Source organism: Nuphar pumila, chromosome 10 (assembly GCF_984573655.1).
Source record: "Nuphar pumila chromosome 10, dmNupPumi1.hap1.1, whole genome shotgun sequence".
NCBI classification, from domain to species: Eukaryota; Viridiplantae; Streptophyta; class Magnoliopsida; order Nymphaeales; family Nymphaeaceae; genus Nuphar; species Nuphar pumila.
Window position 1 is genome coordinate 35,150,210 of NC_143258.1, and position 72,089 is coordinate 35,222,298.

General features: G+C 36.6%; 1 protein-coding gene across 1 annotated transcript; it reads left to right on the top strand.

The window, feature by feature from the left end:
* Positions 1–28,606: 28,606 nt before the first annotated feature.
* Positions 28,607–47,929, top strand: LOC149826642 (cysteine-rich receptor-like protein kinase 25). The gene is made up of 7 exons (XM_090020089.1): positions 28,607–29,384; positions 37,931–38,041; positions 38,172–38,341; positions 38,442–38,652; positions 38,738–38,975; positions 39,144–39,294; positions 47,236–47,929. The coding sequence occupies exons 1-7, from the start codon at positions 28,619–28,621 to the stop codon at positions 47,539–47,541; spliced, it is 1,953 nt and encodes a 650-aa protein (XP_089876215.1). The 5' UTR covers positions 28,607–28,618; the 3' UTR covers positions 47,542–47,929.
* Positions 47,930–72,089: the final 24,160 nt, after the last annotated feature.

Genomic DNA, 72,089 nt, shown 5'->3' on the forward strand with positions numbered 1-72,089 from the left:
CCAGTCCTGCTCTATGCGGATGATGTTTAGGAATTACTGGATCTAACCGGTCGTCTTCGCTTTTGTCCAATCCTCTGAAAGGTTGATAGCCATGCTTCAGTAAGAGATCAAACCCCTTTTTAGCTTTCATGAATTGAGGGAACAAGGGATAATCCTTGAAGGTGTTGTAATCAAGTCAACCTCTGATCTTGAAGCAATATGGTCCTTGCCATCGAACCATTGCCACTGTATGTTCTGTTGATTCCTTCATCTCCACCATTTCCAAATTTTCATGAAGGACAACTTCATCACTCTCCCTGATGCTAGGAATTTCTGCTGTGAAGGTGGGTCGGGGAATCATTGGTTGAGGAAGACTTTCTTCTCGGTCTTCACCCAGAACAATAGTGATCATGCCCCCTTTGGACCACTTGATGCACTAATGGAGAGTAGAAGGCACTGCGTTGGCATTGTGAATCCATGTTTGTCCAAGTAGAAGATTATACATTGGTGGCACATTGACAACATGGAAAAGGACCGTATGGACAAAGTAGTTGATGAAAATCTCCAGAAAAATCTTGCCTTTTGCAGTTTGTCTATGGTTGTTGAACCCATAAATGGTGATCAGATCAGGCATATACTCTTCTTCTTTTATGCCCAGAGCTTTGGCAGTCATCTCGGGGCAAATGTTGAGGCTACTGCCTCCATCAACAAGCACATGGGGTACGGTCATTCCCCTAGTTCACACTACTATATATAAAACATTGTTGTGAAATGCATGAGGCTTTGACAGGTCCTCATCTAAAAATGTAATGGGAGCATTGGTCATGGCCTGGTTGACGACTTGGGCCATGTCTTCAGGAGTCGTGACTTTCTTTACTTTGATCTTCCGTAGTAGGTCATCCAGGACTCGCTGATGTTTGGGAGAAGCACGCGCCAACTCAAGAATCAATACATTTGAAAGGGCAATGATTGGTCTTTGAACTATATTAGCATTTTCATCTTATGCCTTGCCTTTTCTGGAACATACTTGATCAAACACTTGGGAAACCCCAGAATTCTTTTGGCTACTTCAGCGGATGCCTTGGCAGGCTCGGGTGATACATTCAGTTTGCTGAAAGCTGAAATAAGGTCTATCTTTTGGGCACTGGACTGGGCCTGATGCAATACGAGGACCTGATGTTGAATATTGATATCACTGCTGGAACATGGTTGGATATGGTCCTATGGCTGGAACGGCTGATCAGAGATCACTGCTGTAGAATGCTGAAGAAAAGGCTGATTCAGAATGGTCATCTTTTCATCTTCTGCACCTTCTACCAGAAGGTTCTTGTTGATATAATCTTGAATAATGTTTTTGAGAATGAAGCAGTTCTCGGTATCATGTCCCACTGTCTGGTGGAACTTGCAGAATCGATCCTTTATCTTTTCCATGACCACTGGTGTGTCAGCTACCCTTGGGAGTTTTAGCATGTCACTAGCGAGCATATATTCAAGCACTGTCTCGAGTGACTGATCCAGGGGGGTAAACTTGCGACTGTAACTCCACCCTTCATGCTTTGGTCTTTCTTGAGATCTTGACCCTTGTTCCATAGCTGGCTGAGGTGGTTTATTGTACAGAGGGATTGACTTACCTTTTTTGCTCATTTTTGTTGGGATTTGAATCCCCTGAACCATAACTGTGATATTTTCCATTACCCTTGTAATGGTTCTTGTTGTTACTGGCAGAATAGGTAAAATGGGTTTTCTTTTTCTGATCATGCTGATTATTGCTCTTGGCGAGGGTGATGCCCTCGTAGACTCCATTTTCTATGCTCAATTCGAGCCATTCGGCTCTCTCGGTCAGTTCAATGAATGTATTTGATGGTGAAGTCGATATCAAGCTTCTCAATGGCTGTGAGAAGTTGTTCAAAATGATCTGGAGTGCGTGCTCTTCTGAAATTGGGATCATCATCTTATTGCAGGTACCCCTCTATCTGCGGATGAAGTCCTTGGCCTTCTCATTATCTTTTTGCTTCAGGTAGCAGAGGTGATTGAGTGTTGGCAGTGCTTCAGTATTGAATAGGAACCGTTCAATAAACAAGTTGACCACCTTATCGAACTCCTTCAACTCGATGAGATTAATATGTTTTAAATACCACTTAGCAGTTGTTCCCTCCAGGCTGCGAGGGAAACAAAGGAAAAGAGCTCAGTTGTCCCTTTTAAACTTGAAGCACTCAGCAAAGAACATGGTGAGATGTGCCTTAGGATCACCAGAATCATCAAACTTAATAAACTTCCTGGGGAGATTGTCAAGACTGTCATCCCCATCCAAACCATCGTAAAAGTCTTCACTTGTAAACACCTTCTTGCCCTTGTCGTGGGCTTGCAAATCTTTGACCATCCTGGCCATTTCTTTCAACTACATCTGAACTGGGTCATCTACTAACAGATCTTTCATCTTATTAGTTGATCCCTGCCTCTGGGTCGACTTCTGACATGCCTGCTGAGCTTCGCACTCTTCGTCGGTGCTATTCACTAATTCTTCTTCATCAAAGGTATCCTCATATTGAACCTATTTCTTTGAAATCTTCAAGTGCTTTCTCATTATATGGCCCTTGGCCTTCTTCTTGCTAGGGGTCTTTCCTGAACTGGCCCCTGCTTGCTCTGCCACCATCTTACTCATCATTTTCTAAAATAATGAATATATGTGCGGGTCAACATCATCATGGGCTTGCTGGCTCTGGTCTCTGGCAGATTGTGGAGAGGCCATTTCTTGCTCGGATGCTGAAGAGTAGTTGAGATGCTGAATGGGTGTGATTTTCTTGTTGGACCTCGTCTGAACCATGTAGAATCTTCTTTGCAAGGTAAAATTGATGATTAGATTCTGAGAATGATGATTTTGGAATGAGCAGAAGAAAAATATTTAGAGAGGATTAGGTAGACAATTGAAAGAATATCCCATTACTAGGGATTGAGTCATCGTTGAAATCACGACAATTGCATTGCTATTCTTTGTAAGGAGAACAAACAACTAAAATATGTCTTTGTTACCTAGGCGAGGTCGTCAAACCATGATAAAACAAAAGTTGTTGATGAAAAATGATTTTATTGATAATAGACTTGATAAAGGGGGGGCGGACAGACAACTCGCCACCACTCAAGATGATTAGCAGATGCTCGAGGACTAGGAAAAATAGTAAGGGTAACAAAGGAATCCCAGTTATATTTATCATAATGGTATGCTCCAGACCACTGCACTGATGTTAGATCAAACTCTAGCATGTTGCCTAATAGTAGTCGAGCTTCAACACGCTTCTGCCTCTACGAGAACTTCCTGACACATCGCTCTGGCTGATAGTAGATGCAAAAGAATGGTCTGAGTAATCTGAATCGCTTGCCTCGAGCATAGGTGTATCGAGGGAGAGATACTTGATGATCGAAGTAATCCCACACGATCTCTTCTTCATGGAGGTTATCGATCAAGAATTTGTATTTAGCTGTGGGCAGTAGCTTCTTGCCATTGTATCTGAATGAACTGGCTCTAGTAGGTACGTGCCGAAAGAACCAAGACTGTAAAGTGTAGATGCACCCTTCCACTAAGATCGAGTCTTTGAGCATGAAGCAGGTTAATCCACGACATAAAAAAGCTAATGTGACCTTGGCGATCGAAAGGTGGTTGGTCTGCTGACTCCCCCACTATCGCAAGAGCTGAACTATCCTGATGTCAATGTAGTTCTGTCTATCCTAAAAGAAGGCTAGTCCTACGATACATAAGATCATTGCATGTTGAACTCTCTCTCGAGTTGCTTAGGATAAAGAATCGACTTCTACAAATGTCCCATGTTGTTGGTATAGCTCAAACAAGTCTATATATTGATTCCCATATGCTTCAATCAATGGCCAATAACTACGTCCTGTCATCCGTGTAAGAGCATCCCGAGGATCGAGTCCCTTGACATTGATGAGAAACTGTTGCTCTATGGGGTCGTCTGGCTGACCAGCTGGCTCAGGTAAGCCCATGATGTCTAAAAATTCATCCAATAGTACAGTCATCTCTCCCCATGGGAACCAGAAGGTGCAAGTGTGCGGATTCTACCGCTCTGCCAATGCTTGAATCAAATTACCGTTGATGATCTGCTCGGCAACTGAAGAGGCCAGCTCTAATTCGCAGTCGCTCAGATGGTTTGGGGACATACGAGAGAAGTTCTTGAGCCATGAAGAGTACCACCGGGGAAAGAAAGATCCGGTACTGAGAATCTGGTGATCAGTGAAACTTTGCCACACCTCATAGGAGATGTGGCCCTCAGGAAAGATGAATCGAGCTGATAGGATGCCATCAAGATAGACTGGAGAACAAAGAAGAAGTAAGGACCAGACTTGAAGGATATACACAATTTTTTGAAGAAAATACACGCAGGATCAAAACAAGGTTGGAATTTGAGATCCAGAGGAAAAGGTATTAAAGAGAAATCGCCTGGACTGTTTTGAAGAAAAACAGGAGGTTTTGAAAAATCGTCCAGGGTTTGGATAAAATCCTTGTAAAAAGGGAATGTAATACAGGAAAATAAAGAGAAAATAAAGAGATATTGGAAATCGTCCAGTATTTTTAGAAAATTTAAAAAAATATATATAAGGAAATAAAAAGAATAAGAGGAAATAATTTACATACATTCAATCATATTTTTGTACAATCAAGTATGCACATACAACATTTCCTAAGAAGCTGACTCTAAATGCTTAAGTTTTGAAATAGTTGTAGGACTCTAACCCTAACTTTAAGGCTCAGATCATCTTTGTCCAATCATGCTATGCCAATATACTCAAGTCGAGGCTCGATGTACGTGGCATAAAAGAATTTCTCCAATTCTAGGCTCATGTTTTCCAATATCCTTGAGCATCTGCCGATATACTTTGGACTATGGCCCTTGGTACGTGGCAGGAGGGATCAATCCAAATAGGTGGCCCAGTTGTGAGGCTTTGTCTCGAACTATGGTTCTGGAAGAAAGCCTAGCAACGTGAAGACCGGGTAAAGATAGGTGGGGTTGTTTTTAAAATATGATCACATGCAAGAAAACAAAAGGCTCTAAGACCTAAAGAAGTAGAATTTTGAAAAATTTATGAGAAGAAAACATTGTTTTCAAGCAATTCCTAGATTAAGGAGGATTGTATGAGACCTAAGTCTAAGTGAGCATGAATAAATCTTCTCAATCGGTCCTACCAAACCATGCCTAAGTCTAAATGTCATCCATGTCAGTTGGGGCAGAGTCTAGGCTCCTAGGTTCACATGAAATTGAGCTGACACTGTAGAACACGATTTTGAGAATTTGAACAGAGCTAAAAACATGATTGATCAAGTGAAGATAGGTCCCATCACGGTTGCCAAACCTGTTATCATTGCAAAATTTTACTTTTGCATGTCAAACTGACCTTTTGAAAATAGTTTTGAAAATAACTCGCCCCCATTTTTAAAAAGTAGCATAATTTCGAAGAATGGGACTCGCCTGTCGGTACGAGGTTCAACCGTTCCTGGCGCCATAACCAGAGGTAATTGAACCAAGGATCAACTGTGTGCTTTGCTATGCTCAACTCTCTAAATCGATGTTCTATTTCCTAGATGCATAAAGAATCAGGCATGTGCTATGACTTAAAAAAAATGATTGAAAACATGATGTATGCTTCAAAGATTGGAAAATACTTGAAAATTCTTGAAAAAGATGACACATTAAAAATCGTGAGCCTTGTTGAGAGAATATTTCTAAAGAAAAGAAATGTTGATTTCTAAGAAATCCAAGTGTTTTAGGAAAATTGATTTTTAAGGAATTTCAAATATCTTTGGAAAACTTGATTTCTCTGAATTCGAACTATGAAATAACTTAGAAAATCGTGGATTGAGTTTGAGAAAGTACTTGAAAAATCCTTGAAAAACCAAGGGTTTTGAGAAAATCAATTTCTGAGAACGACTTGGAAATTTTTAAGAAAAATCGATTTTCTAAAATGGAATTGGGAAAATAAATCAAAAGAAGGGGTGTGTGGCCCTGTGAAGTACTTTCATGATGCAATCTAAACCTAAATGATGTATGAATTCCACTTGTAAAAGATATTTTCTAAAGAAATTTTGATAAAATTACTTGAAAAAGAGAATTTAGGTGCCTTATAGAACTTCAATGAAGTAAATTTGCCTCATATCCTTGACTATGGTCACAGATATGGATTGAATGTAACCCATTTGATTCTAAAAGGAGAAAAACATTTATAAAAGATTGAAATATGCAATGATTTTTTAAGATAGCCTAAGAGTGTAGGCTGACTTTGGCTTAAAAGAAGATGATAAATCTGAATTTTGTTTGTATTCTGACTATGGCCATAAATACGAACTCGATCGAGTCTATCAACTTCATAGATGCTAGTGCACGTGTCATTTGTGTAGACCATGGTGAGCTTATAATATATGCATAAATGACAAGCATAACAATTATATATCAAAGTTTAAACTATATGCAATGCAAACCCTAATCTAAGCAGGAATTTAAATTCTTATTCCAAATTTATAATTATTTTATAATACTAATTGAATTAAAAAAAAATAAATCTAATCCTAAATATCCCTGCAAAATCAACAAATTTGTTAGTGGATAAATGTTGGCTTTTCCAAATTTATCCAATAATATCTAGAAATTATTGGATTTATCCAGATATAAGCCTTTTTTCATGCTTCCCTGGGATAAACATAATAAAAGATATAATAAAACTGAATAAATAATAAAGATAAACACTTGAAATTTGGAATTTTATGAAAAATAACAAAAATGGCCCTAAAAACAAGACTATGGCCTTGAAATCAAGGTTTTCAGAAAAGATTTTTGTAAAACTTTGGATTTAAGGCTCAAATGAATTCGAATAAACACCAAAACATGTGGGGAACACTTTAGAATGATGATAAACATAATCAAACCCTAAAAACATAAAACTTTTCCTAAAAAAACTGAAATATCATAAAAATAGTGATTTTCGCTAGTGTTTTGCTTGAATCGGGACATTAGAGACCATGATTAGTGTCTTTGTATAAGCCCTTTGTTGGCATTGTATTTTTCACTCTTGTTTCATTTCATGGTATCAGGCACCCAGCTTTTGCATTTTAACTAAACCACATATCAAATAAATTCAAAATCTCACAAAAATCAACATGGACAGTTATACTAACCCTAGAAACAGAATAGAATCAAAAACTTTATTTTTGATATTATTCTAAATATGAAAATTAAATAAAAAACATTGGAATTTTGTAATTTTGCCTGCAGACATGTACCTATCACAGTATCAGACATGTTTCGGATATCAATTCACCATAGAAATTTACAATACTTCATAGGGAGATAGTAGACAGATAAAAAAAAATATTTGCATTCTACAGTTCGCGAATCCAACCTACGGTTGGAGAGTTATGATCCTGACACAATGCATCTAATTTCGGCAAACATATAATGAACAAAAATAGACAGATCCAGTTTTGGGTATATGTAAAAATAAGGAACAACACTCAAAAATTATAAAATTTTAACAGCTGATAGTAAACATGCAGAGAAAGATTTTTCCTTTTTACAGATCATTGATCGGATCTTTGGTTAGGGAGATATGATCCACATAAGTTGATCAAGGGTTTAAACAATGCACGATAGGCTCTGTAAAATAGATTATGCTCTCTGACAGAGGAAAAATAGCAAACTGATAAATAAAATCTAAAATAATTACAGGAAATACTAGATAGAATAACAAAGACACTACAACTTATGGATCATCGATCGAACCTCCAATGAGGAAGATATCACATCGGCAAGTCGTTCCCAAATTCCTATAGCGTTTTCACAGTTCAAAAAGTAGGGTTCAGTTTTCCATTTTTTTGACAGAGTTACAGAACCCAAAACTTCAAAACAACCTGATTGGGAATTACTGATATATTCATGGTTTAATCCTAAAAAATCAAAATTTTATGACAGGAAAATAGACATAAAATAACATGGTTCCCGTGTGCCCGGGATCGAGAATCACATATTATCGATAAAGCATGAAAAGCCTAATCTAAACATGAAATATAACAAAAAAAAAGCAATAAAGAATGTAACAAATAAGGATTTGATGCTTGACTAAATAAAATAAACACTAATGCAATGAAATAAGATAAAAAAATCAGGAAAAGCATGATTGGAATTCGATTTAGTCTTTGAAAAGAGAGATTTGACCCATTGAACAGGCGAATCTCATCTTTTACCGGGCTTAATCATATAAAATAGTATTTCAAACATTTTCCACTATTTGAAATCATGGAAAACATCCTCACATTGCGTTAGATGACTTTCTTGAACTGATTTCACAGTTCTAAAACAAAAACTTGGCTTGAATCTCATAACCAAGGGGTGGCAATGGTGAATCATGGAATAAAATGAAAAAAAAAACTAAAAAATAATGGAAATAATGGAAGGAGATCTTACCTTGGGCTGCTACACCAATGGAGGGAGGAGGGTTGTTGAAGGAGAGAGGAGTGCACCACGAAAATTGAGAGAAAAGATGAAAAATTGCCGCCCTTAATGCCTCCTTTTATAGCCTCTTGAAAACCCACTAATTAGGGTTAATTAGGAGGAAATTTTGAAAAAATAGAACTCTATCTCTAAGGGGGCGAATTTTTTGAAGAGTCCTACCCTAATCTAACTTCTAACTATCCTAATTAACACCTAACTAAACCCTAGAAGGACCAAATGTGGTGCCACCTAGTGTGGCCCATATTTTGTTTTTAAAACTTTGATTTTGAAAGCTTTAAAAACCAAGTTAAAAATCAAAGTGAAAATAAAAATTTTAAAATCAATTTTGAACATTCTAAACTTCTAACCTAATTAGAACACTGACTAACCCTGACTCTTTTAAATGTGGCACCACACAGAGTGGGCCCCACTTGGTTTTCAAAAATGATTTTAAAACTTGAAAATGAAGGTTTTCAAAAGAGAATTAAAAATTAGAATTAAAATTGAAGGTTTTTTAACCAAATAGAGTTCTGACTGGTTCACAACTCCTCCGAATGTGGCACCAACTGAGTGGGTCCCACATTAGGGTTTTGAAAAAGTTGAAATGAAGACTGGAAATGGTTTTAAAATGGAGTTAAAATCATTATATGACAATCAAAAGTTTTGAAAACGGAGTCCTACACAAACTGAAACTCTAGACTAGAGTCCTAAACCGACTAAAATTCTGAGATTTAGGTTTTTGAAAGCCAAAAAAAGAAGTTTTTGAAAGATTTTGTCAAAACCAGTGAAAATTAGTCAGAAAATGCAGTCAGGGTTAGAGTTCTAACTCAACCGAAATTCTGAAATAGAGTCCTGAATGGACTGGAATTCTGCAAACCAGACTAATTTTTGGAAAACAAGTGAAGAGAGTGAAAATTGAAATAGAAACAATCATCAGAATAGAGTCCTAACCGGATTAGGACTCTTAGACAGAGTCCTGATCGGACTACAACTCTAGATTTTTTTGTTTTTCTAATAATAAATGAGAGAATTTTAGAAAACAGATGGAAATAGAATGAAATTTGAAATCAGAATTAGAGTCCTACTTCAACTAAAACTCTGAGATAGAGTCCTAGCTCGACTGAAACTCTAAAACTTTGGGTTTGTTTTTTAAAAACAAGTGAAACAAAGGTAATAGATGAAATCATGGTAGAGTTCTGAACCGATTGGGACTCTGGGAATAGAGTCCTAATTTGACTGAAACTCTGAAGTTTTGACATTTTTGTAAAGCAGGTGGAAAGATTTTCGAAAATATTTGAAGAATAGAGACAAAAGATGAAATCCGGATAGAGTCCTAATTCGACTAGGACTCTAACATTTGACATTTTGAAAAGACAAATGAGAGATTTTCGAAAATGAATGAAGAACCGACACAAAGAATGAAACTGGGATAGAGTCCCAATCCGACTGAAACTCTGGAAAAGAGTCCTAGTTTGATTGAAACTCTAGAAAAAGACCAAATGAGGAGAGTAAACAGGGTGTAAAGCCATTTCTGACTTTAAAACAATAAGTTGAAAGATTGACTGGGCTTAAAATGTGAAAAAGACAGAGTCCTAGTTCGACTAGAATTTTGAAATAACTGAAATTGTGAAATTTTGAACTAAAGAAGTGATTCAGAAGTGAGACCACCTAGATGGGTCTCATCTGATGTTTGAAAATGAGTTTAAATTGAATCCAGATTATTTTTCTAAGAGAAACATTTTGACATAAAGCCCTGGGGTTTAGCCAAATGGCAAATGTCGATTTAAAAAAATAGGATTTTGAAATTGGTTTGAAAGAAAGGTTTAAAATCGAATCTGGATTGAAGGTTTTGAAAACAAGAGTGCTAGATCTCGAAAATGAGATGAAATGACACGAAATGTCATGAAATGATATGCCAAATGCATGCAGTGATATACAATGATACATGAGATGCAAACCATGGATGGGGGATTTGAAATCCTGAACCCCTAGCAGACACAAAGGATTGGAAATTTTCATCTAAGAATGAGAACTAATAATTGAAATTGAGTCAAAAAGATGATTGAATTTTGGTTGCAAGATAGAATATCGAAGTTTGGAATAAAAAAATGAGCTCTGAATAGCCCTAGCTCAGGAGTCGACCAGCTGGTTCCCTGAAGGCTTTAGAGAGGTGGACCCCAGTGGCAAGAGAGAGGAAATTGTGAATGAAGGTAAAAAATTGAGCTGTTTACAGTCCTGAAAAGGCTCTTCAAGCCCTTCAAATTGCCCCTTAAAGGGATCTAATGAATCAAATAAGTAAAAAGAGTATACATCAGATTCAAGAAAGGGATTAGAAGCTCAGATCACTAAAGACCTCTTCTTTTATTTTTAGTTTAGGGTGTTTATTTTATTTTATTTTATTCAATTGAATTTAGAATAAAGCCACTTATTATTTATTTTTTTAAGCCCTCCGTAGAGGGATGCACTCTCATAGTTAATTAATTCATTAATGGACACCACAATAGAGGTGGCAAATAGCATTCTCTCTATCCATTTAGTCCATCTTTCACTAAACCATAATTGTTGCAAACAACCCAATAAGAATCTCCAATCAAAATAGTCAAATGTTTTTTCCAAGTCAATTTTCAATATAAAGCAATGTGTATATAAGGCTACCAATACCCCCCCCCCCCCTCATCCTAGATGACAATATCTTTGAAATAATTTTGAATAGAGTACCCATCAATGAAATTGGTCTAAATTTTACCAATATTCTTGGATTGCAAGTTCTTAGGAACAAGAACAAGTAATGACTTTCCTAAAGTGCCGGGAATACTTGCATTAACAATAAAGTCCATCATTTGGAGCAAGTCTCTCTTAAAAGAGTCTAATATAAGCTTGTAAAACCCAATAAGAAAGCCATAACACCTGGGGTCTTTCCATTAAGAAGGGACCAAATGACTTTTTTGATTTCCTCCAAGAAAAAGGCACGAGAAATGCCATCCATTTTCCCATGACTTGGTTAATTGAAAATCAAAAGAGAGATATCGTAGTCCACAACAAAAACATTATTCAAACGCACCTTGAAATAATTATTGGCACTTTGCATTGACCAAATATACGATGTCATTCACCCTCCTTCGTGTAGAAGCACATAGACGGAGAGGCCCATCAAACGGTCTCAACCCCATCCTACTACTATGCCAAAACCCTTGGATAGAATACTTGATCATCTTGCTTCTATTAGGAAACAAAATACATATAAATACAACCTCAACCGTATCTCTACAGCTGCTAATTTCCACGTTTGGTAGAATAAGAATCTCACCAATATAAAAAACAACAAAAGAAAGAACAAAAAAAGAACTCTTAATTATTTACATCTGTTACAACAAGAAATTACAACTAGAAAAGAAATCACATCCTTCTTCCTATCAGGATGAGCACGACCATCAACCAGTTCATCTTAACACACACACACTCTCTCTCTATTATACATACATATATATTATATTTTTTATTAGCCGAGATTTTCTTGAAATTTTTTTGAGAAAAAGTTATTTTATTTTAAATATCTTGAAAGATTCTTTTAACAAGAATATCCTGAAAACGAGATTTGTGATTACGATTTGGACTTCTTCGCCTATAAAAATACTCTTTTGAACCTTTTTATTTTTTCCGTCCATCTTGGATCCCTCGTTATAAAGAGAGGGGACCCTACTGGAGAAAGTTGATATGTAGAATAACAACTGTCCATCTTGGATCCATCATGGATACACCTACCCAAAAGCTGGACCACAGTGCCTAAAGGTCTCTGTTGGGGCCCCACTTGTGGGGATGGGAGAACAAGAAGGGTCCCACTTTAATGCATGAGTCAGAGTCAGGGTCAGGTGCAATCACAATGCACAAATTTTGTAAATTAAGCATCTGATTGCCCTCCATCATGCCTTGGGCCTCACAACTGACAAGCTTGTTCCCGAGATGGAGGGTGATCAGGTGCTTGATGCACAAATATTTGTAATCATATTGCACCTGATCTTTTCACCCTATACACATGCCTTTGCAGCAATAATGTTGTTTCATCAAGCGGAGCCAAAGTAATAATGCCAAGACCAACCATTTTTTTCTGATTTTTTTTATTTATATTGCCCTCTTCAGGTGATGCTTCATCACCCTCTCATTATTATTTTATTTTCACTTCACCTAAAAGAAAAATTAACGACATACATTCATTGCTTGTCACACTTTAAGGTGCACAGTAGTGGCCACATGCATGTATTAATTCTTGCAGGGATGTAAACAGCTCCGACTCGGGTCGGGTCTAAGCATTATCAAGTTCGACTTATTAGGAGCTAATTATCTGAAGCAAGATTTGGACTCAGAGAGCATCAGCTACAATCGAATCCAGATCTGACTACCTTAAAGCTTATCATTCACAAGTGCTTGGATTTGGGACTTAGCCGGATCCTGACTTTATTACAACTTAGACTCAGGTTCAAGTGCAAACCTAAATATTGAGTCTGGATTAGGGAGGTAAACAGTTTGGATTCAGGTCAAATGTTGCCAAATACTAAATCTGACTAATTGGATATTGGTTGATCGGACTTAGATTTGGATCCGGAAATACACATTTGGATTTGGATATCTATCAGATTCAGTCATGAAATCCTTATACCAAATCTGAATCTGATTACTAATTGGTTTCACTTTTTTTAACTAATGGGTTGGATACCAAATATATCCAATCCGTTGACATCTCTAGTTTGGATCTAAGTTTGGCTACCGAATCTGAGAAATGGATTTGGATTCTGATCTGAATCCTAACCATTATTTGTTGACTTCTTCAATTTTGATACAAAAGCTAAAAGACTATTGATTCTTTCATTTTTGCAGCATGACTGCAAAATAGACAACCATTTTCTTGCTTTACAATTTTAGTGGAACTTTCTAATCAGTAATCCATGGGCCAGATTTTGTAGCTAAAGCTTGCATCCATGGTTTTCAAGTAAATAAGATCTTCCTATAGACATATCACATCTATACATATACATGTTTCAACACACAAAATATAATTAATTAATTTAAATATTATTCGAAAAAATATGTGTAAATGTGTTAAAATTACCAAATATGTGTACTCATTTAAATAAATATGCAGGTTATGGTAAGTCTCTCTTACCATGCTTGTTGGTTACGGTAAAGAAGGGTAACCTATATTGATTATGGTAAACCTCTCATACTGTACTTGTTGGTTACCATAAAGAAGTCTAATATGTGGTAGTTATAGTAAATCTATCTTACCATGCTTATTGATTATAATAAATGAGAGTAACTTGTGCTCGTTACAATAAACCCCTCTTACCACCCTTACAGGCTATGGTAAAGGAAGGTAACATATGGTGCTTACGATCAAACTTCTTTACCATGCTTAGAGGTTATGGTAAAGAAGAGTAACTAATGCTGGTTACAATAAATCTCTTTTATCATGCTTGTTGGTTGAAGTATGTGCTATATCACCCTTACTCCCAAGTATTCACACATGTTTTGGTTGGTACCTATAAAATAGGAAGGCACATCCATCCATGTCATGGTTGATACCCATAAAGTAGGAAGGCAATGTGCATGGGGTGGTTATAGGTACAAATGACATGTATCCACCCAAAAGAACATCCATGACAGAATAACTTCTATCGTGGGAGCTAAAGTTAAAAAATAAGTTTAGCAAATTCTATAAAAATGAAAAGCTATGTAAGTTCAAAAGATAAAACAAAAACAAGTTGTCATAGTGATAGTGTATTCAAAGAAGCCCAAGAAGATACGATGATCCAACCAATTCTCAAACCCTTATCTTTTTCTCTCTTTATTTTTCTCTGCCTTTTTTTCTTCTTGTATCCTGAGTCTTAGGAATTAGAGACTATTGTAAAGGTAAAGAGATCACGAAATAAAGCTTTAAAGTTTTTTATATCGCAATCTAAGTGTTAAAAAAATTAACACCCCAAATTGGCATGGCCGGTGAGACCTTCGCCTGTCTCTCATCTCCCTCTAAGAACTGCAGCAATGGTAAAAAGAAACAAAAGTGTAAAGATCAAGTTATAATGATCGCAAGCTAAGTAAATGGCACCAACACTTCACATATTTATGCATACATGGACCATTTCACTAAAAGCAAAGTTAAAGCCGTCTTCAATGTTGCTCAACAACTTGAAAATCTTAGCTGAAATTTGATGCATCTCCGAAGAGGAAAATGCTGAAAAGGCCCTCCACTGCACCAAAAATTGGGAGGTCGAAAGACTCCTTTATTTTACCAAAAAACAAAATCCCAAAAGTCTCCTCTATGTCACAAAAAAATAAGATATCGAAAGACTCTTCTATGCAAGTAACATTGAAAGGCTCCTCTCTTTCACCAACAAATGAGATACTAAAAAGCTTTTTTCTGCAAAGGATGTCGAAAGACTCCTCTCTTTCATAAAAAAATGAGATGCTGAAAGGCTTTCCTATAAGGTGAATGCCAAAGGACTTACATATTTTTAAAGAAAAGGATGCCAAAAGGTTTCTTTTACGTTCAAAAAAAGATACAAAAAAAGTTATGTTCTCAACATGAAAGAAGATGATGGTTGGACTTTGGTGGTTTCCAAAAAATTGCAAATTGCATTTTTTGATAAAGAGATTTTTGAAAAATGCATCTCTAGTGCTTGGTGCTATGTCTCATACGATGATACAAGTAGGAAAACCAGCATCCATGCTAGCAAATGTAACATCATCAACCAGCCAAGCCCCCTCAAAACTTGTGTCATCATAGATGACATCATTAGTTGAAAATATGATATCATCAACTAGCTAGAACGTACCTATGCCAATAAAGGTGATGTCATGGGCTGAAAATGATATCACCACCCAGCCAAAGTCCACCAACACTTGTACCAAGAAAAGTGATATCACTTAAGGCAAAGGTGATATCACCAACTAGTCAAAGCACAAGCACACCAACACTTGTGCTAAGAAAACTGACATCACCTATTAACCAAAGCTCAGAAGTGATATCACCTACTAGCCAAAGCTCAGAGGTGATATCACCAGTGACAAAGGTGACATTATGTATCAGCCAAATCTCCTCAGCATATGTGCCAGGGATAGTGACATCACCTAAGGCAAATGTGACATCACCAACTAGTCAAACCCGCTCAACATACATACTCGATAAGGTAACATCATAGGCAGAAAAAGTACATCACCAACCAGCCAAACCCTCTTAGTACACATGCCAGTAAAGGTAATGTCATGGGTTAGAGAGTGAGGTGACATCACCAACCACCTAAACTCGACCAACAGTTACACCTGCAAAGATAACATCACCAACTAGACAAAACCTAGCAACACTTGCTTGAAGAATGGTGACATCTTCAACAAACCAAAGTGTATCAATACTTACATACAAATGCCATCACCAACCTGTCAAAGTCTCAATGCCTACACAACTTGAGGTGCCATGCAAGGCTGCATTGATTGGCAAAAGTTACCATAAGGCAAAACTCATACCTTATTTTAATTTTGACTACCCATATAGGAGAGAATTTTGGAAAAATACTCTTAGATCCGAATATTCAAATCCACTCTTTGAAGAAGATTCAATTTCACTTTCAAATAGTCTTATGGCAGTGTTTGTAGTGATGGCTGGAGCAGAACAAGTATTGACTCCTAAAGAGCAATCACTATAAGAAAAATGTGTATTAGCGACGAACGTTATCCATCGCAAAATCCGTCGCTAATGTGTTTAGTGACAGATTAGCGACAACTTAGCAATGGAAAGTGTTCGTCGCATAATCCTAGTCGCTAAATTGTGATAAAATCTATCTGTTGCCAATCCATCACTAATTAGCGATGGATTAGCGGTGGATCATGTCCATCGCTAAATAGAGATTGATTTCGTTATGTGACAGAATTTAATCCGTCGCTAAACTGTAATGAGGGATACGTATTGGTAGCTAATGTCTATCGCCAATTTGGTGACAAACATTAGCGATGGCTTAAATTCTATCGCAAACCATAGACTGAGTTAAATTGGCGACATATTAGTGACGGATAATATCCATCGCTAATTTAAAAAAAAAATGAAATATGAAACTCAAGAAAAAATTCTCGTTATATAATTCACATAACCTGCTTATAAAAAATAAAGTACACATAAAAAATATATATACAGGTGAAACAAATTTAACACAAGTTCTAAGTTAAACAACTTTAACAACCAAATATAGTCCTTGCCAAGTTATAATTAGTTACAAGTACGTCAAACAAATTAAACACATGAATCTAATCCTCGCCAAGATTCAGGGCATCATCCTCTTCATTTTCTCGATTTGCCCCTCCCTCCATGCCTCCATCAGCTCCTCTATGCCGATCATCTCTAGCATCCTACAAGAGAACCAAAATGTTAGTATTTATAAACAAAATATAATGAAATAAATTATATGCAATACACCTAATCTAATGCAACAAAGTAAATGGCTGAATGACACATAGACTAGCAATAAACTGAAGAACATTAACAGAATTCAGATACATGTTCTAAGACTGAAAAAAAAATTATAGTGATTCAATCATGCAGATATGTGTTCTAAGGTTGTCAAAGAATGTCACAGTGATTCACGCATGCATATATGGTTTATAAGGTTGTCAAATAAATGTGTTATGTATCACAATCATGCATATATATGTTACAAGGCAGTCAAAAAACTTTCATAGTGATGAAATCATGCTTATCTGTGTTCTAAGGTTGTTAAAAAACTTTCATAGTGATTTAATCATGCTCATATGTGTTCTAAGGCAGTCAAAAAACTTTCATATTGATTCAATCATGCATATATGTGTTCTAAGGAAAATTTTATAGTAATTCAAGCATGCATATGTGTGTTCTAAGGCAGTAAAACCATTTCATAGTGATGAAAGCATGCTTGTATGTGTTCTAAGGTTGTCAAAAAACTTTCATAGTGATTCAATAATTCATATATATGTTCTAAGGTTGTCAAAAAACTTTCATATTGATTCAATCATGCATATATGTGTTCTAAGGTTGTCAAAAAACTTTCATATTGATTCAATCATGCATATATATGTTATAAGGCAATAAAAAAACTTTCATATATGCTAATATCATGCTCATATATGTTATAAGGTAGTCAAAAAACTTTATAGTGATTCAATCATGCTCATATGTATTCTAAGGTAGTCAAAAAACTTTATATGTGATTCAATCATGCATATATGTGTTCTAAGGCAGTCAAAAAAAATTATAGTGATTCAATCATGCATATATGTGTTATAAGGCATTAAAAAACTTTTATATATGCTAATATCAGGCTCATATGTGTTCTAAGGTTGTCATAGTGATGAAAGCATGCTTGTATGTATTCTAAGGTTGTCAAAAAACTTTCATAATGATTCAATCATGCATATATGTGTTATAAGGCACTCAAAAAAATTTATAGTGATGAAATCATGCATATATGTGTTGTAAGGTTGTAAAAAACTTTCATAGTCATTCAATCATGCGTATATGTGTTATAAGGGTGTCATAAAAATTATATATGCATATATGTGTTCTAAAGGTATCAAAAAAATTCATAGTGAGGCAATCATGCATATATGTATTCATTCATGCATATACTAGCTTACAAATGACATGAATCTTTATACCTGACGAGCACCGGAGCTCATGTTGAATGCAGACAAAGTTCTCTTGTCCCAAAAAAAGTTGCACAACTCATTATGGACAATGTTGGGAATGACTTCATTTAAAAAGTACTGCATTTTATCCTCAAGACGCTGATAGACACCATCCCAAGACATAGCAGGGTCAATTGGACGGTTGGAGTTGATGTTAGCGGGAGAACTCTGAGAGCCATGGCTATAGGAGGCAACAATTACTGTGGTGTTCATGTTACTCCCAAACCCGAACACATGACCCTTTTTGGGTTCATCGGTTGCAGTCGCCCATGCTGCAGGATCAAAAGGTGGATGCTGTGTGGAGTCATCGCCATATCGCTCTACCATTTGTTGCTCGTATCACTCCTACAAAGTAATGGTTACAATATGAATTAAGAATTAAGAATTGCAATATTTATAATAATGTAATTCATAGTAATTTGTATATTACAATGTTTATTAATACAATAAATACATACTGATGCCGCTCTCTCCTTCTCTGATACAAAATCTCTCGTGCTCTTACGTTTATGTGTTTCAACAAACACATCCTTGTAAGGCACAATGTCTCTTTTTTCTGCTTCCTGCAATGTTAAATGATAAAAACATCAATTAATAAGTATGCAGAAATACTTACAAATTTGATTATATATATATATATATATTGATGAGTTACCATTTTCTTTTGGTGGCTCTTAAAAGTCCTAAAAACAACTTTATGTAGATGGGCATTGGGCATCTTTGCTCGATTTTGTGCAGCCTTTGCTGAGCGGTTTCAAAATTCATTGCTAGCCCACTTGTCGCATATGCCCTCCCAATAATCTCTCTTGATAGTAGAAGGCCCATGGCCCTTCCACTGCAGTGGATCATCTATCCCACCAGCTACTTTTTTTGTTGCAGTCTTCATATTGTACAACATATCAGTAAATCGATTGACAACCACCTTCTGCCACACTACCCTCACATCTTTCTTCTCGTTCGCAGTCGCGAAACAATGGGAAGCCTATAAGTACTTTCAAAAAGTTAGCACACATGAGTATAACAAAAAATTAAATATAATGATAAATGATTGTATACATGAATGAGGACATTAATTTGTTCAACACCTTCGTTGGGTACTCTTTCCATTGCGCGACTAGTCTTGGAAGATGCTGAAGTAGTGACTTTCTAATTTTTTGTATTACTTCTTGTTGTTCGAACCTCACACTCCATATGAATTGATACACATTAACAATCGACTATCGATATACACTATTTATAAGATAAGTATTTGACAAGTGACAATGAAATACTTATGATCGACTATCAATATATACTATTTGAATAAGTCATCGTGTGTCACACTGAAAAGACCCTATATCTGGCGTTGTCTCGTGATGTATATAAGTAGCTGGTGTAGGTGGGTCATGTGTAGGCGCAACATCACCTATAGAACAATGATTTAGAAATTCACACAATGCACATTTAGACTAATCAATTATACAATTATTTAAATGATATACCTATCGAAGCATTGCATGAAGACGAAGGTTGAGACTGCTTATCACTGAGCTAGGATCTTATAAAGACGATTAACAAGTAACAATGTTTATATCAATATATAAGCAAAAACATAATGAATGCCTATATTTAAATATAACACAAAGACATTTACCTAATGATGTCCCATGGCCTCCACTTGGTCCTCGACCACTGTGACCTCCACGAACCATATTCTAACAAATAAAAATGTTATTTGGATTAGTTACATGATATGCAATTTCATGGATACATATTCAAATCGAAAATTACTTTATGCAAGCATGGATATAGTCACATCAAACGTGGCAATATATTCAAATCATTCATAGCATATCAATGTCAAACATGTACCTGCAGCAAACACACTCCAATATCCCTCTAACTACTACCTCATCAAACATGGTAATACATTCAAATCATTCATAGCACTCAAACATATATTTCACTAGATCGAGTATGCTTCCTCATCACTTGTTTCACTTTCATATTCTTCTTCTTCTTCTTCCTCCTCTTCTTCTACATTGGGCGCCCATCCACTTGGTATATCATTTGGATTACATTCTTCCATACGTATGCCATCGAACAATAGAGATGTGATATACAGACCATATGTAACATTATGACCATAAAAGAAGTCATACATATCATCTGATTGATAGTATTCAACCTCTTCAACAATCTTGTCTTCTTGTAATTGATCATACTCAGGGTATAGTTTAGACTTTACCTTGCAAACCACCCACCATTCATTTCTATCTGACTTTCTTGTATTCAGATATGAAGTATAGTAAACTTGTTGAGATTGTGATGCTAATATGAATGGTTCATATATTTCAAACCTTGATTTATGATTCACCTCCACAATGCCTGAGGCTTTGTTGACACTTGTTGTTGTGGGATCAAACCAATGACACTTGAATAAAGTTAACCTGTTATTTATGCCTAAGTAAGTGAACTCCATTATTTCTTCTATAACACCGTAGTAGTCAAGTTCATTTTCATCGTAACTGCTAGCCTTGACACACACGCCACTATTCATCGTTGACTTGTTTGCACCGTAGTCTTTTGTATGGAATCGATAACCATTTATGATGTATCAGTTGTAACATTGCATAACTTTGGTCGGACTATTTTGTAAATCACATATTCTTTGATCATTAACACTACCATGGTAGACCTACAAGCATAAACAATGACTGTAAACACAACCAATTAAGTAACATATTGTTGTTCACACGAAAACAATGCATGTCATCATCCTTACCAACTCTTTCATTCATGCCACAAACTTATTTTCACATTCTTTTTGTAATTCTGAATCAGTTAAATGTAGAAGTTGTCTTCGCAACTCTAGATCAAATCGTCTGCATTTAATAAATAATTATATTACCAAAACATATACGTAGAGAACTAAGTGTAACATATTATGTATACTTACTCAATATAGGGGTCGATCTCTGAGCAATTAAAAAGGATAGAGATTTGTGATGCGTCTTGCTCTCGATCTTCCAAGAGTCTTGATCGGCAACTGCCAAAGGCCTTCCCAAGTGGTTTAAATATCAATAGTTTGTTAGTCACAATAACTTGTTCTCAATCATTATTATGAGGTGGGCAAGTATAACGTGTTGGAATGTGAGGCTCAAAGTACATAGATGAGAAATTTGAAATCTCTTCTAAAGTATGCCTCACAAATTGGACCCTCCACTCTTGCTTTATTCTGAACCTTTTTTTTTAGGTCAAACATGCATTTGTCAACAATATACATCTCATAATATAATAAATTCTCAATAGCATTAGGGAGAAAAATATAAAATAAATTTTACCTTTCAAATGGGTACATCCACCGTATTGCACAGGACCACCAACCCTAAGTTTATATGGCAAGTGTATGATCACATGTCCCATAACATCGAAAAATGCTGAAGAAAATATCTTCTTTAGCTGAGAAATAGTAGTGACGACAGAATCCTCAAGATTATTTACCTCAACTACTACAACTTCCAATGCACACAATGTTCTAAAAGATCGACTCAACTCGGATAATACCCCTCATATAGGTTTGTATAACAAATCATGAAATGCTAGGGGAATCAACCGTTGCATGATAACATAACAATCATGGATCGTCAACCCATACAATTGGCCCTCGTCTATCTTCATAGCCCGAGCAATGTTAGAGACGTATCCATCCAAAAATCTCAACTATCTCAACCACTGGCATACCTGCTTTACTTGATCCGGTCCAAGTACGTACCTTGCATTTGGTTTCAATAATTTGCCATTCTACTCTTGGAGTTCTAATTCTGATCTTTTACATATTACTTTTAAATCCATAAGGGCCTTCGGATTATCCTTCATTTTTTCTTTGACATTCATTACCGTATTGAACATATTATCAAACGTATTTTTCTCTACATGCATCACATCCAAATTATGTCGTATCAATAAGGTCGGCCAATATGGTAGTTCCCAAAATATAGATTTCTTTATCCAATTGTGATCCTTCCCAAATCCAAGGAAGGGCCTCGCACTATGGGCATCTGTCAGTTCATATGGAAAGTATCGCAATCGTCTTAAAATCTCTATGCCCGACAATCGTGCAGGTGGACCTTCTATTTCAATTGTGCTAGCTCGGAACACATTCCTTTGTCATCAAAATACATAATCGCTGGGTAGAAATCGACGGTGACAATTAAACCAACATGGCTTCCTTCCATACGTCAATCTAAAAGATTTTGTATCCTCCATGCAGTACAGACATGCCAATCTCCTATGTGAGCTCCAACCAGATAACATACCATATGCAGGGAAGTCACTAATTGTCCATAGAACAACAGTCTTTATATTGAAGTTTTGTTTTTTGTTGGCATCATACATGAGAACACTGTCATCCCATAGTATTTTCAGTTCATCAATCAATGTCCTTAAATATACATCAAGATTTTGGCTCGAAGAAGTCCGACCAGGGATCAATAGAGACAAGAAAAGATTTTGACGCTTTATACACAAGCTTGGAGGAAGGTTATATAGGGTGAAAAATATCGGCCAACACGAGTATGAGGTTGATCTACCCCTAAATGTATTAAATTCATCTGTACATAAACTGAGCCTAACATTTCTCACTTCCATTGCGAAGTTCTGATGAGTATGATTAAAGTGCTTCTAAGCTTCTGCGTCAATAGGATGTGTGATCTTGTCTTCATCATGTCAAACTTTATTTGCATACCATATCATGTGTTTAGCTGTCCTCGAAGACATATACAGTCGTTGCAATCTAGGGGTGAGAGGAAAGTAGCGAAGTGACTTGTATGACCTCGTGCTATCATTGCCCCTTGTCTTTGGCTTAAACCGAGGATGCCCACATGACGGACATGATCTGCTATTTTCTTGATCTTCAAAATACAACATGCAGTGATTTGGACAAGCATCTATCTTTTGATACCACATACCTAAAGTGTTGACCATAACCTTCGCACGGTAGAGATTTTCTGGCAATTTTTCATCTTTGGGCAACATACTCCTCATAATAGAGCATAGACGGTCAAAACATGATTGACTCAAATTATACTCTAACTTCAAATTCAGTAGTTGAAGAACTGCAGACAAGATAGTGTGACTCTCGCAACCATTCCACAGTGACTCATCAGCATTTCTAAGTAAGTCATAAAATCTACTAGCTGCATCATTTATTGTTTTTTCCTCTACCTCAGTTGGTACATCACTAGGTCCCATAGCAGAACCCATTTCTGGTTCTGCGGTATCAAATATCAAATTTACATATGAATTATCGTGCACCATATCCATTTGTGCATCAAAATTATTCCAAAATTCTTCACCATGAAGCATCCAATTCTGATAACCACTAACAAAACCCTTCCTGTATAGGTGATGTCTAACGTCATGAGGTTCTACAAATCGATTGTTCTTACACATTGTGCAGGAGAATCTGATCCGACTAGTGGGATCCACTGTACTGACACTTGCCATTGCAAATTCAATAAAACTGTCAACACCATCCATATATTCATGCGACACCTCATTATCAACTATCTTATGGTACATTCATTCACGATTTGGAGTCATTTTATCCTATAATGTTAAGGATATTATCATCACCAGTTAAAAGAGAATTATAATAATGCTATGATGAAAACAATATCTAATTAATCTATTAATTCTTATTTGGTGATTGTTTGTGAGCAATTTTTTTGTTTCAGTTAATGCGTAAATTTTCTTTCCCTCTATACCACAAGCATGCTTAACATAGAATGCAATTTCATGAACTATTATGCATGCGTTGATCATTTAATATTTTTGTGTGTTACACCATCACATCATATTTATACACATAACGAGGATATTTAGAAATATGAAATCACATTCCATAAAATGATACATTCATTTGAAGCATGTTTTCATGATACAATTTCATATGAAAGGCATAATCAAATGGAAAATAACTTCATGCAAGCATGGATACAGACACATCAAACATTGCAATACATTCAAATCATTCATATCAAAACAATGGCAAACATGTACCTGCAGCAAACACACTCCAATATCCTGCTAACTACTACCATGCCTAGCATGGAATCCAAACTCCAAAAATAGGAACACTTCTATTTTTATACATTAAAATTATGCTCAGCATGATCTCCAAACTCCATCAAAGCAGTCCTAGATATCCACAACTAAGTGAGTATGTGAACAGAAAATTGTTGCATCCAAGAAATTAAATAACATGTGATGCACTTGCATCACTTACTCGCCATGGGTATTTACCCGATTTTCAATGCTTTTGCCTTTGTATTTTTTATTTATTTCTTTTTGCATTGCATTTTTAGCTGCATGTGATGCTTAGCATTAGGCATCGCGCAATTAGCTCAGCAACGTACGTGCAAAGCACAAATATACAAAACAATACAGGGAGGAGGCTCAACCCCTTCCTGGCGAAAAAGAAAACAGGGAGGGGTCGAAGTCCCTCCCTCGCATCCCGTAAGACATGGAGGGGGCTCAACCCCTCCCTGGAAAAAAAAAATAGGGAGGGGGCTCAGCCCCAAACTCTCATCTCGTAAGACGGGAAGACAGAGAGGGGGCTCGGCCCCTCCCTGGCGAAGAAAAAAATAAAGAGGGGGCTCGGCCCCTCCCTGGCAAAAAAAAAAAACAGGGGAGGGGGTTGATCCCCTCCCTCGCATCCCGTAAGACAGGGAGGGGGCTCGACCCCTCCCTGGCGAAAAAAAATCAGGGAGGGAGCTCGGCCTCTCCTTGGCGAAAAAAAAACATGGGAGGGGACTGAGCCCCTCACGTGCATCCCGTAAGATAGGGAGACAGGGAGGGGGCTCGGCCCCTCCCTGGCAAAAAAAAAAAATAGGGAGGGGGCTCAACCCCTCCCTAGAGAAAAAAATAGGGAAGGGGGCCGAGCCCCTCCCGCGCATCCCGTAAGACAGGGAGACAGGGAGGGGGCCGAACCCTTCCCTCGCATCCCGTAAGACAAGGAGATAGGGAGACTCGGCCCCTCCCTGGCGAAAAAGGAAAGAGAGAGGGGAGTCGGGGGTTACCTGAGCCGAAGGGGGAGGTCGGTCGGCGGTGGGCGACGGGCAATGGGCGTCGGGCAACGGGTGACGAGCGACGGAGACAAAACAGAAAGGGAAAGAAAGGGACTCGAATTTGGGATTTACGGGGAAATTAGCAACAAAAAAATTATGTTGCTACTTGGCGATGGGGTAGTGATGGGAAATTTTTGCCACTGATCCATCGCTAAGTTACGACGGATCGTGAGACAAAATAAATTCCTTCGCTAATTAGCGATGGATTACCGACGGAATGTTTTTCGTCGCTAATTTCGTAAATAAGTGAAATTTTAGCGATTAATAGCTTTCTCTTGCTAATTCATCGTAAATTTGTGACAGAAAAAATTTATCGCAATTTTTTGTCGCTAATTTGCATTTTTCTTGTAGTGGATTGGCATTAATTAGAAGAAAAAGAACTTGAAATGAATGTCTTGCTTGGTAAAGTAGTACAAAAAGAAGGAACATCAAATCCTCCTCATGCATCATCATTAATATTGCAATCTCAAGGAGGGTTCTTCCTTATAGAGGAAAGTTTCTTAGAAGAGCTCAATAAAAATTTTAAGCAATTTAGAATGACAATAACTTTTGAACCTTCTTAAAGTTATTCTAAATTGTATCCAAAACATATGGAGAAGGATCTTTATCCTCTAAATTATCAACCTCGGGTCTTTAAGAGATTCAATGGGTTGGATGTCCAAGAGAACACTTGGCCTATTTCATAGCCTAAGACAATTTGTCTTGTACCTATATTTACTTGGTATAGCCATTTTACTCCACACTAAATTGGGAAGAAAAACAGGATAAGTTCTTGGGTAGGTTTTATAGTCAACAAAGAATTATCACTACCTCTCACTTAGTAGAAACTAAGCAAAGATCAGATGATCCAGAAAAACCTGCAACCATCAATCCCATGTTGCATGATGTCGATAGAACCAAAAATATTCAATCAGCTCTCAGACATTGATCAGAATATCAAACGCACCTATGATTGATCTAAGATAAATTCTATTAAAAGAAAAAATACTCGTAATAAGGGTAATACATTTTATAGTGTGGATGAAATAGTGTCCAATCTCAAACCAAAGCTTAATGAAGCTAAGAATGAAAATAGTAAAAACACAAAATATGATAGTAGCAAGAAAGGTAGTAAGAAGGGTAAGACAAAACTACCTTGGAAGAAAAGTTAAAGAAGAAATACTCTTTCAATGATGATGACGTAGAAGAAATTTTGGAGTACATATTAAAAATTAAAACAATTGAGCTTTCAGAGTACAAAAGACCAAGGGAAGCAAAATAGATAAATAATTCTAAGTACTTCAAATATCATTGTCTTACCAGTCACAAAATGAAAGAGTGTTTTGCACTGAAACACTTTATTCAAGTCAAGATCAATAAAATCCATTTATACTTGGAAAGGTGGGCACAATTCAAAGATAAAGTATTAGCAAACATGACCACCATACAGTTACTTCCTCCAATAGACTTTCCATAAGCTTTTCTCTATGAATCCCAAATAATAATTGAATCAGGTTCTTTAGTAACACAAGTTTAAATAAAGAGATATTGTTGTTAGGATTTGTACTTATGCTATGAGAGTTTTAGTACTAATTAATACATTGAGAATGAGTTGGTGGATGGGTATGGTGACAATTGGAGGTATATAACACGTGCCTAAAAGTTGGGTGTAACATTAGATGGGTTCATGTTCATAGCTTTAATTTATCTAGTGCTAGCTATTTTTAATTTTGTAGGTAAATTGCTTCAGGGTACAAACTGTTTATTTTATTGGTTGAGGCTGATTCTTGTACCCCCCATATTAGAAACATGTAAGATTGTTAATACTTGATAGAAAATGTTCCTAATAGTGAAGAATGAAAGTATAATTCAAGAAAAGTGTGCAAGCAAAACTAAAAAGCATAATGCTATTGAAAAGTGGGAAAGCTAACAGTGGAGGGCAGAGAAAAGTATACAATTCATGTTATCTTTTTTGTTTCCTTATGTAATATGAATGGTTCTTTTTATTATTCCCTATAATTTTTTTACACTTTTGTAACTTTCATAACTTATTTTCTATATTATGGCTCAGATGATGGTGTTGGTGAATGGTGGTTAGCAAAATATACAAATCTCCCAAATGCAAAAGAAAGTACAAAAAACACGGAGGTGAATCTTTAAATTCTGAAAATGCTTTTCAGAGTGAAAAGAAAAGGAATTTTCTTAAGTCCTCAAATTTTTTGTAGTCCAATTTCTTATTATTAAATGTATTTGTTGAATTGAAGCTAAACAAGGCAGTGTTGCATGCCTATTTAATCTTTATCTTTGTTCTTTCAATTGTATATAGCACATTTGCACAACCATGTACTACCATCTTTTGGAAGGCCCATGGTGCACTTATGTGTTGGCTTCTTTTTATGTTGGATACGCTTCTTCGTCTGCATCTTACTTAGGAACACGATTCTGATGCAAATGATTCTTTGTTGTACATGTAAAGTTAATACAATTTAGTTTGTAACTGAAGGCCTCAATTCATGTTGTGATCATGGCCTTCTTCAGAAATAAAAATACCTTCAAATAGGCATCATCAAAATGAAACGGTTGATCCTTCGAGAGTAGATTATATAACAATCTATAAATTTTGCTAAAATTCTTAATGAATCGCTTGTAGAAACCTGCATACCCTAAGAATGATCGCCGCACTGAGGTCGATGAAGATAATTTGGCTATAAACTACACTTTAGCATTATCAACCTCGATCTCTTTCTCGGACATAATATGTCTAAGAACAGTCTCCTACCCCAACACCCTCCCTTATGATTTATGAAAATGTTCATTCAACCCCTTACTAATCAAAGTTAGAATCAACCAAAAAATTGGCATGTATATTCTCGAATTGAGAGAGAAAGAGAGGAAGAGTCTACCTAGTAAATAGTAAAGTGTTGCATTCAATCAATAATGCATGATGGTGTAGGAAATTAATGAGAGAGGTGAGAGGTGTTGGTTTAATGGAAGAAGGAAGAAGGGTGAGATTAAACAAGGAGGTTGGCTAGCTTGTTGAGACAGAGGTTTGGAGAAGGAGATGGGTAGGCCAGATTGGGTTGGTTAGATGAGAAGAGGTTAGGTATGATTGAGATTGGTTGTTTCACTTATTATTAAATTTGTGTGGCACACAGACCATTTCAAGCTCGTTGTGTGAAGTGAGGTGATTCTTTTGTCAATTTTTGCTTCATTCAGCCTTATCAACAATGGTCCACTTGTTCCCGGACAGATTTCATAAATCTTGATTTTTTTTTTTTTTGGACTTATCTGCAAATGACTAAATCATATAGCACAAAAGCCACCCAAGAGAGAGAGAGAGAGATGCATCCCTGCTGGATGATGGTGCTGCAAGTGGCACTGGCTGTCCTAGCAGCCGGGATTCACCACACCATGGCTGTTGGGCTCATCAACTACGACCCTCTCAATGTCAGATGCTCCACACAATCAAACTATACGGCCAACAGCACCTACCAAGAGAATCTGAACACTCTGCTCCTATCCCTCACCTCCAACGCCTCACTCATCAAGACCACTGCCGGCAAAAATCCTGACAAGGTCTACGGCCTAGTTCTCTGCCGCGGCGATGTCTCCAGCGAAGAATGCTGGAACTGCACATCGATCGCCGCCACCATGATCCAGGGCATCTGTCCCGGCAGCAAATCAGCGATCATATGGCGATTGAAATGCGAATTGCGCTATTCTAGTGACAATTTTCTTGGCACCATGGACACCATCTTCTTCGCCATGAGCAACGTCAACAACGTATCCGATCCCACTGACTTTAACCAGAAGTTGGTGCAGTTTCTGAGGAATCTCTCTTCCGTTGCGGCCAATTTGAGCTCCATGTATGCGAGCAGCCGCACACGGCTCACCGATTTTCAGACCCTGTATGGGATGGTGCAGTGCACAAGGGACCTCTCCGCGGCCGACTGCAGGATTTGCTTGGGCCAGGCAATGGATTATATTTCTGCTTGCTGCAATCAGAGACAAGGGTCGGTGATTGTGAGTGCTACTTGCAGTCTAAGGTATGAAATATATCCATTCCTCTCAGGTTTCCCATCCTCATCAGATGCCCTCCCGCCGCCGGATCCTAATGCAACCAGTGAGTTGCTCTCTCTCTCTCTCTCTCTCTCTCTCTCTTGTGTTTGTGTGAAGTTACGAAGATGACTGATGCACAAAATGGTGGTATTGGGGTGCAACGAAACCCGGTTCATACGCCCTCTAGGATTTCATTGATGCCACTTGTTTTGATCAAATCTGCTCGCAAGATGGAATCAGCATGATCGATTTAATAAGAATCGGCAGTGTTATTTAAAAAAAAACATGAATTTTAAAATCGCAAACTTTTTTAATTTTTTAGAATCACCAAAAATCCTCCACACAAGTTGGATTTTAGCAATTCAAATGTTGATCTTCACAAAATGGATGACCTAGATCACACTTACAAGGTATGGTTTGATGAAAGCAACTCGCATCAATGAGATTCCACGGAGGGTATAACGATAAGGATGACTTCGGGGATGATTGAAGTGGCAGCCCACGTGATGTCGGAAGAGAGCATTTAATGCTTCCTTTTTAAAAAAAGAGAGAGAGAGAGAGACTTCGGGAATCATTTAAACTGAATCGGGTGCATAGGACCACAAAAGTGCTTATCCATCTTAAAGATGAGTAGTTTTAGTGAGGCTAAATTGTTAAGTATAATGGAAAAATGACTCCTGTATTTTTCCAGGTCGTGTGTCCTAAAAGAGTGGCTTTTGATATTTCATTAATATAGTTGAAAGCTCAAAAGACACCCGAATGGCTATGTGGGCACCTTTGGAAGTGAGAAAAAGACAAGAAAATTTTACATAAAATATGAAAAGCTGAGCCCTCCCACCTTGGGTTCAAGTTGGAGAATTTTTTTCGTCCATAAACTTTCTTGTTTTTTCTCTAATTTTCATGTCCATACATACGAAAAGTTATCCACCAAAATCAGTGGAGCAATGGTGGTGAAATCTCTCTCAGCCGTACGATCACATGCTTTTCATATGATAAGATTCAATTTTTATATCAAGTTTTTACCATTATCAAACTTGGTGATAAAGGTATAGAATTATTACCAATATGGCAATAAACCCAATTCCATGAAATATGGCATGCTATTCGGATTGAAGAATAGGTTCATTAGTGACCGACTCTAGTTTATATAAATATTATGTCAAAGTAGGTTTCAAATGCATGTTTTTCATTTTTTTCATGTTCTTGTAAATTTTCTTGGTCTAAATCATCTAATCAATGCAGGTTCGGGTTCAAAGAAAAAAACTAGTGCCGCCATAATTGTTGTCTCGATATTGATTCTTTTACTCTTGGACTCTTGTTAAAAGGAAATCAAAGAAGCAAACTTAAAGGGATAAACAAGCTTAATTAAGAAATTGAGGACATGGAATCATTGATTTTTGACTTGGGCATCATAAGAGATGCCACCGACGACTTCTCCGAAGAGAACTAGCTTGGGGAGGGTGGGTATGGTCTCTTATAATCTTTAGGGTATTAGGGTTGTTCGGTAATCAAAATCCAAGGGTCATAGCCCCAAAAATGACTTGTCCCTTGTTATCGTTGCAAAATTTTTGTTATTTTGCAAGTCAAACGGACCTTTTGAAAATAACTCACCTTCGTTTTAAGATGCGGGAAAATTCTGTAGAATGGGACTCGCCTATCGGTACGAGGTTCAACTATTTCAGGCGCCATAATCAAGGGTAATTGAACCAAGGATCAACGTTGTGCTTTCCTTTATTCAATTGTCTAAAACGTTATTTTATTTCCTAAATGCACAAAGAATCAGGCTTGTGCTATGAACTTTGAAAATTTTTGACAGAAAACATGATGTATGCTTGGAATATTTTAGAAATTCTTAAAAAAATGAGATGTTTTGAAAATCGTGAGTCAGACTTGGAAAACGCTTTGAAGAAAGGAAATTGATTTTGAAAAAGAGAAATACTTGAAAAATCGTGAGCCTCCATTTTTTTATTGAAAACGCTTTGAAAATTGAATGTCTTGAGAAATCGATTTTGAAGAGAAGGCTTATAAAACTGGGCTTGTAGCCCTATGATGCACACTAACCTACATGATGAATGAATATGGTTTTTGTAAAATCTTATTTAAAAGAAAATAAAAATTCAAAAACTCATTGAGAAATTTCTTTTGTTTCAAAAGTTAATCTTTGTATAAAAGAAGAGGGGTTTTATGTGCCTTATAGAACTTGAACAGGATGAATTCTCCACATATACTTGACTATGGCCATGAATATGTTTTGAATATATCTCATTAACTCCTATTAGGTCGGTTTTCGAAAAATATTTAGAAGTACTTTGAAATATGCATTGATTTTCCAAGACAACCTAAGAGTGTAGGTCGACTGTAACTTAAGAGAAAATGATAAATCTGGATGTCTTTCGTATTCTGATTATGGCTACAAATACGACCTCAACCAAGTTTATTAAGCTCCTAAAAGAAGGTGCACGTGTCATTCATATTGACCATTGTAATATTTGTAATATATGTATGAATGACAAACAATAGCAGTTAATACTGAAATTAAACTATATGCAAATGCAGCTTAAGCTAATCAGGAAGAAAATTTTTATTATTTTTTTAATATTACAATTATAACTTATATTAAATAAATAAGAAAATACAATCTTTTTTGCAAAATTAGCAAACTTGTTAGTGAAAAAATATAGATTTTTCTGGATTTATCTCACAATATCTAGAAATTGAAGGATATTTTTCAGAAATTAGCCATTTCTTTGCTTCCATGAAATAAAAAATCATAAAGAAAGCTATAAATGGATGCATGATTTGATAAAATATGAGATTGAACTTGTTTTGGAAATTTAAATTGCGAAATTAGAGAAAATAACCAAAATACCCCTTAAAGCAAGACTATAGCCTTGAAATCAAGGTTTTTCGAAATAATTTTTTGAGAATATCTTCAATTTGGGTATTAAAAAATTGGTGAAATTGTTTAAGAAGCTTTTTGACATGATTGAGAATATAAATAAAACTTGAAATATGAAAATAATGCCCAAAATTAGAAATATAAAATAAAAATGACAATGTTACCCTTATTTTGGTGAAAATTAGGGTTTTGAAAAGACTAATTTTGGAAAATTGAATGAATGAGATGCCAAACGACTTTGAAAAAATCTCAATTTTGGTTTGAAAACTCCTAATAGCCTTAGGAGCATCCAAGAATTAAAAAATTAGGAAAACTTTTCAGGAAAAAATAGGAAGTTAGGTTTTGAAGGTGGATTTGGCAAAACTAAGACTGGTTTTTACAAAAATAAAACAGTTAGAAAAACTAGTTGGGGTTTTTCGTCCAAAAAAACTTCTAAAAGAACTAAATTTAAGCCCAAATTGAGTCCTAAGACTCAGAACATGTTTTAGAAACAAATCCTTTTTACAGAATTCAAAAATAATTTGTAAAACTTGAGTTATGATCAAATCATTTGAGTTAAAAAAAATTGAAACAGGAAATAGGGATTAAGAACAGGTTTCTGTATTTCGAGTGTTTGAGGAGGTAAAAAGATTCAATCTTTCTCAATTTTTTGGGAGAAGATGCTTGAAGATAAAAAAAGATACTCCACTAATTTACATATTTCAAAAATCAATTTTGGTTAGTGCTGAGTGACTTTAGGAAGTTAGGGTTTCTGTTTTTTAAAATAGGCCAATTACAGAATCTGGATTATGTACCAATATTAATTTTTTATGAAAACAGGGTATCAAATCGACTCCAAAAATCATAAAATTTGGTGAAAAAATACTAGACAAATAAACAAGGAAAACTTTTTTTACCGATTTGAAAAATCATCTCCCGTTAAGAAGATATGACTCAGACAAGTTGGTCCTGATTTTGCAATCTGCCTGACAATGTAGAAAAACAGGTGCCAACTTTGATTTTTGAAAACAGGGTTACAAAACTAAAAAAAAAATGATTTGTTTATTGGAAGTTGTATACATATGTATGATTTTATCATAAAAATTTTATATTTAAATAAGGAATATAAATAGGTAAAATAACTTCATCATGAGACGTCCAGAATTCAAGACTGAGAAGCTAAAATACCAAAGCAAAATATGCATTTCAACTATTAACATAAGTACAAATCATACATATATGCATTATAAAAAATTATAGATGGATGAACATTTGGAAACCCCATTCTTATATATAAAATAAACATTATGCCTTATAAAATCCATATGAGAAGTGTTTAGACCCAACCTTGAAGACGAACACAGGCACAATGCTAAGATATAAGAAATCTCTTTTTAGTCCATGTAGAGTGGAGTTCCAATGGCACTGAACCCTACACTTTAGGAGAAAGGGGTGTCATTGCCTCTACAATGCCAAGCTTTAATGGCTATCAAAGAAAAATAATATGGACCGGGAGGGAGAGAAGAGGAGAACGAGAGAGAGCCAAATATTAAAATTGGGAGGGGAATGTTTGACCCCCTACTCCAAAATTGAGTTTTCATAGAGCGAGATTAGGGTTGGACCAAGATGGAGGGTGGAGAGTAAATGTAGGAAGATGGAGAGAGGAGATGGTTCAAACCGACCAACTTTTTCAAGTTTCAAAGAGAGACTTTTCTTCTTTCAACAAAATGGAAAAACAACTTTTTGAAATTCTGCTTTGTGTGATCCATTTATGGACAAATCTTGAGAAGAAGTAAGACTCCTTGTGATTTCAAAAATAAACTCTATTTTTCCAAATTCTTTTGTTTTTATTATTTATTATAATTTTTTTTACTTAGTTCACTACACAAAAGTTGACTTCCATGTGGGACCCACATTTGGATCCAAATTCGGTTGGGTACAATCCATCCCAATTTGGATCCAACTCCAAAAAGGAAAAAAACATATTTTTTATTTTTAAATACTTGAAAAATTATACATTACATTAAATTCCAAATTTAATTTATAAATCATATGTAATAATCCACTTAATGCTAATTAAGCATAGTTTCATCTAAATGCTAGTCAATTAGGAATTAAACTCTAATTTAATTATAATTAGTAAATGAATGCTTAATATTGACCAATTAAATGCTAATTAATTGTAGTTAACCAAGCAATTACTATGCCACTATAATTGACTAAAATTCTCAACTAATATAGATTGAATTTGCTATATAAAAAATTTCTTTATATTGATTAAAATTTCATAAAATTTATGGATCTTATAGATTGGCTGCTCCTTCAAGATCAAACACGAGGTTTTGATCGACTGCATGACAAACCTCATATGAGTCCTTGGCAGCACTTATAACGGGATTTTCTTGTTTGCTAGCTCATGATCTGCAAGGAAAAAGTTCCAAGATGGTAGTAGGTACTTTTTTTATTAAGTGGCACAGTTAATGTCGATTTTCTCCTAGATCAAATATTACATGGACTCTGAACTCCACGCAAACTTTCAAGGTGGGAACCTGATATGGATCTGGCATAAGTCTCGTTCTTTAGGGCTTCATGACCATATCTAAGCAAACTTCATTACCTTTATGTTTTGTCTCATCCCTGACCATATGATCTAATTCAAGGTGCTCTTTGTAATGGACCCCAGTAACATTTTTCTGAAAAAAAACTTTTTTTGCTCCCCTAGAAACAAGTGTATCCACCCGATGACTTTGCACCTTATGATGGATCTACACAAAAGTTGGTGTTGTCGCGCTCATGAGAGTATCATAGGAGAGGTTGTGAGGTGATTCCATCTTTGTGCCCTCAATAGTAGTTGATTCTTCGTTAGATAATGTCAACTCACTAACTGATTTCTGAACAAGTTTATTGGTGGGCGAGTTTAGCGTTGCCCATCATGGTGTTCTTAGCAGGCTGGGGTGTCTAGTCTGATTGAACATTCTCTCGATCCATGGTGCATTGTTGTGACATTGGTGATGGCCCTGCTGATAAAGGAATCACCATCGATGGCAAGTTTGTCAACAAAGTATTCAATTGTGTAGAACTGTCATGAAGAGATTGGAGCCTCCAGTAGCAACTATCGTAGATATCGAATATCTCTATGATTTGGTCATTAAAATCAACTCATATGAGCTTCCCATGTATGATGGCAACCGACTTATACCATCGAAGGTTGCCACATTCACGGGGGGCTACTTCTTCGACAACATGTGCCTTTCAGAGTATATTATTGCAGATAAAGAAGCGCTTGAGTTTAAAGATCTACTATAACACATTTTCACCCTTAAAGGTATAGACATCAAGGTGAGGTTTCTTACCCATTCTTCAAGTGAACTAATGCAGTGGCTCCTAGGAATGAGTTTGATCAGGTGTCCCTTTTGACACCGTTGAAGTTAGCACCCTGATCAGTGCCATGCTTTCACTTGTGGAGAGAGTCCAACCGATCTCCTTGGACTTCTATGACCCTCTCAATGTGCTCCAAGCAATTATTTTTTTGTCACTCTTTTGCCTTCATCAACACATCTTGAATTGGGTTCGCTCGGCAATCCCTGAGCATTTTTGCCATGTCAGCGAATCTCTTCAACTTTATCATCACAAAGGGATTGAGATTGCTCTTTGGTATGTTCTTCGCTTTGATACCACTTTGTTAGGTGATTCTCAAGGATCGGTTTGATTGGTATGGAGTTTGGAACAAAATTTTGTCTTGGGCTTGCAAGAGATAGGTACTCTAGTTTGAACCCAACACAAGTGAGAGATCAAACCTGAGGTTCTTGGCCCTGAGGCTGGGATGAATTTGTTTGAGGTGAGGTTCCTATTGGACATAATGGAGCAGTGGTCTGAGGGCAGTCATAGTGAAGGTTTTGGGTGATTTTGGGAAAAGCCCTATAGAAACGAGAAAATCGGGTAAGCTAAAAATGACCCTAGAGGATAATCAGAAGAGAGTGATAGGATTAGGATAGACTAGATCAAGGGTTTGTTGGTCACCTAGGGATGTGTTAGGGTTAGAATAGACTGCTATAGGTTAGAAAATTGTAAAATAGGTCATTAGAAGGCTGGAAAGATCGAATAATAAAATCAAGGCCTTTGAGGTTAATCAGATAGATGTGGTTTTGGTTCTAGGGCTATAAGAAACAAACTAATGCAATCTAGGGTCTAGTTATGTGTCTAAAAAACTAATATCAGAGGGTTAGGGGACTAAATGCTTGAGTTAGACTTCGAAGAGGGAGGTATAGCAAAACCATAGTTGTTGAGGCTTGAAATAGCTTTTTCGGATAATATAGCCTTCTTGAATTTCTGAAAGAAACTAGTGAAGGGCTTGAGCCTTTTGTATAGGCTGAATCCACCACCACACATGTGATGCCAAATGAGATCAGAGGGAGAGATAAGAAGAAGACATTAGAGAAGTAGGGATATCTAAGAGTGAGGAGAGAGAAAATATGGTGTCTAAGGATTGGGATGCCAAAGAGACAGAAGGAAAAGGAGAGGAGGACTACAAGGCTTTATGAAAAAACTCAATGCATTAATCAATTATTCATATGATTTTACGAAACCTCCTTATATAGATGCAGTTTGGGTTGAGTCCTACTTACATAAAAAAACAACTAGATTAGTACTTCTTACCAAATGACTACTCAAAAGAACCCAGCAACTAAAGGACCATCTTATAAGTAATTAACTCTAATTAATTTTCTAGAACTAGGAGATGTCCTCTATGATTCTTTAGCATCACAAGCCCCCTAGGTAGACCTTGCTCTTAATTATCATGTCTTGGGGTCTTACAAGTGTTCGACTTCTGTTTTTTATTGAGACTCTGGATCTTTGACTTGTCAATCATTAGGCAAGCCATGTCAGTTGTCACGTCTTTATCCTTAGACACACACACTGTTGGTTGACCTCATTAACCTTTGAAGGATCTAGATTCTAGGCACGAGATCTTTACTATATTCTAAAATTCAGGCTATAATCATTTTGTTCCATTATAACGGGCCTAAATCACTTGGTTTTATTGTCATAACAAAAAGGAGAAATAAACCACCTGCTGCAAACTCTATCTGTGTACTTAGAGGCATACACTTTTTGGTATACAAGTTTAAAACCTTTAGAGCATTAATTGCTCCATTTGACTTTTGTGTGGCATCTGTTTAGCACACTTGAAACCGAGCTCTTATAGGGAGAGAGACAAAATCTTAAACTGCCTGATCAAGTGTGATCGAAATGCCCCAAGGGGGGTTGGGATAGTCGGGTGGGGCCTTTGCTGCTAGACAGGCCATCAAGGTTCAATTTTCATGGGCGTTACCTCTTTGTGCAAGTCAATGCATAGCATAAACCCTGGAGGCAGGGGTCCTAGCCTTGGAGTTTTATGCAACCGGCACAATGACTATAGGTATGGCAGGCTAATACAGCGTGACTAGGTCTTTGTGTTGGGTGCGATTTCTTCGGGTTATAAATTAAAAAAATGTGTGATTGAAACCCTAGTGACTACGATTAGGACCTCAATTGATATATATAATTTCATCTTCTTGTTGCTCCAATTTTGTGACCTAGTATCTATTATTTTATAATCTAAAGTTGCTCATTCTGACTACCATAAATATTAGTAATGCCTTTACCTAACACTCACAAGAACATCAATTGTTCTCTCTTTTTTAAAAAAGAACTTCATTTGACAATATGATGATGGTTAACTTTCAATGCAGGGCATAAGTTGAATTCTGTAACAATTGTTATTATCATCACCTCTGCAACGTGTGGACTTCTCTCTATAGCTTGTGCCATATTTGTGCTCCTCAAGAGGCAAAGACATATAGGTATCCAATGTTATTTGTATATTTGTAGCTTACTTTAACTTGTTCTATCTTGCTTCAGTTCTTAATGTCAATTTTATTCTCTTACTAAAAAGTAAGAGTGTTCCTATCTATAATCTTATTTATATGACAGAGAAGAGAAGATATAATGATGAGATCTCCCTACTTGATATCGGTAGCCCCAGTAAGCAAGAGGAAAGCCAGCAGCTACCACAAATTAGCCTACGGACCATCCAAGATGCAACAAATAAATTCAGTGAGGAGAATAAGCTGGGACAAGGTGGATATGGACCTGTTTACAAGGTACATAAACGCATTACCCATGGCTTTTTCATTTTCTTTTTTTCCTTTTTTTTGAGAGAGGTTTTTTCGAATTTAACTCATGAGGTGGTACTTCAATCAGGGAAGGCTTCCTAATGGGCAAGAGATTGCAGTGAAAAGGCTTTCACAAAGATCTGGGCAAGGATTAAAAGAGTTTAAGAATGAAGTCAACTTGATTGCAAAGCTTCAACACAAAAACTTAGTCAGGCTCCTGGGTTGCTGCATGGATAGGGCAGAGAAGCTGCTCATATATGAATATATGCCAAACAAAAGCCTTAATTTCTTTCTTTATGGTTGTATCTCTTGCTCTTATGCTCATACACATGCATTCATGCACACACACAGGTCATTAAACAATTTTATTGAAATGATGTTTAGATCCAAAGAAGCGTACGCTGCTGGATTGGGGGAAACGGTTCAATATCATCATGGGGATTGCCAGGGGCATGCTTTATCTCCATCAAGATTCTCGACTCAACATCATCCATAGGGATCTCAATGCAGGGAACGTCTTGTTGGATGATCAGTTGAATCCAAAAATATCTGACTTTGGAATGGCAAGGATTTTTATTGAAAAACAGGGTCAGGCAAATACCAATGTTATTGTGGGAACATAGTAAGTATAAGATTAATTACTTTGTGCAATTTATGTCTTGATTACTTAAGTTTTGGATTAAGATGCCATTATCATCTGTCCGAACAAATTCTCTAAATCCAATATCATTTATTGCATGGCATAATTTCTAAGAAAATCAACCAATGGCGTTGCACCTTTTTCTTGTAGTGGATACATGGCACCAGAGTATGCTATGGACGGGCTATTCTCTGTAAAATCTGACGTATATAGCTTTGGTGTTCTACTATTGGAGATTGTTAGTGGCCAATTGAACAGGGGATTTCATATGTCCGAACAATCTCACAGCCTTGTTGGACATGTAAGTTTACCACTACCAAGGACTCTCTCTCTCTCTCTCTCTCTCTCTCTCTCTCTCTCTCTCTCTCTCTCTCTCTCTCTCTGATTTGTTTGGGTGATTTTTATACTAAAAGTCAACTGATGGCTTTTCACACCTAAGAGAGAAGATTATGTATAAAATCAAAAGCATTGTATAATGTTTTGAAGCCTTTTTACATGCTATTGTGTGAAGCAAGCACAAGGCTGTGTTATTATATAGACTGGAGCTTATTACTGAGTCTGGGAACAAAATTCTCTTCGTCAAGGTTGACATACCTATCTTGAGTCAGCATTTTAGGCAAAAGCACCATACTGCTGACCTAGGGCTTGTTTGCAATCCCTTGTGAGTCTTGGATCCTATGACTGTATATGACAATCATAATACTTTCTTAGGGTTGGTGAAACATGAAAAGATACAATGCTTGTCAGTTGTGATTGTTCTTTCTTGTTTTTGTCTTGAATCTTGTGAAAGTTAGTCTTGTGACCAACAATCACAACTTACACTTTTTCAAGCTTTTACTTTCTCACCTGTGACCAAAGCAAACATGCACCTAGTCTCTCACCAGGATGGGTTATCTAATGCAATGGGGTCATTTCCATTCAAGGTTATGATCCTCATAGTGAACTATTGGATGTACGTTGGTTACACTCAAGCAACATTGTTCAGGTAAATGACACAAAGTTTGTTGTAGCACTACATAAGTAGGAATCCCGCTTCCCAAACCCCCCGGAAGATGGACAAATAAGATCCACCCCATAGAAAAGCCCTGCCTAGATTAAGGACCCCCTTCTCAACCCGGCTATACATTCTATTTACACCATGTTAAGATTTCATTGAACATTGTTAAGCATGAATCGCATATATATATTAAGCAGATTTTGGATTAGGATAGACTTGTTGTAGAGAAAAAACGGGCTTTCTCCCAAGTGCAAAATCAATGGAAGCAATATATATATATATATATATATATATATATATATATATATATATATATATATATATATATATATATATATATATATATATATATATATATATATATATATGACAAACGAAATAAAAGAAGCACACAAGATTTACGTCGTTCCCTCAAACAGAGGTACATCCACGGCGACTGATAAGTCAGCACCTTCCACTATCTTTCAAACAAAGTTTACAAAGTGGCCAAAAGGCATAAGCCTTACAAACATACAATGGTGTAGAGAAATAACAAGAGGAAAGACCTCACCAAAGAACAAAGAACAAATGTTCTAAAGAACCAGCCTCACGAAGCTATCCCGAAAGAAGTGAAGAAGCACTTCTTGCTTTGCTCGAACCACACCCTCTACACCCGCACTCTCTATGTGCTCTGCCTATCTTCTCTGCTCACCTTGACCTCCTTAAATAGAGAACGAGACTCGCATTAATGTGGAAGTCGAGACGACATCCACAAGCCACTATGCATCTGAATCGACTTTCACAAATCACTATACTGCTGAAGCACAAATTGCTATGCAGATGAAGCACCATCCACAATTTGTCATCCTCAAATTGTTGTACAACTGAATTGCCATTCAGCTGAGAGGACATCTACAAATCGCTATCCAGGGAATACAGAAATCATCCTCGAGACAATAAAAGGTTGTGCTTGAGAATTCCTCTACAATAATGAATATGCGTGGTTCCAATGAGATCAGTTATCGAACGATCTATTTCCAAGATAGATGGGTCCCACAAACGAGAGAAACCCAACAATTCTCGACTTTACGACTTGTGTGGAGGCTTTGACCATTCCTGCCAAGAGTCAACACTTCTCATGCTTGTCCTTAGACAATGTCTTAGTGAACATATCTGATGTATTATCATCAGTGTGAACTTTCTCAAGTTGTAACAGTCTATCATTCAAGACATCTTGAATCCAATGGTCTCTAACATCAATATGTTTTGATCTTGAATGAAATGAGGAATTCTTGCTCAAGTGAATTGCACTCTGACTGTCATAATGAAGGGCATACCTTGTTTTAATTTCAACTCTTGTAAGAAATTCTTCAACCATAATAATTTCTTACTTGCTTCTGTGATGACGATAGACTCAACTTTTATGGTGGAGAGAACTACACATTTTTGTAATTTCGATTACCATGCAATTGCTCCCCCTACAAAAGTAATCAAATACCTAGAAGTAAATTTCCTACTATTGACATCACCAGCCATATCAGAATCTGTGAACCCGTCAAGATTAGGCTCACCTTTTCAAAAACACAAACTCATCTTTGAAGAGCCTTGAAGTTACCTTAGAATTCATTTCATTATTGCCTAGTGTTCTTTCCCTGAATTTGACAGAAATTGACTAACAACTCCAACAACATAAGCAATATCTGATCGAGTACAGACTATGGCATACATCAAAGAACCAACTGTTGAAGCATAAGGAATTTTTTGCATCTCATTTTCTTCTTCATCACTTGTAGGACATTGACTTGAGCTAAGTTTGAAATGGCCTGTAAGTGGACAATTAACAAGCTTTGCTTTATCCATATTGAATCTTTCAAGAACATTTTTAATGTAATTCTCTTATGTTAACCAGATCAGCCCATATGATCTATCACGAACGATTTTCATCCCAAGAATCTGTTTGGCTGAACCTAAGTCTTTCATGGCAAAGACCTTATTCAGCTCTAACTTCAACTTGTTAATCTTGCTTGTGTATTGGCCCACAATTAACATATCATCAACATAAAGCAAGAGAATAGTAAAATTACCATCTGGGAATTTCTTCACAAACACACAATAGTCTGTGGTGGTTCTTGAATACCCATGCTCAGTCATGAAAGAATCAAATTTTTTGTACCATTGTCTCGGTGCTTGTTTCAATCCATACAAGTTCTTCTTCAGTTTGCAAACTAACTGCTCCTTACCTTTGTCAATGAAGCCCTCAGGTTACTCCATATAATTTTTTTCTTCTAAGTCACCATGCAAAAATGCAGTCTTCACATCAAGCTGATCAATTTTTAAGTTCATACTTGCAACTATATGAGGACATCTTCACAACTGGTGAGAAGATCTCATCAAAATCAACTCCTTTCTTTTGACCAAAACCTTTCACAACAAGTCGTGCCTTGAATCTAAGTTGAGAGTTGTTTTCATCATTCTTTTGCCTTAAGACCCAATTGTTTTTCAAAACCTTCTTTCCTTTATGTGGCTCTACCAGATCATAGGTGTGATTCTCATGCAATGACTTTGTTTCCTCTTTCATTACCTTAAACCACTCAGTTTTGTTTTCATACTCTAAAACTTCTTCATAAGTTTTTGGCTTACCTCAATCTGTTATCATCACATACTCGTTTGATGAGTATTTTCTAGATGGTTGTTTCTCTCTGGTAGATCTCCTTAACGGAGTCTGATGAAGTGGCTCATGGGGTGTCTGCTCTCCCTCAATTTCTGGCTCAGCATTTTCTTCCTCTACATCATTATAAGATGTTTGCATCTCCTCAATGAAATCATGAACAACAGGTGAATCAAGAGGATCTAAGTCAACAAGATCACCAGTTCTAGACTCAGGTGTCGCAATCTTGTCAATGTCTTCAATAGTCTGATCTTCTAATAAAACATCTCAGCTTCTGACAACTTTTTTATCAATTGGATCATGCAATCTATAGCCAAATTCTTCATAGTCATAGCCAAGTAATATGCATTGCTTTGCTTTTGGATCAAGTTTGGACCTCTCTTTATTTGAAATATGAACAAAGACTCTGCAGCCGAATACTCTCAAGTGATCATAGGAAGCTTCCTTCCCTATCCAAACTTTCTCTAGAACATCTCCATTCAATGGAATAGAAGGGGACAAATTGATAAGATCAACTACTGTCCTCATTGCCTCACCCCAAAAGGATCTTGGCAATTTAGAATGTGACAGTAAACATCTAACTCTCTCAAGAATGGTGTGATTCATCCTCTCTGCAACCCCATTCTGTTGAGGTATCATTTTTACTGTCTTTTCATGCTTGATGCCATGGTTGGTGCAATACTGATCAAATGACCCAATGTATTCACCACCATTATCCGAGCAAACACATTTCAACTGTCTACCCGTTTTTCTTTCAATCATGGTTTGAAAGTACTTAAATACATCTATAACTTGGTCTTTAGTTCTTAGTGTATAAGCTCAAACTTTTCTAGAGTGGTCATCAATGAAAGTAACAAAATATAGTGCACCACCAAGTGTCTTAACCTTTAAAGAACCACATACATCAGAATGTATCAAATCCAGAACATGAGATTTTTTAGATGCAAAGTTTCTACGGAATGATACTTTATTTTATTTACCATGAAAACAATGAACACATATTTTCAAAGATATACCTTTTGTCTCCACTAGAAGCTCTTTCTTGAACAAGACTTACAGTCCTTTCTCGCTCATATGCTCGAGCCTTCTATGCCATAAATCGGTGGATGAGTCATTCTCCACAGCATTCACAACACTTGCAAATCTTTGCTTGCATAGTGTAGAGAGAACAAGTCTTCTTTTCTCTTGCTAACACCAGAGAACCTTTGGTTAGCTTCCACCTTCCATCACTGAAATTGTTGTTGTAGCCTTCATCATCCAACTTTCCAACAGAGATTAAATTTAGTTGTATATCTGGTACATGCCTCACATCTTTAAACAATAATTTGCAACCAATATTTGTTTTCAAGCAAATGTCACCTATACCGATAATTTTTTATATATCTTCATTTCCCATTCGAACATTCCCGAAATCACCTTGTGATTAAAAAATAAAGAAATCAGCTTGCGAGGAAACATGAAATGAAGCTCCAGAATCAAATACCCAATCAGTCTCTTGACCGATCAAATTGATGTTAGTACCATCACGGACAATCATGAGCTCACCATTTGTGACTGCAGTCGTACCAATTTTCTTTTCCTGTGATTTTTTCTCTTTGTTCTGCTCTTTGAACTTGAGCTTTCTGCACTCCTGTTTCATGTGCCCTTTCTTGTGGCATTAATAGCACTCGACGTCTTTCTTTGAACTCGAGTTTGATCGGCCTTTTGATTTTTCATGGTTGTGCGGAACCCTGCTCTTACTCCTACCTCTCCTTCAATTTTCCATCACAAGTGCCTCGGAGTAAGAAGGACCTGATGATTTTCTTCTAGTCACTTCATTCAACAGATTGCTGGTAACTTGGCTCATTGTTACCATTCCATCAAGTGTGGAGTTACTAACTGTGACCACCAAAGTTTTTCAGCTTTTAGGAAGAGAACTAGGAAGCAACAAAGCTTGCAACTCATCATCAAAGGTAATTTTCATGGTGGCCAACTGATTTACAATGCTTTTAATCTCATTTAAATGTTCTGCAATAGAGGATCCCTCTTTATATTTGAGATTCACAAGCTTTCGAAATAAGAAAGCTTTATTTACTGTCATCTTTCTATTATAAAGACTCTCCAGTTTGGTCCAAAGACTATGCGCTGAATTTTCTATGAATATGTGATAAAAACGCTATCGTCAATCCATTGCCGAATGAAACTGACAGTTTTTCGATCTAGCTTTTTTCACTCGTCATCTTTCATCTCTTTTGGTTTGTTGTTGTCACCCTCTATGGGTCCATCCAAATCTTTACAAACCAAGAGATATTCCATTTTAGTTTTTCAGGTCATCCAATTTGAGTCATTCATGCTAATCATATGCCCAACGTTGTTTTTCATGATTTCACACACAAAATATAATGAATTGAAACTAGATGAACCAAGCTCTGATACCAGATATAGAGAAAAAATGGGTTTTCTCCCAAGTGCAAAATCAATGGAAGCAATATATATATGACAAAAAAAATAAAAGAAGCACACAAGATTTACGTGGTTCTCTCAAACTGAGGTATGTCCACGACGACCGATTGGTCAACACCTTCCACTATCTTTTAAACAAAGTTTACAAAGTGGCCAAAAGGCATAAGCCTTACAAACACACAATGGTATAGAGAAATAACAAGATGAAAGATCTCACCAAAGAACAAAAAATAAATGTTCTGAAGAACCAACCTCACGAAGTTGTCCCGAAAGAAGTGGAGAAGCACTTCTTGCTTTGCTCGAACAACACCCTCTACACCCGCACTCTCTATGTGCTCTGCTCACCTTGACCTCCTTAAATAGAGAACGAGACTCGCATTAGTGTGGAAGTCGAAATGACATCCACAAGCCGCTATGCATCTGAATTGACTTTCACAAATTGATATGTTGTTGAAGCACAAATCGCTATGCAGCTGAAGCACCATCCACAAATCGTCATCCTCAAATTGTTGTACAATTGAATCGCCATTCAGCTTAGAGGACATCTACAAATCGCTATCCAGCAAATACAGAAATTGTCCTTGTGACAATCAAAAGCCATGCTTGGGAATTCCTCCGCAATAATAAATATACACGGTTCCAATGAGCATGCCATAAATGATCAGTTATCGAACGATCTATTTCTAAGATAGATGGGTCCCACAAAGGAGGGAAACCCAACACTTGTATCAGCGTCCCCTAAGTATGCTAAGTAGATTTTCTCAAAATATCCATCATAAACAGTAGTGATGATTCATGCGGCATGAGGCAAAACCTGCACACAGAGCCGGACCTGTAAAGAGGCCAATGAGGCTTGGGCCTCAGGGCCCCTGGGCCCAAAAAAAATTTAGGGGCCCATTTTTAAGGCCCGAGCTCCCCATTTAATATAATATAAACATTTAGAATATCATATTTGTTTAGTAAAAATATAAATCTTATCTTTATTTAAATGATGATAGTATCAGGTTGTGTCTTATTCTCTTAACTTTCTTGTTTCACTGTAATTTCTGATTTCTAATTTTTGTTAGCAGTTAATTTTTGTTAGTTAATTACTATTAATTATTTTTAGTTAATTTCTGTTAATTGATGTTATTGCTAGTTAAATCTAAAAATAATATAAATATTTGTATTAGTTAATCTCTGTTAATTAATGTTGAACAACTTGATTAAACTGATTTGATAACTATTTTTGCCTCTAAAACAATCAGACGAGTATTGTTTAGGTAGTTTATATAAATATTTTATACATTTTTATTTAATATAATATAAATATTTGGAATATTATATTTGTTTAATGTAAATGCAAATTTTATTGTTATTTTGATTCTTTAAAAAAAAATCGGAGGCCCTGCCCCCGAACTCCTACTATTAATAGGGGACCCATTTTTTCCCTCTGCCTCAGGCCCCATAAAACACAGGTACGGCTCTGCCTGCACATACATTGAAAATTCATCTTTTTCCTTCAGGCCATGCACACCTCTCAAGTGTCCATCATATGATTTTGCAGAACTTTGTCCCCTCTTTTCAAATGCAGGACAAGTCTGGCGTGGGGTCCCTTTGTCCCACAGCTCCAGTGAGGCTTGTCCCAAGAATCAAATGCGCTCTCGAGGAAATCACGAAATTAATACTTCAACATATTTCTCATCACACGGGCATTTCACTTAGAATGTGCTTTTTTTGTTGACACAACACGACAGTGAACATGCCATGACACTTATTCAACCTTTGATGGGTGCCTTCAACATCATGTATCTATCTTTATTTTTGTATTTATAATATTCCTTTTTATGTTACAGTTACTTTACAAGGTGCCATTAATTACATGCGTTTCAATTTTTAACTTTGATTTTTGTTGAATTTTTTATTGATCACAGTGGCTTAAAATGGTCCTTCGAGCTGCATTGTACTGGATCAAAAATTTTGAATGTACATAATTAAACATAACACAAACACACACGCACACACCCCTTCAACTTGGATGCTTAATTTTGTCTTGGTTCCAGTTTTATTTTTAAATCAAATTACCTCAGCTTCAACTTGCATCTTGGTCGCTGCGTGCTGAACTTTATACACTAAACAAGAATCTCTGTTTATCTTAAAATGAAATTGACCAACAGGCGTGGAGTTTGTGGTGTCGAGGGGAAGGTATGGACTTTATGGATCCAATGCTTGGGGACTCTGCTCTGACAGGTGAAGTGCTAAAATGCATCCACATCGGTTTGCTATGCCTTCAAGATGATGCTGAACAAAGACCAACGATGCCATTCGTCATTCACATGCTTGGAAGCGAGTCTTTGCCACTCCAGGTACCCACAGAGCCCACATTCTCTACTCGAGCTATGACCAAGTCCAACCAACCGTCAACAAGTGGCAGCAATATTTCTGCCAATATGGTTACCAATACTGAAATTTTTCCAAGGTAAACTGTGCCCTCCTTGGGAAACAAATATTGCCTATTCAATCAGACCTTTTAGGAAATACATTTGGCACGGAAACTATTCAGATACTCTTACCCAAACCACCGCCTTGCAGATTGGAACAAGTCTTTTTTTTGTTGTTGTTTTGTCGTTTGTTGTGGTGGTGACTATATATTGACGCATCAAAATTGTCTTGGTGATTATGGTATATGAAAGCATGTATATCTTCTGTCAATTAATTTTTACCAAGATACAGTACTTGAGATCGATGAATAAGCTCGAACAATGGATACTTTGAATCTAGCTGCTGCAATTTTAAATTAGCAAACGATGCAATGATTTGAGTAAAGTTCATTTGCTTGTTGAAATGGGATGTCTTTATTTGGTGTTTGAACTTTTGCAGTACATCTTGGGACAACTTGCTTGTGGTTGCATTGTAAAAGATCAAGATCATTCAAAACCCTGAATTCTGACAAATTAAGTAATTGTTTCCTGCATATCCAAAAATCCTGGTAACACGGAAACGCCAACTAATTTGGATGTGCATTAACCATGTTGTAGCCCCACACAAACAATGAAATTACTGGTGGATTTTTGAAGAAAGAAGCCCCAAATTACTCATGTTTGAAATTTGACCATGTATGGTCTCAAGCAGGTTCCGTGGGCCTGGTATCAACACCTCAGTTTCTACTTGGTTTCTCATGATTTTATTATCTCTAAATCAGATGCTTTACTTTTTATTTTTGAGCAGAGTAAAATTCATCTTTTTATTTATGTTTTAGTCTATGTGGATGATATAGTCATCACAGGCAAGTCCTCGACCAAAATCTCGTCTTATTTCGCGTTTTGGTGTGGCCTTTTCTATCAAGGATCTCGAGCGACTGAGTTATTTTCTTGACATCGAGTTGTTCTATTGTCTTGCGGGCATGACTCTCTCTCAACGGCTATATACTCTAACTTTACATCAGCCGGCTTGTATGGCTGATGCCAAACTCATTTTTATCCCTATGAGCTCATCCTCTAGGCTTTTCAAAGACAACTCACCATTTTTTCAGAATCCTACACTCTATTGCAACATTATTGGTGATATGCAATATCTCTCTCTTATTTGTCTAGACATCTCCTTTGCGGTCAACAAAGTATGTCACTATGTGCATCAACCGACTAATGCTCATTGGACGGCTGTCAAAAGAATCGCGGTACTTAAAGGAGACTTTGCATCATGGCCTACTCCTTCAATCTTTTCCCTCTCTTCGGCTCAGTGCCTATTCAGATGCGGATTGGACTTGTTGTTCAGATAATCATATGTCCACTGCAAGCTTTATTGTTTTTCTTGGAAACAATGTGATCTCCTGGTTGTCCTGCAAGCAGAAGACCGTAGCTCATTCCACTACCGAGGCCGAATATAAATCCCTAGCATGTGTCCTCTCAAATCTACTTTGGTTACATTCTCTCTTACATGAACTCGGGTTTCCTCCTCATGCTCCACCTATGGTGTGGTGTGACCAAGTTCATTTTATTTCATCTCATGACCAACTAGAGGATGAACTCAATAAACTATTGTTGTTAGCGCAATTCATCAATCTTCATCACAAGTTCAATGTGCAGGCTCCCCTATTGAACTTGCGAGGGCGTGATAAGCCAAGTGTTACCAATCCTCAACGGATAATGACATATGAAGATTCTCGAGGATGACATCGTAATATTTACTCCTTTAGCTACCATCTCAACTCACTCATTACTTTTTTGTTATTCTTTCATATTAAAGGTCAGGGAACACTGGATAAATAGATCTCGCTTGCCAACCATATTAAATAGCAAGGCTTTTCTATTTTTGTTGACCATAGCATGGAAGAAGCTCGGGTTATAGTCCCTTTCTTTAAGCCATTTACATCACGACTTTTGCTTCCATATTTCTTCTTCCATTTCCATTTGGTGTAAAAGTTGGAGCTCATCTCTCAACTGTAACTCCTTCCTTATGGAGTCTTCATCTCTTATATCAGCTACATTTCCCTATTTTCTTCCCCAATTGTTTTGATTCTAGAAGAAATATGACTGATATTTTCTCCGGCCCACTTCTTGAGGTCCATTTTTATTGCCTCTAACTTGGATATCAATTTGTATATTGGGTTGCCAACCACCCTCCTTTCCCAGTTTGACTTTACTATTTCGCATCTTGTTTTATAGGTTCAAAATTTAAAAAATTTGAAGGGTGATGCTAATTGTGTTTTAATTGAGCTGCTTAAAAACAGTTCGTTATGATCAAATATGGATTGGGGCAAGATTCTTACCGTGGTATTGGGAAATATGTTGATCGAGCATTCACTCACCAAGGCTCTATCTAACTGGCTACGTCAAAACTAGCTGCCCTATTAGCCATTTTGCTTTGTAAATAAGGGTGCAGAGTGCCCAGCCTCTGTTATACCACACTGGTCAATCATCTCATTAAATCAAGGCCACAAAAACTTGGTGTGCTTTTTGTTAAGAGTATTTTTAAAACATTATTTTAGCATTGAAATTGTTTTGGAAAATCGCCAACCAAGTAATAATACTGATTTTTCCACGTAAGTGGTGAATCGGATTGATCCACAGGAAACAGGATATACTCAAATTAAAACCAAAATTGAACTTTATTGATATTGAACTTGTTCAATTACACCCAAATATTACAATTAAATCAAAATTGAACAAGAACGAAAAAGAAACGCCCAATGACTTAAGCCTGTGAATGCAAGGGCATTTTCATCATTTCACTGATGCGACAATCAACCACTGGGACGAATTGCTCTTACTGCATCTTAATATCACCTGCACGACACGAAGGCAAAGTTAGTAAAAATACGTAAACACTTGAAACAACTATGATTACGTTAATTTCTGAAAGTAACTATTAAACTAAGTTATACGTAAAACGAAGACTGATTAGAGTTAATTTGTTAAACTAAATCTACTAACGCTAAGATTAACTCTGCACTAATGCTAGAATTCAAATAAAGCACTTAAACATGAAATTAGAAAATTTATGAAAAATAGAAAATGACTATTTTACCCCCGCACTATGTGAAACCCTAATTTCTGATAGGTGGTTGTAAAATGAATCATAGACGGCCTAAACAGAGTCCGGTTGGAGTGATTTCTGTTGTGCTGAATTCCTGACAGAATCAGGAATTCAGCAGAGCTTACGGATCCCAAAAATGAGTCCAGGAACTTCAGGTATAGGCATCACAAAATCAGCAAGAAACACGCAATAAGCCTATCTAGAAAATTAAATGATGCGAAGGGCAAAACTCTGCAAAAATAAATCCTAAAATGCTAATTATCGAATTAAAACACATGTATACTAATTCTAAATCTAATTATACTGATAACCTATAGAAAGTATGAGTTTAACAATGGATTCTAGGCTCACAAATCGACAAACCCGGCTAGATATGTGGTTCTAGCCGGTTTTGATGTAGGAGTTAAGAAATCTAATCACTATGTCAATTTTTAAAAAATATCCTCAATCGATTAAAGGGATTCTAGTCGACTTGAGGGATTTAAACAAATTGAATGCTAAAAACCATTAAGGGTGATTAACCGAAGCCATCTAAGTTACTTAATATGCTGCATGTTAACTAATTATAACCTAAACACCTGCTGCAAACACAGAGTCAATAAGAGATTGAAAACTCTAGCAACTAGGCAATACTAACATTGACTAGATCATGGAACTACGTTTAATTAGAGCTACCACATAAACTAGTATAAAATGTAAACTCAAAACAGCTATTAGACCTAATCTAACACTGAAGCAATTCACCCTTTAACATGCTAATTAACACTAGACTATAGCCAAACAACTGATGCCTAATATCCCTTATGAAAACTAAACACCTAACTCATATAGCATAGAAATGACACTACTCAATTCTAACACACACCACAATAATTACATGCATTAAAATCAATCAAACAAACCTAATAACATTTATATTGCTTCCCTACAACACGTAAATTAGCATATTAATTCTGCTAAAACAGAACTTAAACAACATGAACAGACTGACTATTACTTCAAACTTACCTAAATCGAGTAAAGAGAAAAACACTTCTAAAACCGTACTAAGTCTAACACTATACTAACCTTTAATCTAACTCAGTAAGGCATCAAAATAACGTGGAATTCACTATAATTTGTCTAAATTTCATACTGAACACAGGAAATCCATGAGTACGTCTACTTACACTAACACGCATATATTAGGTAGAGGGAATCTACCCGATTTTCACTAATTGCATACATCTAAAAGCATAATCAATGAACAACAAATTTTCTGCAATATTAACCTAATTAAACACACTCAAAACATCAGTAATCTATATTATTTTGCTGCACTAAGATTTACACCAATTAGCTTCAGCCGACTAGAATTAATCTAGCCTGCAGGGGGTATTTAGCAATTAAGTTCAAAAAAAATGAGTTTGGAGCTGGGTTCGGTTGGATTTGGTATGTTTTATACTGATCCAAGATCCAAATTGGTCGTTTGGATCGGATCTTGACCCGGTTTGCCCTTCGCTAAGGTCCGAACTGATGCACTGTAAATGCAATATTTCTCTCGTTTTAAGTCTGATTCGAACGAAATTTGAACCGTAGCTCAATCATACCTAAATGCATCTAAGTATGGGTTCTAAACCTATAAATGATGCTTTTATGCATGCATAATATATGATATTTACGAGTAATTCATGCATCATCAAATATCCCATGAGGAAATTTTTTTTTTTAACAAAGCTAAAAAGAGTGAGTATTTATGTGAAGTTCAAAGAAAATACTATATTTGAATGTAAAAAGATAATTTTGAATCACAAACTATAAGTATGCACAGTTCGAAATAAGCTACTAAGTGAAAAATATAAAGAAAAAGCTCAAGCTCAAAAGAAAAGAGCATGTGTTAGCTTGTTTGGATAATTTTACAATCCTGGGTAAGATGAGTTCAGACGCAAGTTGAAGCGTTTGAATTTTATTCGAAAAGGAAAGTGAAAACTTTATGAGCCTTAGAAGCTGAGATCAGACACAAGTTGAAGTGTTTGAACCTCATGTCGAAGGGGTAAATGAAGGAAGTTACTTTTGTGCCTAGTTAATGTCTTTAACATACAAATAATGGTATAAAAAGACATTGACATTGCACAGGGCACAAAAGCAGACCGCACACAAGCCAGCAAATGAAAAGAAAAGAATTCGAAAATTGGAAAAATTAAAAATCCAATGAACATGAGAGCTTAATGTAAAAAAAAATTTATTGCTTAGAAGTAGAATTAAAGTCTGTGCAGAAAAAGATACAAGTGATGAAAAATGAACAATAGCATGACAATACATGATTTTCTGAGAAACAATCATAGATAAATACGATTTTTAGAAGAGTGAAAGAAAGATTTTTATCGTGGAGGCATAGAATCTCTAATTGTGTTATGAGAGTGAAAATTACATGAAATGTTTGCTAAAATTGATTTCTGGAATTGCCTAGCATTTTAGAAGAAAAATTTAAATTTTTTGCATGAGATATGATGTTTGTTGGTAGCATCCCTGCAAACCCTCACGAGACATTGCTCATCCACTAGGGTAACCCAGGGGTTCAAAAAGGGCTTGTTGCATAAGCTAAATGCAACCATGATTTCTACGAAAGTGAGTTAGTTGTTTAATAAGAATTTATATTTTATCGGGTAAGCCAGTACCTTCATTGTCAGGGTAGTGCAAATTGCTAGGGACTAGCAATCATTCTAGCACAGCTTGACTCGACAAGCTACCCTCAGGTCTCCTATTCAGCGCTTCCGCTTATTGTCCCATTTGCGATTCTAACTTCGCGATGGACTGCGTATGGGAACTCAACATCTGACTACACTTCTCAAAGGCATTCTAGCTTGAGGTTTTCACCTCTTCGATTGCATGGAGAAGTCTCTCCTCAAAAAAAGTCTGCGGGGCAGACTCTCATGAAGGCTGGGGAGGATAAGGAGCGGCTTGAGGAAAGCTCAACCTCTAGAATGTCTGAGTGAATGGAGGCGGCCGAGTGGGATGTGAGGGCAGAATCTGGGTGGAAGACTGTGGGTTCTTCCATGAGAAGTTAGGGTGATTACGCCACCCCGGGTTGTATGTAGAAGAATATGGGTTGTTATGGGGCCTGGCGTAATCCTGAGTGGCCTGAACTTGCTCTTGCACAAATTCAGGGTATTGAGCTGTCGAAGGGCACTCAGTAACAGTGTGTGCCGGACTGGCACACAACGTGCACACCAGATGAGGTTGGGGTGGTCCTGAGAGGAGTTGGTCCAACTTCTGAGAAAGTAAATCAACTTTACTTTGTAGCTCAGTCGTGGGACCCACCTCAAAAACACCACCCTGCTTTGATCCACTGGGTGTGACTATATCTGAACAGGAGGTAGAGGCATGATGCAATGAATTTTTGGCAAGAGTATCAAATAAGTTTCATGCCTCGTCCTCACTTTTTAACATGAATGTCTCTCCACATGAAGCATTGATCATCTGACGATTCTGGTCAGACAATCCGTCATTAAAGCTCTGCACCAGCTGCCACCTGAGCACCTGGTGATGGGGACATTTCCAGAGGAGGTCCTTCATCCTCTCCCAGATCTCATGAAATTGCTCACCATTCAGTTCTGAGAAACTGATGATGGCTCACCAGAATTGGTTTGTTCGACCTATGGGAAAGTACTTCTTGAGGAACTCCTGCTGTAACTGATCCCACGACCCTATAACGATGGTATTTAAGGATTTAAGCCAGTACTTGGCTTTATCCTTCAACGAGAAAGGAAAGAGGGTCAACTTCAGCGTGTCGTCCTCAAAATTTTAATTTTAACTATTGAACATATTTCGAGAAACTCGTCTAAATGCCAGTAGGGATCTTCATGACTAAGGCCGTAGAAAGATGGGAGCATCTGGATCACACTAGCCTTAATCTCGTAATGTGGCGTCCTAATAGTTGGTCTTCGAATGCACGATGCTTAGGTGTACTCCGTGGGTAGGAAGTACTCCCTGAGAGGACGCATCAGAACTTCGGGTTCTAGGTCTCCCATTTCGGGTCGGTTCTAAGAAGAATGTAGGATTCTTTCTGGATCCTCAACGAAAGGTTGAAGTGGGACACCCAAATTCCTACGCCCTTGCATACACTGGCACGAAGTCCAGATGTGTGCAACCTAACCTAAACTATCTAATTGACCTAACTACGTAAATAGAAAAACGAAAGCAATAAGCAAATAATAAAAGAAGGAAGTAAACTAAGTGCAATTAAACTACGTTAAGCATGCTTAAACAGAATTCAAATGCATAATCAAATCTACTCTAAGTATGCTTAAGTACAACGATAGAAATTCACGCTAGGTTATCTAGAACTCACCTGTCTAAGCGTTCCAGAAGCATGAAAATTGTGAATCCTAAAGAGTCAAAACGTGAATCCTATATGTACCTACTATGTTAATCCTATGTTTACTTACTAATCCTACTAACTAGAAAATAAAACACAAGTAACTAACTAACTAAGCAAATATCAACAAATTGCAAAAATAGAATTAAAAGAGTATAATCACTGTTCCCCGACAATAGTGACAAAAACTTGGTGTGCTTTTTGTAAGAGTATTTTTAAAACATTATTTTATCGATGAAATTATTTTGAAAAATCGCCAACCAAGTAATAATACCGATTTTTTCACGTAAGTGGTGAGTTGGATCGATCCACAGGGAACAGGTAAAACCAAAATTGCACTTTATTGATATTGAACTTGTTCAATTACACCCAAATATTACAATGAAATCAAAATTGAATAAGAACGAAAAAGAAACGTGCAGTGACTTAAGCCTGTGAATGTAAGAGCATTTTCATCATTTCACTAATGCAACAATCGACCACTAGGATGAATTGCTCTTACTGCAACTTAATATCACCTGCATGACACGAAAGTAAAGTTAGTAAAAATATGTAAACACTTGAAACAACTACGATTACGTTAATTTCTGAAAGTAATTATTAAACTAAGTTATACGTAAAATGAGGACTAATCAGAGTTAATTCATTAAACTAAATCTACTAACGCTAAGATTAACTTTGCACTGATGTAAAATATATCTCTTCTCACCATCCCCATACTGTATGAGACAAATGTATGCTAGAATTTCAATAAAGCACTTAAACATGAAATTAGAAAAATTATGAAAAATGGAAAATGACTATTTTACCCCCACGCTACGCGAAACCCTAATTTCTGATAGGCGGTCATAAAATGAATCGTAGATGGCCTAAACAAAGTCTGAATTGAGTGATTTCTATTGCGCTGAATTCCTGACAGAATCAGAAATTCAGCGAAGCTTACGGATCTCGAAAAACACTCGGGGAACTCTAGATATAGGCATCACAAAATCAGCAAGAAACACATGATAAGCCTATCTAGAAAATTAAATGATGCGAAGGGCAAAACTATGCGAAAATAAATCCTAAAATGCCAATTATCGAATTAAAACACATGTATACTAATTCTAAATCTAATTATACTGATAACCTATAGAAAGTATGAGTTTAACAATGGATTCTAGGCTCACAAATCGACAAACCCGGCTAGATATGTGGTTCTAGCCGGTTTTGACGTAGGAGTTAAGAAATGTTGCGACGAAAGTCTAAAATGCAAATAAACCCTAATCTAACATAACTACGCCATTTAGCATCCTAAATACTAACTAATTAAAATCAAACATGGACTGAAAACACAAATCTAATCACTATGTCAATTTTTAGAAAATACCCTCAATCAACTAAAGGGATTCTAGTCGACTTGAGGGATTTAAACAAATTGAATGCTAAAAACCATTAAGGGTGATTAACCGAAGCCATCTAAGTTACTTAATATGCTGCATGTTAACTAATTATAACCTAAACACCTGCTGCAAACACAGAGTCAATAAGAGATTGAAAACTCCTAGCAACTAGGCAATACTAACATTGACTAGATCATGGAACTACGTCTAATTAGAGCTACCACATAAACTAGTATAAAATATAAACTCAAAACAACTATTAGACCTAATCTAACACTAAAGCAATTCACCCTTGAACATGCTAATTAACACTAGACTACAGCCAAACAACTGATGCCTAATATCCCTTATGAAAACTAAACACCTAACTCATATAGCATAGAAATGACACTACTCAATTCTAACACACACCACACTAATTACATACATTAAAATCAATCAAACAAACCTAATAGCATTTAGATTGCTTCACTACAACACGTAAATGAGCATATTAATTCTGCTAAAATAGAACTTAAACAACATGCAACGGGCTGACTATTACTTCAAACATACCTAAATCGAGTAAAGAGAAAAACACTTCTAAAACCGTACTAAGTCTAACACTATACTGACCTTTAATCTAAACTTGGTAATGCATCAAAATAACACGGAATTCACTATAATTTTCTAAATTTCATACTGAACACAGTGAATCCACGAGTACGTTTACTTACACTAACACGCATAAATCGGGTAGAGGGAATCTAACATATTTTCACTAATTGCATACATCTAAAAGCATAAACAATGAACAACAAATTTTCTGCAGTATTAACTTAATTAAACACACTCAAAACATCACTAATCTATATTATTTTACTGCACTAAGATTTACACCAATTAGCTTCAGCTGGCTAGAATTAATCTAGCCGGTTTAGGCGCTAGAAAGGGATTCGATCATTTAAAGTTGTAAAACACAAAAAGAACAAATTAAACGAAATATCCAACTCAAGTTATAGTGCTAGTTTAAGCACTAATGCGCTACCTATGGCTGTCAAACACACAGAAAATGTAGAGAAATAAACAAAAGAAAAAAAAACATACGCAAATCGGTTCTACGCTACAAAAGAGATGCGATGAGGATTTACCATGGCCAAGCGGCAATCCGAGGATTGGGAGGGTAGAGAGGAGTTGGAATCTGCCTTGGGCATGCGTCTGCAGCCTCGGTGGTGCTGCAACTGTATCCTCTTTGCTTTAACTTGTTGGAGCATGCAGGTGGGAGAAGAACCAAGCAAGGGAAGTAGCTCCCTCCACGACCTATTGTACCTGTAAAACGTGAAGCATGGGCCATTAGTGCAGCAAGGGGAGAAGAAAGATAGATGTGGGAGAAGAGGAATGGAGGAGGTAGAAGACAACGCTTCAATGGAGGGCTTGGCAAAGCCAAGCACACCCAAGAAGGAGGAAGGACGAGTTGGGGTGACTTGATGGCTGAGGAAGGAGATGGATGGATCAAGAGTCGGCTGGAGGAGGCACACTTCCCAAGGTAGAGGCCCCCTCTTAGAGTTTCTTCATGTGTTTTATGCAAAATCCCATATTTTGGTTATTTCCAAAACATGGCTTAAAAACAAAATAATGGCTAGGCGCCTTTTTGTAGGGGGTATTTAGCAATTAAGTTCAAAAAAAATGAGTTTGGGGCTGGGTTGGATTTGGTATGTTTTATACTGATCCAAGATCCAAATTGGTCGTTTGGATCGGATCTTGACCCGGTTTGCCTTGAGGTTTGAACTGATGCACTGTAAATGCAATATTTCTCTCGTTTTAAGTCTGATTCAAACAAAATTCGAACTGTATCTCAATCATACCAAAATGAATCTAAGTGTGGGTTCTAAACCTATAAACGATGCTTTTATGCATGCATAATGTGTTATCTTTATGAGTAATTCATGTGTCATCAAGTTGCTTAAAAACAGTTCGTTGTGATCAAATATGGATTGAGGCAAGATTCTTACCGTGGTATTGGGAAATATGTTGATCGAGCATTCATTCACCAAGGCTCTATCTAACTGGCTAGGTCAAAACTAGCTGCCCTATTGGCCATTTTGCTTTGTAAATAGGGGTGCAGAGTGCCCAGCCTCTGTTATACCACACTGGTCAATCATCTCATTAAATCAGGGTGAGTTTGGGTATCTTGTGTGGGATCCTCTTCTTTTTTCTCTTGCCCTTTCCAATCTATCAGAACCACCCATGATTTTATGATTTGCAAGTGGCACCACGTTGCGATTTACAAGTGACACCACTTCACGATGTTGTGATTTACAAGTCAGGATTTGCACACCAGTTTTGGTATCATGTCACGATTTACACATATCGTGTCATGATTTACATGAGTGCTTGGGTTGTAACGATTTGTGACCATCGCCATATTAACACGGAATATAACATGGTTCGGTCGATATGACCTATGCCCACGAAAGGAATCACATGCTCTTATTATTTCTCACTACTCTCAAGGGAGAGAGCACCCATATAAATACACAATGTCATGATCCTATTAAGGATCAAGAAGATAACCGAAAGAAAAAGGAAAGAGGCGCACCATGTCATACATATCCATATACATCGATATCTTGTCATACATATCCATGTCTTTGAAGCTTGATTGTAGGAAAGAATCACGCTGGAGAACCCTAACAGTTGGCATTGTTAGCAGTGTTGATCCTCATTTAGTATTTATAATCGTTTCTCATTTGGATTTTCACACATGATTCATTTCCAGGGTGGCTATCAACTATCATTTTGACCATACACACCCATAACCAAAAATGTGTCATTCTCATGAACCACCAAAAAGAGATACAATCTTGTCTGTTACCCAAACTACTTTCACTGAGTTTTTCCTTGGGTCCCACATGCATAAAATTCTTCTATTTCCTATTGCCTGAAAATTTCCTAGCATGCAGAGATCCAGAAATTCTTTTTGCATGACCAACATTGTTTCATTGTTGTTTTGGTTTTCAGCATGAAAATAAGATCAAATCCTTGATCCTTGACCACCCACGCTATGTGCTTGTGAGCGCACCTTCTCCCTAACCCTCAAACATTTCAAGAGTACATTACTTTTATGGATGAGGGTTTGGGGGTATTCATAGTCTTTGGATTGACCACAGGGTTCTCCCTCTCTTTGAGCCTCCCCTCCTTCCATGCAGACCCTTTACCTTCCCAGAGGTTGATTCCCAGCTTACACGCACACTTGGATTGTTATAGCTTAAATGTCCGACTCCCCTTCATATTGCTCGAATCTTTGAGCACCTCTTGACGATTCAACATTGTTTTCTTCTTGATTGTCGGTTTGGGACCCATGAGAAGTCCTCTATTTTACTTCCCTCTTTTTCCTTTTATTACGCTGACTGTCAACTTAGACTAGACTAGATCTTGGTTTGAATCCAATTCTGACTCTACCCGGTTATTGTTGGGAGAAAGTGTAAAGCCTAGGGGCATATCTAGTATTAGACATCCCCACTCATTCTTTTGGAACGCGTCTTTAGGAGGTAATTAAAAAAATGAAAGGAGGGGTGTGTACCTGGTTACAATGGGATTCCTCCTTGGTGACATCAGGGACCACCTTTTGTGCTGGGGACTATGCACCGACAAGTGTGATTGGTTGTGTTCTGCCATTTGGCAGACTTAGAATTTCCCTTGCAACCTTTTGCTTCCTAGCTGCCCAGACTTTTCCATTGTCTGCATTTTACAATTGGCTTGTAGTACGCATCCCTCCTCATCATCGTGTTTGTGTCCTTTCTCACTGGGACTCATCCTCCATCTCTGTTGTGTGCTTGTGCTGCCATTGTCCTATCATGGTCGAGTCGTTGTTCTGTATTGGTGAGCCTGTGTCCTTTCGGCCATGGGTTTTTCTGATGCCAGCACCATGACGACCTTGGTTTGAGCAGCTGGTCTATGTTGGTGAGGTTTCAAATCAGGTGTGCCTTTCACAGTGGATCGTCTGAAGCTGCTCCTTCTCCCTGGTAGCCTTATCATGTGTCTTAGGGTTCCTGCTTGGCAAATCACTATTTTCCTCCTCCCTGGTCGCACCCTCCTCCTTAACCTTCGAGAGGGGACCGGACCAGTTGGTATATTTCTTTTTCCCCCTCCCAGCTACGTTGGTTCATCCATTGGGTTACCTTCACCTGGTGCCACACCCTCTTCTGCGACCATTGACCCCTCTTTTGTGGTCGATGGCCGGTTACTGTGTGAGATAATGCTCAACCTATTAGAGATGTGTTTATCAAGTTTAAGGCAGTTCAAGGAGATTTCTTAACTTATAAGGAGTAGTTTTACTTGGTGTTTAACCTGTGTTAGTTTCTTTTACTTATAAGAGTGGTTGTTAAATTATAGATTCTGGTTTAGTGGTATCGTGTTTTTCTTTTTCTTTAAACTGTAGCATGCTAAATTGAAAAGGATGAATAAAAAAATATGATCTATACTATGTATGCTTTTTTTTTTATCCTCTATTATTTTGTATTTGCTCTATTAAAAAAAATTAACGTGGTTTGGACTTGATATGGAATCCTACCTCTAAGGGTCTCTCCCTCACTCACTCATTCTTGAGAGAAGAGGTTTTCTTATATTAATTTGATTACAATTGGTTCTCCCTATTTAAAAGGGATTAATGAGAGAGAAATTTGTTTTACAATTCATATCTTTAGATGCCATATTTGGTCTTTCCTGATATACGAGATTTAGACTTTGTTCTCTTGATGCATTCTTGATAACCTTCTTGATTTGGATATTGATTGAGTTGGTTACCCTCAAATGTAAGGTTGTTGAATATGAATATGGCAGCCTTATCATCGGGGTCCATTTTCCATTTAATACCCTCACTCTAGATCAGGAAACCAAGTACAACATTGAACTTGAAACATAAGAATTTATGTCAATCTTTGGATAATGGCTTGGTAAGAGCATCGGCAACTGGTCTCAATATATATATATATATATATATATATATATTTGATGAACAACTCCTTTTTAGCGAGTTTGTCTCTGACAAAATATATGTCGATCTCTATGTGTTTACTCTTGTTATAAAACACACGGTGTGAAGCTAGGCAAGCGGCCCCAATATTGTCGCACCATATAATCAGAATTTTAGGAAGAGATATTCTGAGTTCCTGGATTATAAACTTAAGCCACGTTATTTCAGCAATTGAGTTAGCTAATGCTCGATATTCAGATTCGCTGCTAGATCTGGACACCGTTGACTACTTTTTTGAAGTCCAAGAAATAAGATTTGGTCCCAAAGAAACTCCATATCCTTTAGTAGATTTTCTATCATCAGGATTACCTGCCCAATCAACATCAGAGTAAGAATTAATAGAAAAATCATTAGACCTTTTAAGAAGAAAACTATAATCCAAAGTTCCCTTAAGATATTTGATAATTCGTTTAACTGTTTTCTAGAGTTCATCAGTGGAAGCATACATATATTGGCATACTCTATTGACAGCAAAGAAGATATCTGGTCGGGTCAATGAGGCATATTGAAGTGCACCAATAGTGCTTCTATAGAGAAACAAATCTTTGAAAGTTGCCCTAGAATTTGTCGATAATGGTGGGGATGTGATCATGGGTGTATGTGATCATCGCAAATGTTTTTCTCTTGGATTCTCTCTCTTTTCCTTTCTCTTTTCCCTTTCTAGCCTCTATTTCCCCTTTTGAAGGAGAAAATAAAAGATAGAAAAGGAAGAGAGAAGAGAAAAGAAAGAAAAGGAGAGAGGAACTCTTTTGCGAAGGTCTCGACCTTAATTTTGAAAGTATTTAAAAATTACTCGCCTCCGTTTTGAAAGTTTGCAGAAAAATAGAGAGATGGGATTCGCTCGTCGGTACGAGGTTCGACCGTTCCTGGCGCCTTTACCAGAGGCAATCGAACCAAGGATCGAATTTATGTCTTTTTGCTTTGCTAAAATATTTTCTAAGAATTTATTTTAAGCCTAGAATGCACAAAGAATCATGCTTGTGCAATGCAAATGCAAAGATGTATGCTTTTGAGAAAATGATTTAGAAATTTTTGGGGTTTTTCAAGTGATCCTGAAATAAATGGAGTGAAGAAATGATTCGAAGATTTGAAATTGATTTGAAAAAGTTAAATTTTGAATCTAACTTAGAATTTGAAATAGATCTGGAAGAAGAGACTTGAAATTCCAAGTCTTGGAATAATCAGAGTTTGAAAAATGGATTTTGATTTGAAGAAATAAGGAGAAAAAGAGGTTTTTTGGAACTTGAGATAGAATTTAAAAAAAATGAAGTTTTAAAGTCAAAATGGACTTTGATTTTGAAATAATTGATTCTGAAAAAGAGATTCTTAATTTCAAAGTTGAAGTAGGAATTGAATTTGGATTTTTAGACTTTGAGAAAAAATAGAAATTGAAAATGGAACTGGATTGAAAATCTAGAACCCTAGATGGAATTCGATCCGAAATCTGGAATCCTAGATGGAATTGGGTCCAAAGTCTGGAATCCAAGATGGATTTGAATCCAAAATCTGAATCCTAAGTGGAATTGGATCTGAAGTCTGGAATCCAAGATGAAATTGAATCCGGAATCTGGAATCCTAAATGGAATTGGATCCAAAGTTTGGAATGAAGTTGAATCCAGAATCTGGAATCCTAAATGGAATTGGATCCGAAGTCTGAAATCCAAGATGGAATTGAATCTGAAATCTGGAATCCTAAATGAAATTGGATCTAAAGTCTGGAATCTAAGATGAAGTTGAATCTGAAACCTGAAATCCTAAATAGAATTGGATCTGAAGTCTGGAATCCAAGATGAAATTGAATCCGAAATCTGGAATCCTAAATGGAATTGGATCTGAAGTCTCGAATACAAGATGAAGTTGAATTTGAAACCTGGAATCCTAAATGGAATTGGATCTGAAGTCTGGAATCCAAGATGGAAATCGGGTTCTAATCTAGAATCCAAGGTGGAATTTGAATTTTGAGAACCCAAATGGGGCTTTTTTTTTAGGATGGATCTGGATTTTGGAAATCCAGATTTGAATTTAAAAGTGGGCTTTAAGGTTAGAAAAAATCAAATTTTGAGATTCAGAATCAAATCTCAAAACCTTGATTTTGAATTGAGAGTCAAGACTCAACCTTCAGATAGAACTTTGGAGATTTTGAAAAATAAAGAAATAAATTTGATGTTAAACAAGGAAAAAAATCAGAAGATGAATCTGGGAATTTCAAAGTTAAATTGAACTTTGAAATTCGATCTGAGATATTAAATTGAATTTGAAATTGAATTTGAAATTGAATCCTGAAAATGAATTTGGAATTTCAAAGTTGATTTGAACTTTGAAATTTGATTTGAATTGAAAATTAAATTTTGAATATACAAATGAATTTGAAATTTCAAAGTCAAATTGGACTTTGAAATTTTGAAATAAGATAGAATCGAGAATAGAAGGATGAATTTGAATAAGATTTAAAGATTGATTTGAGAAATGAAGAAGATACTTGAAAATATATCTCAAAATCACTTGGATTTTGAAAAAGAATGTTTGAAAATATGATGTAATTCTATCCTAAATGATGAAATGAATTAAAATTTTTGAAATTGGATTTGAAAAACATATTTCATTCTTTAAGTGAATTTAAATAAGATTGAAGATATAATACATTTCTGACTATGGTCATAAAATGTATTATATAATAATCATATCTAAATTCAAGTGAAGAATAAAACACATTTTTGTGCCTTTATAGAGTTTAAGATGAAATTATCCCTCAATATATCCTAACTATGGCCATTGATATATATATATCTTGAGTTAGTTTTAAATTAAACTCTGATAAAAGAAAAATATTTAAAAATATGATGATTTTGAAAGAAGATCCAGTGTGGATCCGATGTTATCTCATAAAACATGAAAATCCTAAGTTTTTTTCACACCTTGACTATGGCCATTGATGCAAATCGTCAACTTAGGATTTAATTACCTTTTATTAGAATGGTGCATGTGTCATTCGTGTTCCCATTCAGAAAATTTTGAAATAAACGATAAAATGATATGAAACAAGCATTTCTAGAAGGTATATATGCTCATGCATTCTATTCTAATGCTGAAATATAAAGTTTCTCATCGATGTCTAGCTATTACAATTTCGAAACTCAAATTCTTAAACTAAGAAGGAAATAACATTTTCTACTTACTTCCTGCAAAATCTCAAGTTTAGCATAAGCAGAAGGAAATGTTATGTTGACAATTTAATATGCATATGTGGAGGCCTAATAGCTAAATGAGAATATACACATCTAGAACACATGAATAATCTCCTAAGTTAGTGGAAAAATGGAGCTGATGATGCCTATATGATAAGCCAAGCTAATGATAAAATATATACTGCTGCTGAAGGTATGTACGTGTTAATCTCTACACTAATGGACACATGGTGGCTCATGCAGGTAGGTAGAACATGCAGAGAGTCAAATGGAGTAGTTGTGCATTTGTATGCAGTGTGCAAGTGATGACACAAGAAATATCAGGGTGCTGCACCAGTGTGACGCTGCAGCAGTGGACAGGAAATGCATTGAAGGGATGTTTGCTATGACAGTGGCAGTGTGCAAGAGGTGAAGAAATATAAGTGCAGGAAGTAAAATACTATGTAGTGAAATAAATGCAATGATCTAAAGGTATTAAGGAAAGAATTAGTTACTTAAAAATGAACATCGAGCAAAAGGCCATGCATGGGGTCCTCCTGGCGTTTTCGATACAAGTGACTCTTCAACGGAGTGTCTGTTCTGACCTCCTAACTTACCAAGAAGTTGTAAAGCATGGATTCCACAGCATGTTAATATCTGATTTTGCAATAACCGGATTCTTGACTTTAACTCATCAACTTAGAAACCTAACTTTGAGTCAATGAGCAGACACTCCATGTTAAATCAGAGCTTGGGTCTTGAACCAGATGATCAGTGCATCATGTAATAGCAATGGTTTCAGCACAGGTGATTCCAGGTAGCTCCTTGAGATGATTTCGAGCTTGAGATCTGCTGGTTCTGAATCGGAGTAGCTGATTTCGAGCTCCATTCGCATTCAGTGTTTTGATTTTGTGTCGTAAACTCTTTTCTCTATTATTTTGTTTTCCTCGACAAAATGGTCGCTTGAAGAGTCATAATAAAACCTTGAAGGCAATGCTATAGACGAAACAGTGATGTCTGGAAGAGAATCTGCATTTAAGTAAAAAACATCATATGAGCTAATCTAATATTGCACCTTAAGTTATTTATTTGTAAGCTGGCAATCCACTAGGCACTTAGAATGTCCATTTTTGTGGGCAGATGCTGGAAGTGAAAGAGAAATACTTTAGTCAGTAGTTAATGTTAAAATTTCCCTAAAATTGACTTATCATTAGATAGGTAGTTCTAGGTTGTAACTCCCGCTAAGTATGGTTGGTTTGGTTATAGTCTGCGCACGAGGATGATGCAAATGTTCCAACAACTATAATTTCCTGTTTTCCTTGATTGTATTCATCAAAGTGGAAGGTTGAATTTTTTGTTGAAAATTATCTAAATTGATGTTCCTTTTTTTTTTGGCATAATGATTACTCTTTCATTTTTTAATATATTTGTACATGGTTTTTCTTGTTGATGTTTATAACTAGTTGCCCATCTCTGCAGGCTTCAAGTTTTATATCTTGCATTGAGGACTTGTACGAATTCGACCATACCAAAGTCTAGGATGCAGTTGAAAGGCCTCTCCAGCTTGCTCAGACTGCAGCAATTTTGGAAGGATAGCCTTTTTTTTATGTTTTTCTGATATCGTGCATTTAGATACTAATTTTATCGACCTGATGTTTTGCATCCTACCATCTGCATTATGCACATTTAATGGTTAAAAAGGCATATAAAGCCTATATTTTGATTAGCTAACAAATGTTGTTTTGCAAGTCTGCCGGTTGAACTTTGCTAAACCTTGCCAAATTTCCATCATCGGCTAACAACCCAACGGGTATGGGTTAAATATGCATTGTTTCAACGAGCGTTTTCACCCCTTTCAAACTATTTCTTCTAGCTTGAAAGTTTTCCATGGTGCTAAAGTTTTTGTCCCATTCACGATTTTCATTTGTTAGTCTATAATGTCTAACTTTAAATATGAATCTTGGAAAAAACCAATTTGTTATTCATATTCGGGACAAAATCCAATTAGAGATCCATATTCATGGCAAAATTCTAATTTGAGATCCATATTTAAAGCAAAAATCCAATTTGAAATCCATATTCGAGGCAAAAAGATATATTCATGGCAAATATCCAATTTGAGATCCATATTCGAGATAAAAAATCATGTTTCATATTTGAGGCAAAAATTCAATTTGAGATCCTTATTTGTGATGAGTTGTAGAGCCTGATTCAGAGTTTTTTCTCTTATAGGAGGGGGAGTTCGGGGGTTCTCCCCGGCGCGGGTCCCGCTGCGCTGTCAGTGGGCGGGGGTCGGGGGCAGGGGGAGGGAGGGGGCGCCCATGGCGGGGGTCTTTGGGGACAAATTTTTTTTTTAGGCTTATGTTTGAGACTCTGTTTCTTATGGATTCGACCCAACTTGTTTAGGTTTAGGGTTGTCGCCCTTGCCTTGTATAAATTCTTTCTTTTCTTTTTCTCTTGTAACTGTTGAAAATAGCAATAAGATTTCTCTTCGAGCGGTTGTGGTTTTTTACTCTCTCTTGGATTTAAGGAAAGATTTTTCTATGTAAATTTGTGTGTCCCTCTTCTTTGTGGTTTGATTCTTCTTGTTTCTTTGTTTTCTTTCTTGAGTGTTTCTTAACAATTTGGAGCAAAAATCTATATTCGGGGCAAAAAATCTCAATCGAGATTCATATTTGAAGCAAAAATTCATGATTTTAGATATAATTTCGTAATTTGATCTATATCCGGGCAAAAAACCATAATGAATTTGTTAAAACATGTAAAATGGTGGATGGATCGGGTCATACGATCCAAAACAAAGTAATTTAACCCATTATCGATGACTGTCCAAGTTGTCTGCACATCATCATCAAACAACGAACATTTGGAACATAGCATTTGAGTATGGTCCAAACAAATGTTGGACTTGGAACATTTGTTACGGAATGAACAGAACCAATGTTTTGTTTCGTTCTTTTTGTTCATTTCGTCCAACCCTGGACAAGCCATCAAACATACCCTCAGGGCGCGACTGTCCACATCCGAAAGCTCCAGCCTTTGTTCGGGGTTGTGCCACGCAAATGTATCATTTAGATCAACATCGTCGAAGAACTCGATATCAGAGTATCGCGGGAAGCAGGGATCGAACCATATGATCGCTGGTGCGTTGTTGGGGCACTACTCCACGACACTCTTACTCGCCACGGCGGTGTAGCTCCTGCAAATATCGGAGGGGTGTAAACACCCCAAAATTTCACCCTCATTCACAAACACCTGCCTCCTGCCACTGGGACCCACTATCTGCAGTCTTAAGGGAACCAGCTGGTCGAAATTTGAGTCAGGACTGTTCACAGCCCAAATTTTTACAAAAAATTCAATACTTCATCCTATAATCAAGATTCAACCCTCATTTTGGCTCAATTTCAATTATCAGTTCTCATCCTCAGATGAAAATCTCCAAATTCTTTGTCTCTGCCAGAGATCCGGGATTTCAAGTCCCTCATCCAGGGTTTACATTTTACATGTCACATCATGCATTCGACATATCATATCATTTCATTTCATTGCATTGCATGGCATTGCATGTCATTGCATCTCATCATCGAGATTCAGCACTCCTGTTTTCAAAATATTGGATCCAGATTCGACTTTTAAAACTTTTCTTGAAAAATCAGTTTCAAAACCTAGGTTTTGAATCGACATTTTGTCATTTGCCAACCGCTAGAACACTTATATTTTAAATGTTTTTCTCAGAAAACAATCTGGATTCATTTTAAACTCAATTTCAATTGATTTTAATTCTCAGATGAGACCCATTTAGGTGGTGACGCTTCTGGATTCTTTTTTTTATCAAAATCTCAAAATTTTCAGAGTCCTAGTTGGAGCAGGACTCTGTATTTTCATCTTTTTGAACCTTTTTAAAACTCTATTTTTTATTTTAAACCAGTCGTGGTCATATTCCTTGCCCATTCCTATCATTTTGGCCAAAATCCCAAAGTCCTAGTTGAATTAGGACTCTTTTTCAAGAACCCCAGTCGGATTAGGACTCTTCTTCAGAGTTTCGGTTGGATTAGGACTCTATATTTCATGGCTATTTTCGCTATTTTCAATCAAATCTTTTAAAATCTTTCGAAATGAGTCAAAAACTCAGAGTTTCAGTTGAACCAAAACTCCATTCAAAGAGTCTCAATTAGATCAGGACTCTGACCTTGATTTCAATTTCGAGAGAATCTTTTCAAAATCTTTTTATTTATCTTTCCAAATTTCAAAATTGTTGCACCTTTATAGAATTTCAAAAATTCTGGGATTTTATCCCAGAGTCCGGATCGAATCAGGACTTTGTCCCAGAGTCCTGATCGAATCAGAACATTGTCCCAGAGTCCTGATCGAATCAGGACTCTATCCTGAGTTCATTTTCTCACTTCATTTTCATCAGTTTTCAAAAGTTCCTTTTAAAATCTAATCATTCACTTTTTAGAAAAACCAAAAATTCTTAGAGTTCTAGTCAAATTAGGACTCTTCCTCAGAGTCCTAGTCAGATCAGGACTCTGAACCGGACTTCAATTTTATCTTGTGTTCTTTTATTTTTCAAGATCCCCTCATCTGTTTTCTCAGAAAATCTAAAATTTTGAGAGTCCTAGTCCGATTAAGACTTTGTCCCCAGAGTCGCAGTTGGATCGGAACTCTGTTTTGATTTCAATACTTGTTGCTATTTTCACAAGTTCTTTCATCTGTTTTTTAGAAAATACGAAAAAGATCTAGAGTTTCAGTCCTATCAAGACTCTATTCCGAAGTCCTAATCCAGTTAGGAGTCTATTCTGAAGTTTGTTTTTACTTTCATTTTTATCTTTTTCATTTATTTTTAAAAAATTAGGACATCTTGCAGAGTCTCGGTTGATTCAGGATTCTATTTCAGAGTTTCAATTGAGTTAGGATTCTAACCCTGACTGCATTTTTCTGACCTATTTTACCAGTTCTGATAAAATCTTTCAAAAACTTTTTCATTTGGCTTTCAAAATTCTAAAATCTAAGAGTCCTAATTGGTTCAAAACTCTGATCCGGAGTTTTACTTTGCTTAGAACTCTATTTTCAAACCTTTAAATTTCATTTGTTGATTTTAACCGCTCTTTTAAAGCCATTTTCAGTCTTTATTTCAATTTTTTTAAAACCCTAATATGGGGCCCACTCAGTTGGCACTATATCTAGAGGAGTTCTGACCTAGTCAGAACTTTGTGCCATTTCAAAACCTTTAATTCCAAGTCTACCTTTGAATATCTTTTGAAGAACTTCTCATTTTTAAGTTTCAAAATCGTTTTTGAAAATTCAAATGGGGCCCACTCGAGGTGGCACCACATTTGCAAAAGTCAGGGTTAGACTAGGGTTAGTCAGTGTTCTAGTTAGGTTAGGAGCTTAGTAGGTTTCAAATTAATTTTAAAAATTCATTTTTACTTTGGTTTTAAATAGTGATTTTTTAATTTTTAAAATCAGGATTTTAAAATCCAATATGGGCCCACTCTAGGTGGCGCCATGCAAGTGCGCGGATTCCACCACTCTGCTAGTGCATGGATCAGATTTCCGTTGACTGTCAACTTTCCCACTGCGGATGTCAGTTCCAACCCGCAATCGCTCAAGTGGTCCAGAAACATACGGGAGAAATTCTTGAAACAAGTATAGTATCACCGGGGAAAGAAAGGTCCGGTGCTGAGAGCTCAATGCTCGAGAAGACTTTGTCGCACCTCGTAGGAGATGTGACCCTCAGGAAAGACAGACTCGAGCTGACTGGATGCCATTGGACTGAAAGATAGGAAGATTGAAATTAGACTTAGGAAAAATACAAGAATTTTGAAAATTGCAGGTAGGATAAAGTGAAATGCTAGAAATTCGAAGTCCAGAGGAACGGGAGATTGGAAAATCACCTGGAGTTTTGAAGAAAAAGTGGTTAATTTAGAAAAATCGTCCAGGGTTTACAAAGAAATGTTTCATAAATTGGAAAATGAAGTATTTTGGAAAATTGTCTAGTAATTTGAAAAAATTGGGGAAAATATGGGAAAATAAAAAGGGAAATGAATATAATACACTCAATCACATTCTGACAAGCAATTATGCACATACAACATTCCCTAAGAAGCTGACTCTAAATGCATCAGTTTTGAAAGAGCTTTAGGATCCTAATCCTGACTCTAGGCTCAGATCAGCTATGTTCAAACATGTTATGCCGATATACTCGAACCGAGGCTCGATGTACGTGGCATGGAAATTCAACTCCGGTTCTAGACTTGTGTTTTCTCAACATTCTTGAGCACCTGCCGATATACGTTGGACTATGTCCCTTGGTACATGGCAGGGGGGCGTTAGCCCAAATGAGTGGCCTAGTTGTGAGGCTTTGTCACAAACTATGGTTCTGAAAGAAATCCCAGCAACGTGAAGACCAGGTAGACATAGGTGGGGGTGGTTTTTTAAAAAAAATGATCACATGCAAGCAAATAGAGGGCTCTAAAACCTAAAGAGATAGAACTTTGAAAATCTTGAAGAAGCAAACATTATTTTCATACAAATCCTAGATTGAGGAGTGTTGTATTTTAGACATAAGTCTATGTGAGCATGAATAATTCTCCTCAATTGGTCCTACCAAACCATGCCTAGTCTACATGCAGTCCATGTCAGCTGGGTTCAAGTCTAGGCTCCTAGGTTCACATGATATCAGAAAGTAAAGTTGACATTCCATAGAACACGATTTTGATAATTGAACTAAGTCAAAGCACACAGTTGATCAGACGAAGACATGTCCCATCTCAGTCGCCAAACCTATTATCATCGCAAAAATTTTCCCCCTCCCTCTGTGAGAGAGAAAAGAAACAATTCTGTGAGTCAAACTCGACCAAAGTTTTGAAAATGGTTTTGAAAATTGCTCACCTCCGTTTTGAAAATTTATGAAAAAATTCTGTGGAATGGGATCCGCCTGTCGGTACAAGGTTAGACCGTTCCTGGCGCCTTTACCAGTGGTAATTGAACCAAGGATCAAATGTGCGCTTTGACTAAGTTAAATTATCTAAATTATGCTCTATTTTCCTAGAATGCACAGAGAATCAGACATGTGCTATGGAATTTTGAAAAGATGCAAGTTTGAGAAATATGATGTTTGCCTTGGAAAATTGAGATGTACTTGGAAAATGATTGGAAAAGTGGTTGAAAATGGAATTCCTGGGAAAATCATTGAATTTTATTGGAAATCAGAAATTTGCATTGGAAAATGAATTCTTGAATGAAAAATGGATTCTCAGGAAAACTTGAACCTTGAGAAAATAGATTTTGAGATTTGGATTGCTTTTCCGAGAAAATTGATTTCTAAAATGGATTTGAGAATTCTAAGAAAAATCAATTTCATAAGTAATTCAAGGACTTTGAGAAAATCGATTTTAGGAAATGAAATTGAGAATGTGGAAATCTTGGGAAATACTTTGAAATCTCATTTAAAAATTCAGAGTTCTGAGAAAATCAAATCCTGAGCAAGACTTGAAAATTTTTGGGAAAATTGATTTCTCTGAAATAGAATTGGAAAATGAGTTTAAAAATGATGCAAATTGAATGACGAATGAAT

What these genes read in the sequence shown, in the direction of transcription:
- LOC149826642 (XM_090020089.1), top strand. Translation starts at nt 28,619, where the DNA reads ATGATGGTGCTGCAAGTGGCACTGGCTGTCCTAGCAGCCGGGATTCAC. An exon ending in CAAGAGGCAAAGACATATAG is followed by an intron (nt 38,042 to 38,171) that starts GTATCCAATGTT and finishes TTTATATGACAG; the next exon opens with AGAAGAGAAGATATAATGAT. An exon ending in GATATGGACCTGTTTACAAG is followed by an intron (nt 38,342 to 38,441) that starts GTACATAAACGC and finishes TACTTCAATCAG; the next exon opens with GGAAGGCTTCCTAATGGGCA.